Below are 52,045 nucleotides of genomic sequence, written 5' to 3' on the forward strand. Positions count from 1 at the left end.
TTTCCAGCAGAGTCTAGCTGCTTCCATTCTTCCTTGCTGAATTCCACAACCACATCTTTGAATGTCAATGGCTCCTAAAACACAAGGTCACTCCCAAACACATTATCACATAAGGGATGATTTTATAAAGAATAAGTTAGGAGTCAGAATCTATAAGAAACTGATAAGAGAGTGTTTATGGTTCTGAGTAATGAAGAGCAAGTTGTATTAAGGTCCAATCAACTTGATACTACACACACATAACACAGAAATATACACGTTTTGAGAGTTGCAAAGAGTAAATTAAATACAGACTTTATTCTATATTAGTACACACTTTGAGGAGAAAAGGATGATTTGCAATATCTGTATACATTAGAGTACAAAGAATTTACATGCAAGTTATTCAGAATAGAAAGAGTATTAGGTAGATTAAAGGGATAGTGTAGGAAGAAGAGGTAGAAGATGGCCTTTGGTGATTTCTGCTATTATTCATATCTCTTATTTCATTGTCAATATGTCAAGGAGGCTTGATGGCCTCATTTTTCAAAGCAGCCTCCCTTTCTAATTTGTCCTTAGTGCATTATGTTTCTTTTATTGTAGTAATTATTATTGTCTGTAGTTATCTTATTTCCATGCATACCTCTACTGGAATGTAGTAAATGGAAAGTGGGGATTTTAATTATGAATAATATTCTCAGCCCTCAGAAGTGCCTAGTACATGAGGCATTGTAAAGTATCTGTTATTAAGTGACAGTTCAAACACAGAAAAGTGAAAAGCAGGTCATGTTTAAAAGGAGCATATGTGTCCATCAAAGAGTAGGATCATCCTAACTCACCTGGGGCTCGCCTGTGAGCGAGTCAGCTTCCATGCTTTCTTTCTTGATGATCCGCTTCTGGAGGACAGAGTCCTTGCAGGGAATCTCTGAAGAAGGTGAGGAAAAATAACAGGGAGACAAACTTTACCGAAAACTAACTTTGAACATGTCATTCAGAGAAATCATCCGTAGAATGCTGAGAAAAATGATGCCAGCATCACAGGTTGCAGCCTAATCCTCTATACCGCAGTGCTGTCCATTTATTTTACATTTAGATAAGGACTAAATCTTATCACAATACCAATACAATCCTTGTTTTCAATAATTCCTTGCCAAAATATCAATTGTTCGGTGTAGTAAATGTCCATATATTTATATGATAGTCTGACAGTTCCTCTTCATCTTTTAAGTCCTTCTGCCATCCTCCTCCCTGCTCCCTTATAGTGAGGGCTTAGAGCAGGGAGGAGGATGTCATGAAGCTTCCCACAGTTGGATTTTATTAATGGTAAAATTATGATATAGTTTAGCATGTTCCTTTATCTTTTGTATGAGCATGTCCTATAACTAGCAGTGAGATTTAGATCTTAAATATTGGTAGTACTTAAGGACCTACTTCTGCTTTCACTTCAATGTTCTCTTTCTGAATGTTAAAACCACACCTAACTTTATCCAAATTATTAACCACCACCACTCCTCCCCCAACACACAGTTCCTTCACTGTGGATGTGTCAAAAAGACCTCAAATTCATCAAGTAATGTATGTAATTTATTATTCTTCCCATGCCACCCAGTCAAGCAAAATTTGCTACTTTTGTTCCATTCATATAAGCCAGAATATGTGAATTTACTTCAACCTTTATTCTGTAAACATCTTATACTTGTATGTGGTAATTCCTTTATATTCAAACTTTTCTCGATGCTTCCCTATTCTTAATGCTGTCTTATTTGTAATTTTATTACTAGTCTATTAATAAGACTTGGTTATTTATTACTAGTCTATTGAAGACTTGGTTATCTTTTTCTGTAAAGGGTCAGACAGTAAATATATTAGGTTTTGCAGACAATACAGTGTATGCTATAATTACTCAGCTCTGGGGACATCACATGGGAGCCACCATGGAGAAAATGGAGACAAACAGATTTGGTTGTGTAGGTCTTAGTCTGCCAATCCCTGCCGCAAGGTGATGCCACTTTGGTATTTTGAAAAGACAAATGAGAGGCCAGTGTGATGCCTCATCAGGCTAATTCTCTGCCTGCTAGCCTGGCATCCTATGTGGACACCAGTTCATCTTCCAGCTGTTCCACTTTCAGTATGGCTCCCTACTTATAGACAGGAAAAACAGCACAGGATGGCCCAAGTCCTTGGGTCCCTGAACCAGATGGGAAGTCGAGAAGACATTCCTGGCTCCTGGAATCGAATCAGCTCAGCCCTGGACCTTGTGGCCAGTTGGGAATGAACCAGCAAATGGAAGACCTCTCTCTCTGTCTCTCCTTCTCTCTCTGTAAAATCTGCCTTTCAAATAAAAATACACTTGCTTAAAAGGCAAATGAAAATGGGTTACTCACTCTCTCCACTCTATTTCCATTATCTATAAAATAAATGTCAAGCTTCCTAAAAGAAATGCAGTCTTTCAAAGTCTGGCACAAGATATTCTCAGCACTCAACAAAGAACACTTCTCTGTATGTGTGAAGGCTCAGCTATCCGAATATTCTACATTCTTACCTTCATTTTTTAGTATTTCAGTCACATCTTCAATGAGGGTAAGCACATCGTTGCTGTTCTCTGGGCGCTGTATATTGACCCAAGTCTTAACCTCTTCAGGAACAATTGTTAGGAACTGCTCTACCACCAACAGTTTCAGAATCTGCTCCTTGGTATGAATCTCTGGTCGCAGCCACTGAAGACAGAGCTTCCAGAGTTGACTCAGGGTTTCATGGGGTTCACACATCTCCAAATACTGGAAATTCCTGAACCTCTGACGGGATGCCTCAGAGTCATGAGTTGCTGTGACAGAGATAGTTTCCCGTTGCCAAAGCACTTCTGCTGTCGGGGTCTCATTCTGTTCCTGAAGAGTGAGGCTCTGAGGCTCAGCGGTAGCCATCAACTGGTTCAGAAGCTGCACTTTCCTAAAGAAAACTTCCACCACAGTACAAATCCATCTTAGTAGAAAATTCCTGTGCTTCCCAGGCTGCCCTGGGCATGCAAACAGCACAGTATTGCTAGTTACCCAACAAACTGAAAAAAAAAAATCAAATAAACATGCATTAGCATAGTGTTAAAAGATAAAATAGCATAAATAATATTTTTAGATTTCCTAAGAAAAATGTATAGATTTGCTTTCAATTAAAAAAAAAAACTGTTTATTTACTTAGAGTCCTATAGGGCCCAACATGATAGCCTAGTGGCTAAACCCTCGTCTTAAAACTGCTGTGATTTCGTTGGGCACCAGTTTGTTTCCTGGCTGCTCCACTTCCCATCTAGCTTCCTGCTTGTGGCCTAGGAAAGCAGTCAAGGACGGCCCAAAGCCTTCAGATCATTTTCATGCATGGTAGATCCAGAAGAAACTCTTGGCTCCTGGATCTGGATTAGCTCAGCTTTGGTAGTTGTGGCCACTTGGGGAGTGAACCAGCAGATGTTTCTCTCTGTATCTAATTCTCTCTGTATATCTACTCTTCCAATAAAAACGAATTAATATTTTTTAAAAAGTTTGGGGAAAAAAAACTTACAGCAGGAGAGGAGAGGGAAGAAAGGAGGGAGAATAAAAAGAGGGAGAAGGGGAAGAATGGAAGAGAGGGGGAGACGGAGAAAGGGAGAGAGAAAGAGAATGAGAGGCAGAGAGAAAAGAATCTCCCATCTGCTAATTCGCTCCACAAATGACCACAATGACTGGGACTTGCTACTTGAGGCCAGGATACTGGACTCCATCTGGATCTCCCCATGACTGGCAAAGGCTCACTCACTCAGCCCCCTTTCCATTACCTTCCCAGGCTCTTTAGCAAGCCATATCATTAGCAGCCATATCTTGAACTGGCATTCAAACAGGATGCTGACATTGAAGGTGGTGACTTAATGCACTGTGCCGTAAGGTGGCTCCTGACTTTCCATGTGTGTTCTCCTTCTTAGAAAAAAATGTGCTTTTCTTTCTTCAAATAATCTTTCCCCATAAAACTCCAGAGAAACTAAAAACCAGATATCCAAAAACAAGTATTAAAGGAAACAGCCTTTTGATTAAAAAAAAAAATTCATGATTTAACTGCACGTGTGCCAAGTAACCATTTTGCTTTACAACTAAGCAAAACAAATATTTTAGCAGACTGCCCAGATTATTAACACTTCATATTGCACATGCACGGAAAATTTCTTTCCAAATTCTCATTAAAGCACCCATAAAATGATATAAATTGAATAAACTGACAATATTATCAGAAATGACCAAAAATATAAAACTATATTAATGATACATGAACTATTTCATCATTGTAGATCAATGGCAAAGTATATTCCCAGGCCACAAAAGTTGTCATTTGTTAGGACTTATAAGGCTCAAGTAAACACTCAGAGTCACAAGCAATTGTGCATCAAATCTGGCAGCAATTTACTCAGAAGCATGGTGGAAGAGTAACAGGTATTTCTATTCAATGGGAGTCTTAAGAAGAGTTGAGACCCACACAGAAGAACCCTGATGGAAAAGCCTGTCCACAGGAGCTAGTATCCATGGGAAAACTCCCTCAGCACAGGGCTCAGGGTCGCCCAACGAGTATGTCAGAGACATTATATTCAAAGATGTGCAGGCAATGCTTTCTGTTTAGTTCTCCCAATGCAAATGCAGTTTACCTTTGCAGTCATTTTTATCACAAGCCTTAAAGGACAGCAGTTTCCAGCCAGGGAACATTTTCCCATAGGAAAATTTGGAAACGTCTGGAGGCAATGTTGCCAGTCACTGCCATCTAGTGGCACATTTAATTCAGACGTCTGTACTTCATTTAAGATTTCGAAGAAACAATTCTGATAGCCAATCCAAGGCATGGCTTTGATGGAGTTGCTTAAACGGCCTGTGACTGAACACAGAAATTAAACTAAGCCAAGAACCTTTCAATTCACCCTAAGGCACTGGTGCTGAACACGGGGTAGTTAAGGCAGTGGGATTGCAAGGGCAGGACCAGAACCACACAGGTGAAAGGAACAGATTAATTCATTAATTCAACAGATTAACACACCCCGCACTTTCGATGGACTTTCAGGTTTTAAGGAAGCTGAGCAGTTGCAAATGGTGCAGGAAAGGCAGTATTAGTGGAAAGGGTTGTTTTAAATCAAACAGGTCACAAGGTAGAAAAGTCTTCAGAGATTACCTCAGCTACAAAAGACTGTCTAAAGCAAGTTATCTGTTGTAGGAAGGTAGCTGGGAATGGCTGGAAAAGCAAGGCAGGAAGGAGATAACCGAAGGAACCTCCACTTTCTTTCCCAGTTGATTGGGCCAGTTCACCCTGGCAAACCCCCAACCAGCTGTCAGTAGTCCAGAACAAAAAGCACAGAGTATCCAGTGAAATCCGTGGTGAGCAGCACTCAGTCCCGATCCGGGCTACCTTGTACCCGCGGCTCTGCGCCCTCCCTGAGGTCCTGGACCCACGCTGCCCAGGGCAGGGCTGGCACTGGGGGGACCTTAAACGCGCTGAGTCTCAGCACGGGTCCCAACTCCAACGCAGTGTAGCCTCGGTTCTCTCTGAGTCCAGAGGTGCTTGCTGGTAATGCTCCTGTCAATTCAAAACTGAGCCAGTTGCGGAGGCTCAGAGGAGGTGGCGTTGGTAACCGTCGGGAAATGGGTCAGCACGCGGACCTCAAACGCTGGAGCCTGGCTTTGGGCACAGTACACGCTCGTTAACCGCCTAAGTCCCTGAGGGTGGAGCTGTGGAGTGGGTGGGGGCCTTTCAAGTCCAGCCCCCACCGCTAGCCTCGCCTATCCATGGACTTGCCACCCTTAGGGACCAGGCTCATAGGGGACCTCAAAGCCTGGATCTATCATGAAACCCAACAGGAAAATCGGACAAAATCTTTTCAGGCCCCATTCCTCAAATACCTGGAAGCAAAAACATTGATATAATTTTGACAAGATACGTAATCTTGTGGATTGCAGGTTCTATGTTCCTTTGTGGATTCACAAAGTCATTTTTTAAAAAAGATTTATTTATTTATTGGAAAGGCAGATACACAGAGAGGAGGAGAGACAGAGAGGAAGATCTTCCGTCCAATGATTCACTCCCCAAGGGAGCACAACGGCCGATGCTATGCCGATCCGAGGCCAGGATCCAGGAACTTCTTCCGGGTATCCCACACGGGTGCAGGGTCCCAAGGCTTTGGGCAGTCCTCGACTGGATGGGAAGTGTAGCTTCCGGGATTAGAACGGGCGCCCATATGGGATCCCGGCGCGTTCAAGGTGAGGACTTTAGCCACTAGGCCACGCAGCCGGGCCCAAAGTCATTTGTTTTTAAAGCATGCTGCAGAACGTGAGCTCGTAGTTGCCTTATTGAGTAAGATACTTCGGTATCTAAGAAGCATCACCAGGCATTTAAATGTATTCTTTGGACCGGAGAAAAGTCTGGGGAGGGTCTGGCCTGTGGGGCCTGCGTTCCTTGTGGGCACTGGCTCAATCCCTGCAACTCCACTTCTTATCCAGACCCCTGCTTATGGTCTAGGAAAGCACAGAGCCTGGCACCCACCACCCACATGGGAGAGCCCTGGAAGAGACTCCTGGCTTCAGATCCGCTCAGCTCAACCACTGTAGTCATTTTGGTGAGTGAACTGGAGGGTGCAAGATCTTTCTCTCTTTTCTCTTTCTCCTTCTTTCTATAACTCTTTCAGATACAGATAATTAAATCACTTTTTAAAAAGAGATATTTGGTGTTAGGCATGTAAAATTTGTGGCGATTAGTGGGTAGAAGGAATTGATGCTCTAAGGTAATTTTTGAAGACATCTTTATTGAAATAGTTGTCACACTATGAGATTCATCTACTTGAAGTTTGCAATTCAATATGTTTAGCATCCTCACAGTATTGTACAACCAACCCACAGCCTGTACCTAGGATATTTTTCTCACTCCAAGTCCAAGAAAAGCTTTATTTTTTCCACCAGACAACTTTGCATTAAAAAGTTTATTCTGCTCATTTTCCTTTCTTTGCCTTTGTAGCCTTTGTACTTTATTTGCCAAAAACTAATTTCTGCCCTATCACTTCCCTAAAATAGATCTTTCTTTAATACAGCTTCAAGTGAGTGTTTAATCTTAATTTGGTACTCTCTGATATAACCCTTATGTCATTTATACATCTCTTTTGAAAATCACATTCATTTCCTGTGTATCACTTTGTCATGTGTTTCCTGCCTCTCTCAACATAGACTTCAAAGAGTTGCCACATAACTGTTTTATCCTTAAGAATATTGTGGTACCCAGAGTTGCTTTTAATGGAGCGGGGAAAGAGACAGAGACACAGAGAGACAGAAACAGACAGAGAGAGAATGAGTGGGACATAGATATCAACAAACTTGAGCCATTTCAAACTGTAAGATATGTCCGTGTTGATTTCTCAAAAGTCTCTAAAAACTGCATTCATTTTTATAAAGTAATTCAAAGGAATATTTTAACTCACATTAAAAACTAAACTTTATATTGTCTTCACCACATCTTTCTCTCAAACTGATTTTATCTTTCAGAGACTATTACTATTACCTACTCAAATCAAGCTTGGAATCTGATGTTCCATCATACGTTGGGAATGTAATAAAAAAGAAAACTCTAACCCAGTCAGAATTCCATTACCTCTTTGGGCCACACCGTGTCTTTAATAGAGTGAACAGAGACTATATGACTGCTAAATTTATTTGAGAGGCAGAAAGAGAAAGGGGACAAAAATGGGAGAGAAAAGGAGGGAAGGAAGGAAAGAAGGAAGGAACGGATGGAGGGAGAGAGGGAAGAAGGGGGGAGAATTATCCCGATCATGTGAGTCCTCTAAGTCAATAAAGAAACCGAGATCTGCAGAGGCAGAGAGAAGGAAAGAGGGACAGAAGGAGAAAGAATGAATCCCTAAGACCCACAAAGGGCCTGCAGTGTCCACTCAGCAGATTGAAAAACGTACATGTGAAAAATCTTAAGGGTTAAAGGAACTAATGTCTTGGGTTCAACAATGCCCATATTGGTTCCTGCTCTGTATTAGTCAGACTGGAAAAATTTTTTTGAAAATAAAAGGGATAGTTAATAAAACAAAAAGAGGTGGTAATTCAGAAACAATAAAACTCAAAACTAAGATGACAGAAAAAAGAAAAAGATAAAGAAAAAGATCATGGAGGAAATAAAAAAATCAGCTTTAAATGTTCAAATCTAATTATTTAAAATAATACAGTGTAGTCACTTCAACTGTATGTCAGAAATTATCCAACTGTATGTAAAACATAACCCAAATATATACCGTCCATGAGAAAAGCTTAGTAAATACAGACACAAATGTAGTAGATTTAAGTGTATCAAGCTAGTTTTAAGACATATTTTAAAAAGGTTTGTTAATAAAAATAACAGATTTTATGTATTTCATATGTACAGTTCCAAGGTTTTATGTGTTCAGATATAATTCAACAAAGCCATACTTTTTCTCTCCCTTCTTTCCATCCTTGTTTTCTTTCCTTTCTTCTATTTTTTTCCTTTCAAGTTTGCAATGGCATATTTTCAATTTGTCACCACAGGGGAAATGCTCAACTACCCTTAGTGTTCAAAAATAACACAAACAGCAAACCACTGTTCCACAGGAATAAAGGCAAAGACTACAAATAAGAATCAAATCCTAAGATGCCAGTTTTACTCTTATAAATTCAGTTTATTAAAGCTATTTACTAGTTGTCACATATCAGAGAAAACGTGGCATTTGTCCTTTTGGTGCTCGCTCTTTGCTCTAAGCACAAAGTTCTCCATTTGCATCCATTTTGTTCTTTTTATGACTGAATATATTTATATGCCACAGTTTCTTTATACAGTCATCAGTTGATGAATATGAGTTGAATCCATGGCTGAGCTATTGTGAATTAAGCTACTGTAAACATGGGTTGCAGATAACTTCACATGCTAATTTTATTCCCTTTGTATAAATTCTCAGGCAAATCCACATTGTCTTCCATAATGGTTATACTGATTCACATTCTTATCAATTTATTAAGGTGTATCTCTACAGTCTCATCAGCATTTGCTATTTTTTTGATTTTTGGCTGATAACCATTGTAACTGGGCTAGTGTTCCTGAATATTTTTTCACATGCCTTCAGGACAATTTGTATTTCATCTTTGAAAATCGTGTGTTGATCTACTTTGCCCATTTGTTTTGTGATTGTTGAGTTTCCTGGGCTCCTCTTACATTTCCAGATATTAATTTCTAAATCAGATTCATAATTGCAAACACTTCCTCCCATTCTGTTGTTTGCCTCTTCTCTTTGTCGTGTGTTGCAGAAGCTCCTTCACTTGCTGTGATTCTCATTTTCTGTTCTTGCTTTGATTGCTTGGGTTTCTTAGGACCTATCCACAAAGGCAGTGGATATGCAAATCTCCTGCAGTTTCCCCTATGTATTCTTCTAGTAATTTGATGGTATCATGTCATAGATTTATATTCTTGATCCCTTGTGAGTGATTTTTGTATAGGGTAGGGTTCTTGTTTCATATTTTTATGTGTGAATATCCAATTTTCTGACAACTGTTGAAGTGACTGTTCTTTCAGGAATTGATTTTAGCTCATTTGTCGGAGATTAGGTGGATATAGATGTGTGGATTAGCCTTTAGGGCTTCTATCTTCCATTGGTCTATACTTATTTTTATGCCAGTGACCAGCAGCTTTGACTATAACTGTCTTATAGTTTTTCTTGAAATCTGGTATTGTGATGCTCTGAACTTTTTTTTTTTTTAAGATTTAAGATTAAGATTGTTTTTAGCTGTTCTTGTCTCTTGTGTTTCTATGTGAATTTTAGTGTCATTTTTTCCATTGATCTGAGAAAAATGTTCTTAGCATTGGCATTTTGATTGCTGTCACATTGATTCTATAAATTGGTTAGCATGGACATATTGATGATATTAATTCTTCCACCCTGCAATCATGGAAAATGTTTCCCATTTTTGTGTCTTCTACTTATTTTCTTGATGTTTTGTTTTCACATACTTGGTTAAATTTGTTCTGTGGTATTTAAAATTTCTTGCAGCAATGTTAAGTGAAACTGATGAGGCAAGATATTCTGAAGCCATGGTATTGTTTATATGTACAGATGTTATTAATTGCCATGGATTGATTTTATACTCTGCAACTTTGCTAAACTCTCTTACAAATTCCAAGTGTGTCTTGATGGAGTCTTTTGGTTCCCCTGTATATGGAATCATGTCATCTGCAAATGGGCATAATTTTGCTTCCTCTTCTCCTATCTGAATCATTTGATTTCTTTTTGTTACTTGATGGATCTGGCCAAAACTTCCAGAATCATATTGAATGGTAATGGTGAAATATGATATTCTCGTCCAGTTCTGAATCATATTACAAATGCTTCAGATTTTTCTCCATTCAATATGATACTGGCTATGGGTTTGTCAAATATTGCCATGACTGTGTTCAGGAACATTCCTTCTGTACCTAATTTGCTTAAGGTTTTTATCATGATCCTTTATGGCATTGATGTATGCTTCAGAATCTTTTAAGTTTTTATGGTTTAACTAGTAGACTTCCTTGTCCTCAGTTATAATTGAAATATAAAAGCAGGGGATCAGAAAGCTTGAAATATTTCTTCCTATAACTTTCTTCCCTATGTATCAATCAAGTCCAAAGCTGCACCCTCAACCCTTTGAAATAGTTTTACTCTCCAAGTCCTATTGGTCTTTCAGTTCTAAATGGATTATAGACTCTTACCATTGTAAACCCTGGGATAAGCAATCATTGCTTTTTTTGCAGAACCTATTTTTATCTTTATGAAAGTGTATCCTTATAAATATGGTCCATATATTTCTATAACAGCATGTGAGAAGGATATAAAAGCTCATATATTCTGCTTTATTGTACCCTTGCTCTTCACTATCCAATTCAAACACACATATAGGTACACATGCACTCACGAACATGTTTGTGTTTATTATTTATTAATGAAAATGCAAAGGTTTCTTATTTGGTTATATAAAAACATGCAGAAATATCAAAACAAAATACATGAAGGAGGATTGAGAAAGATAACATATAGCATGAATAAAAAGACTATATAATATTTATAAAATATAAATGTTGCACAAAGTATTTTCTAGCTCTTAGATAACAAAGTGATGAGAAAGAAATTAATACTTCCCAGTTGTCCATGTATTTTTTTTTCATCTACACAAGCGGAGCTGGATAAAGGATAGAGGATGGGTAAATGGATAAGGTCAAAAATAAGAATCTTATCATATTTAAGTTTCACAAAGAGTATGACTGGCCAGAGTCTTAAAAGGGGAAGCCAAGATGGTCTCTGAGATGGTTTTCAGATTCCAGGTCTGCACAGAAAATTTCTTGGGGCTACTTTCCTCAGAGCTCCCTTCACATCCTTGTTCCTCAGGCTGTAGATGAGGGGGTTTAGCATGGGGGTCACCACTGCATAGAACACAGACACCTGCTTCTCTTGCTCTTTGGAAGACTTAGGGGTCATGTAGGTGACAATTGCTGATCCATAAAAAAGGATGACCACCACCAGGTGGGAACCACAGGTGGAAAATGCCTTGAGCCTTCCTGCGGCTGACTTCATCTTCACCACAGTCAGGATGATGCGACTGTACGATACCAGGATTAGGGAAACAGGAATGAGCAGAATCACCACCCCCATCAGGAAAATGGCCAGCTCGGAAGTGTGTGTGTCTGTGGAAGCCAAGACCAGCAGTGCAGGGGCCTCACAAAAGAAATGTGCGATAGTGTTGCTGCCTCGGTAGGGCAGCCTCAGCGTGAACGTGGTGTCCACCACGGACACCACAATGCCACTACTCCACGATCCCAAGGCCAGCTGTGCACACACATGCCAGGTCATGATGCTAGGGTAAAGCAAAGGGTTACAGATGGCCACATAGCGGTCATAGGACATCACAGCCAGAAGGGCACACTGGGTACACCCAAAGATGAGAAAAAAGACAAGCTGGGCTGCACAGCGTGTGAATGAGATGATCTTCTTCCTGGAAAGCAGGTGGACCAGGGCCTGAGGCACTATGTTGGTAGAGAAGCAGAGGTCAGCCAGAGACAGGTTGCAGAGAAAGAAATACATAGGTGTGTGAAGCCGGGAGTCAGCCTGAACAAGGGTCAAGAGAAGTAGATTTCCAAGCACGGTGACCAGATAGACACCCAGAAACAAGATGAACAGCAGCTGCTGCGTGTGTGGATCCTCAGAGAGTCCCAGGAGGAGAAATTCCATCACCTGTGTCTGATTTATCTGCCTCATCATTTGCCTCCCTTCACAGTAAGAAGTCACTTTCTGCTAAACACAGGCATGCACAACGTGTTCATTCTCTAATTCAGGATTGGAGGGCTTGGGTATATCCCCACTCACTATCAGTCATTTCAAAGTCCCTCTCATAAAATAATTTGAAGATTATATGTCTTTAGTTTTAGTATTATCAGCTTCAGTAAATATATGTGATAATATGCACTAATTTTGATGTCATCTGGCAAATGTAAAACCAGATCAAAATAATCAACTCCTTTGTTTTAAATGTTGCCCTTCTAATAATACAATAATGATAATGTTTGGATTCATTTGTAAAGTTATGCCATTTAATTTCGGTTTATTATTGTGCAACTCCTTTCATCTTCTGCTTGGTCACATTCTATCCCTCTTACATTTGTATAGATTTTGAAAAATTGATTTGGGCATGCAACTGTTCCTATTGTCCCTCCCTTAAAAGGAGTAAGATTTTATTATCAGGCAAAGTTAATATAATTCGATTACAGAGTTAAACTTTGTTATTTGAAGACCTGCCAGCGTCTCTTGAGATTTGAAAACATTTGGAAACCATAATGAAATTTTATGAAGCTGCTCCAAATAGAAGGGAATGAAACTACCAACATAATGAAATTCCTTGTGCAACAGTTAGGCTATAAACCCTTTATATTTTTTTGCTAGAGAAGGGTGAAAATCGGTTATATTTTTTGAAAGTCGGTTATATTGAAGTAAATATATCTACATGGTTTTAGAAAATACACAAATAATAATATATGTGCTTAATTCTTAACAACTACAATGTAATACGGATATACTTCTCTTTTCTATTGTTGACAAAGGCAAAGATACTTCTGATACTGGTCTGGGTTTCTTCCCTCTATTCACACCAGAGAAAAATGTCAAGTTTAAGTTAGATGATAGTAAAAATGAAGAAGCAGTAATTCACATCTAAATTGAATAACATTTTGGATTCTAGGTTAAGAACTGTTGGACACGAATTCTCCAGAATTATAAAATAAAGACAAAGAAAAATTATACCTCATGTAATTTATTAATGAAATGTATCGGGTCTGATGTGGTGGCATAGAGGTTAATTCTTTTCCTACAAGCAGGAGCATCCCATATGAGCACTGGCTCCTATCTAAGCCGCTCCACTTCTAATCCAGCTCCCTGCTAATGACCTGGAAAAGCAGTGGAGGATAGCTCAATTTCTTGAGCCCCTGTACCTACTTGGGAGCCCTTGAAGAAGTTCCTGGCTTTAGATGGGCTCAGCTCTGGTTCAGCCATTTGTGTCTTGAAGCAGCAGATGGAAAAGCTCTTTCTTTGTCTCTCCTCCTCTCTGTAAAAATTTGCCTTTAAATAAAAAGAAAATCTTTAAGAAAATAGAAAAAAAAAGAAATTTAACATGTGGATGAAACTTCATCTGCATAACAAAAAGCCCCATTTAAACCTTTACTTTGATTGCCTTTGGTTTCATATAGATTCCCATTTTCTGTCCTCAGTTCCTAGGATTTCTACACAATAGCCTTTCCCATTCCTAACACACACAGACATTGACACACCAAGTGTGTATCTTCACTGACACTTTGTCTATCTATAAGTTAGACAAAGTGTTAACTGCAAAGTCAGATACCAGATAAGTACCTCCCTCCTAGTTTTTAACAAATACCATTGAAATGACTTGTTTATCCCTGGGACTCTAAGCTAGTCAAAGGCAGAAGCCACATTTGAATCATCTTTATTTGCAGCAAATAATATAAACCGTGGCACAGAATGAGTGTCCTCAATAAGTTCTTACACTGATTTGATTTGTGACAAAATAGCAGCAGATAAGGGAGTGAGTGAGGCATAGGTGAGTGTGACTTGTGACTTGTGACTTGTCAGATGAGAGGTGCTCACCCTGGACCTGGGACTTCAGAGTGAGGAGACAACACTCTTCACCTCTTCCAATTTGTCTTAAAAAATCTCATTCACCCCTGAAACCATGGAGGAGAAAATGTCCCGCAGGTGACTGTTGATCTGCCCCCAGGGTCAAAAGCTTCTCAAAAAAATCATGTCTACTGTCAAACGTTCTGCCATTTGACTCCAACTTCCCTCCAGATTTAACAGGGACAATTGAGTTCATTTATGTAAAAAATAAAATGTGTCACTGGGTGTGGGAGGGGAGGACAGGGTCAAAGAAGCATTGTCTAAACTGACAGATATTTTAGGGAGAGAAGACAGAAAACCCACAGGGGAAAAATACTAAACCAAGAGAAAAATGCTAAATTTCTCCTCTGAATCCAAGATACTTTATGCTTCAAATAAGCTATTCTGTATTCTCCACATCCACTTTCCAACTTCCAGACCCAGCTCAACAGGGGCATAGCAACTCCCAAACAGAGATCCAGTATTGACTCCATGGAACATCTCCCTTTGTTTCCACAAGCAGAGGACCAGGGTGTGTGTGTGTGTGTGTGTGTGTGTGTGTGTGTGTGTGTGTGTGTTCCCCATAGATATTTTTACATTGTGATTGTGGTTTGACAAGTTAGAACTGTCACAGGAGAAGCCATGGTAGGATTTATTGCAGAAGACTGATTTCTAAGAATGAGATTATTTAGGCAAGATCGGCTCAATTTCAAAAATCAAATCCATGAAACTATTGAAACCAATTCACTTCCCATAGAGATAGTTTCCCTCCTCTTTGCATTACTTGTTAACTTCTCTTTCCCTTCCCTTCAACACTCTTACCAGCATTTTCTCTGATGAAGAAAGATAATCAGACTAGCACGTCATCAGTACAAAAAGTCACTGAACAGTTGAGGGAGAAAGTGCTGCAGGTGGGTTGGTTACAGCACTAGCAGAGTAGAGACAGCATTTTGTCATAAAGGCAAAGAACTTCAGAAAACTTCTCAAATCAAAGATAAGGTCTTCTGCCTATATCTTCACATCTCCCACATTCTCTTGCTTTATTCCAAAGGTTTTATTATTGGCAACAGGGCATGTTGCATGACAGTAGTTCTGCTTGAATGAGGTAGACAGTGGGGCAATGTTTATAAGGAGCTGTCTCTGGAGTGGTGGAAGTGCTCAGGAGAATTTCAGATCATTAATACAGATTTTCAGCTGTGTTTTCGCACACAAAGTCCCCAGATGGCTATAAGGAAGAGAGTAAACAACACAGAGTTAGCACTCACATCTTCATGTGCTGGCTCCAACACCAGTTGTTTCTGTATATTCACTTTCAGGGAAGTCTGGCTGTATTTAAGTAGTGTATTTGGCTTAGGGAGGTATAATTCAGATCTGGTAATACTCTGAATGATTTTAAAAATGCTCACCATTTACAGAATTTCATTATAATAGGTCTTAGAGAGTAACTAGATGAATGTGAAGAATGCCTGCGCATTGTAAGAGTTCAATAAATACCATTTCTAATTATTATGATAGGGCTAGTGGATTGCAATTACGCATCTGAGTTATGGCAGATATCACATGTGTGACATGGTTCTGGACATCTACTATATATTTTCAGAATCCTAAATTGTCAGTGTGAGAACTTGAAAAACAAAACTGATTGCCTGCCCAGAAATAGAACACTAAGCAGAATTCTTGAAGCTGGGTTGGGTGTGGGTTAGGGCAGTAGAGACTGGGCTCTGTAGAGAACTCTCTGGCACATACCTGACTCTCATTTGCAGTTCCTGTAAGTCTCCCCCAGAGAAAGAGCCAAGCAAACTTGAAGCAGCTCTCCTAAGACCTAATTAGATATAAGATTGTTAGGTTAAGCTAGTTAATTCTATGCTTATCAGCAAACTTTTTCTTTGTTTATGGAAACGGCAGTGGATGCAACTATATCTAGTTTCTAGGCTCAGCAGCCACCAGCTTTAGTACGTGTGTTGATGATATTGGCCATGTCAATTGGACCATTCTGGTGCTAAATGGCAGTCATGTCCTCATCAGGCAAGTTCTGTTACAGGATTTCAATCTGCGGTTATGGCTCCAAGGTTCGAATTCCTATCATTTCAATATTTCTTACTTTTATCTTCAGCCATATATAGTCAGTTTCTGTTACCCACAACTAAATATCCTGGCTGATAAATCAACTACCATGATTTATGCATGGATATAATGAACATTTTTGCATTAAAAATATTTTGGACCTTCATTCTTCTTCTCACTTCATTCTATGAAAGGTACAGGAATGGGCAGGCAGTTTTTTACTGGTAATGTGAAAAAGTTGCATTGTCATCTGCTTTGGTGGCATGAATGACAGGATGATCCTCTCAGTATTTCCACAACAGATAATTTCAAAACTTAGTTCCTGACAACAAAAGCCATTTAATTTTGCTCAGGATTCTGTGGGTCTGACATTTGAACCACACAGGTGGCAGTTCTCAGTAGTGACATATTGAACAAAAGACCATGGGTTTAAATGACTGAGATCATTGGGGGAAGTGAGTGACAGAGAATCTGACAATGAAGAATATTGGAATATTGCAACTCAAATAACTGAGAAGTGTAATAGGAATAGTTTGAGAGAGTGGCAGCAAACCAATAGCTAAAATCCTCAATGAAAAGAATGATGCAAGAACCTAAAATAAAATAAATTATAACTTCTGCAATCCACCTGTCCCAACAGCACTCTATTTCTTTTGCTCATTGTATTACTTTTCCAGAGTCTTGCTGTTTATTTCCATTTTCTCATCTTTCCACTGTACTAGTTCATTTTTCATTACTTTAACAAAATACTCAAGGCAGGTTAACTTTCTTAAGAAGTCTATTTAACCTATTTTTGAGGGTTGCAAAGTTCAAACCTCATGGGACAGGCTCTGGTGAGGGTCCCCACAGCATGTATCATATTGAGGCTGTCCTGATGGGAATGTGTTTTTCTGCTTCTGTAACTGTTCTTTCCTCTTTACGATCCCACCAGGGCTAAATCATTGGGTTAACAGAATAACTTACCTAACATAATCAGCTTTCCAAACATTCTGTCTCTTAGTATCTCACAATGGTTGTTAAATTTCAATGTTTGAAGCTGTGGGGAATTCTTGAACCATGTCCAAGCTCAGCTCCATCGCTTTACTATAATAAATCTCAGCTACTACATAGCTAGCAGTCAAACTCACTGAATTTGATAATTTTCTGTTCTTATTTACATCACTTCAATTAGCACACTGAGTGAAGATTTTCATTGATATCTAAGATAGGAATTTGCCAAATGTGCTACAATTCCACTAATTTTATTTTTCTTACTTTTCTTCCTAAGTATATTATCATTCTAAAAAGGTGATTTATTTATTTATTATTACTCAAGAATGAAAACAAAGAAGAGACAAAAGAACAGCAAACAGAAAAGGAAGGAGGAAGAGAGAGAGCAAGAGAGAAAGAGAGAGAGAGAGAGAATGAATCATCTGTCTGCTGGTTTATTCCCCAAATGTCAGAACTGGGCCAGCCAGAATCCAGGAATCCCATCCAGGTTTCCCAAGTGGGTGGCAGGAACTCCAGCACTTTGCCCATCATCAGCTGCTTTCCCAGGAGCGTTATTGGGAAACTGGATCTGATATGGGATTCCAGGATCACAAATAGTGCCTCAACCTGCTGTGATACTGCACTCACTCGGGCCCGGTGCGATGGTGCAGTGGTTAAGGTCCTCGCCTTGCACATCCCGGGATCCCATATGGGCGCCGGTTCTAGTCCCGGCCCTTGCGCTCACTTGGGGAGTGAATCATCGGACAGAAGATCTTCCTCTCTGTCTCTCCTCCTCTCTGTGTATCCGCCTTTCCAATAAAAATAAAATAAATACTACACTCGCTCCTACCATCTCCCACTGTATAGGAGAAAACAATACATTCTGACTTCAACATTTTTTTTTGACTAAGACAAAAATTGCACATACTGTACTCTATGTGATGGCATTGTATATCTTTATAATGTGTAATATTCAATCTTGGTAAATATATTTATATGTTCAAACAATTAATACTTTTTTATGGCAGAAACATTCAAAGTGGTGCCCTCTAGTTTTTTTTTATGGATCAATATGCAGTACATTACCATTACCTATAGTCAGCCTGCTGCAGGATGGAAACCCAGAACTTCTTTCTCTGTGAAATCACCTTCTTAGTAAAATTCCACTTGAGTGAGATCAAGTGATTCTTATCTTCCTGGGCATGGCCAGTTCCATACCTCCAGTGTCATCCAGGTTGCCAAGGAAATGATTTAATCCTTTTTATAGCTGAGTAATATTCCATTGTGTATTTGCAATATATTTTATTGTCTTTTACATTGATATACAAAGCAGAAATTGCATGTAGTTCATAGATATAAGATTACATCCCTTTATCCTCCTTTCTTTCATTTTCTCTTTATTTTTTGCAATAGAACATTTTTTTAAAAGATTTAATTTATTTATTCAAAACACAGAGTTACTGAGACAGAGAGAGGGAGGAATAAAAAAGAGATCTTCCATTCACTGGTTTATTCCCTAGATGGCTGAAATGGCTGGGTCTGGGCCCGACTAAAGACAGACGCCGGGAGCTTCAGCTGGGTCTCCCATGAGAATGGCAGGGGCACAAGCGCTTGGGCCAGCTTCTGCTATTTTCTCCAGGACATTAGCAAGCAGCTGAACAGGAAGTACAGCAGCCAGGGCTTGAATTGGCTCCCAAATGGGAAGCTGGTGTTTCAGGTGGCTGCTGTACCTGCTACACCACAATCTAGATCCCAAGATAATATTTTAAATATTATTTTATAGTAACAGGTATATTCCTCCATTAGACAAAGAATGTAACAAGCATGACCCTCCAAACAGCACCTGTCACCTTTTCTAACCAGGCCATGACTAAGCCTCTCACCCCTTTATTTATTTCCTGTGTTCTAGTTTAAATTGCCACCTTCAGTTTCTTGAACATGACCTTCACCTTCATGTCTGTTGCTGAAATCACCTAGCTCCTGTCAGATCCCAGTTCCTCCTAGACCATCATCATCTCTAAGTGTAAAGCTTTCTTCCAGCAAGTTTCTTGAAAGCGCATTTGACATCTTTGTTCCTCAGACTATAGATTATGGGGTTTAACATTGGTGTCACCACTGTGTAGAACACAGATATCATCTTATCACGCTCCTTTATGGTCTTGGAATTCGGCCGCATGTAGGTAAATATTCCAGATCCATAGAAGAGAACAACAACAATGAGATGGGAGCCGCAGGTGGAAAAAGCCTTGAGCCTCCCCTCCCCAGACTGCATCCGAATCACAGTGGAGATGATGTTCCAGTAGGAGACGAGGATGAGGGAGACAGGAGCGAGGAGGATCACCACGCCCATTGCAAAGATGGCCATTTCTGTGCTGTAGGTGTCTGCAGAAGCCAGCTTCAGGAGGGCAGGAGGCTCACAGAAGTAGTGATTGATTATGTTCTGTCCCTGATAAGGAAGGCGGAAAGTAAAGGTGGTGTCTACTAGAGACACGAGGGCGCCACTAGCCCAGGACCCCAAGGCCAACTGCAAACACACCTGTTGGGTCATGACAGTGGAGTAGTGCAGGGGCTTGCAGACAGCCACGTATCGGTCATATGACATCACTGCCAGCAGTGCACATTCGGTACATCCAACCAGAAGGAAGACAATTACCTGTGTCACACACCCCCAAAAGGAAATAGTTTTCATTTTTACCAGGAAATGGGCCAACACTTGAGGGACAATGCTGGTAGAGAAGCAGAGATCCGCAAAAGAAAGGTTTCTCAGAAAGAAGTACATGGGCGTATGGAGTTGAGAATCCTTGAAGATGAGAAGGATAATGAGCAGGTTTCCAAGGACTGTCAGCAGATAAATGATGAGGAAGAGAATAAACAGCGCAATCTGAGTCTGCACGTTCCGTGAAAGTCCCAGGAAGACAAATTCATCCACAAAGCTTTGGTTTCTTTCTCCCATTGAGATTTATGCCAATTCACCTGTTTGATATGGACAAGAAGAAATGTTTGATTGCATGAACTCCTGTTAAGTGGCTCATGTTGAAATTGATACCTGATTGGATAATCCTAGCTTTTTGCTAAACATTTGCTCTTATTGCTAATACATTAATGTTTTCATTTATATTTACTAGTTATAATTTATATCAATTTAATTTCCCCCCAACTCCCTTTCTGAGGCCATTTTTAAATACAATAGGATGTTTTTAAAGCTTTCCTGGTTAGTTCTGACATCTAGATGTTAGGATTCCCGTGGATTTCACTAACTACCTATATATGTACTGCCAGGAATGACTAAGTATTACGTTAGAGCTATTCCTATGTAGAAACTGTACAATTAGCTGTTCAAAATTCATCGTGTGTAGTTAGGACAAACATTTGAAGAACATGAAATAATTTTTAGGCATGGACTCGAATTTAATCGTTTTATTTTTGTTTTAAACACAGCATGGCATACACTAAAGATCATTACATTTATGTTAAAGATTCCAATGTTGAAGATGACACAAGCTGCCAGCTGAGTAAGATGTTCCAGTGCCCTGCTCCCCATAGAAACACCAATCTGCACAGTTCTTTAGACACGAATCACCTTCCTAAAAGCTGTGCATCTGGATAATACACCACAGTACCGGTTTTGGGAAATGAAAAGTCATGTTGAAAAAAAGCATGACTCCTTATGAAGGACTAAACTATTGTAGCAACGTGGGGAAAACCTGTTGGGGGGGGGTGGGGGTTTGGGAGGGAATCACAAATAAAATAAAAAGTTTAAAGAAGCAGTAGGGAAAGAGTTGCCCGCATATCCCTCTGCCCCCCAGCTCCATGGGGCACAAGATGAGCTTGTTCTGGCTTGTGTCACTGCCAGCCCTGCATCGGCCTGGCACACACTGCAAGGTTACACGGGATCTGATGAAGGTGAGGCCCAGGAGTGCTCCCTTTTGTGCCTGTCTGGGGGCCTGAAGGAGCTCTGTCATCTCTGCTTCAGCCTTGGCAGATGGCAAAGAGCCAGGGGACTGCTTTGATCAATGAGATGATCCTAACGGCTGCCTGTTCCCAGATCGCTGCCTCCAAACAGCCTTTGAACCTGCTTCAGTACCAGATGCAATTCTGTGGCCCCTGCAAGCATCACCAGTGGCTGTTGAGAATGATATCAGGGAGGGAGTCCAGCTCAGGAGCACACAGGCCTTAACAGGGCTGGCTTTGTCCCAACCCCCAAGTTATATTGGTCTTGGTAGGCAGTAAGCTCCACGTGTGGACTAGCTCTCATCATCGTTGGGCCACAGAACTAAGTACATGACCTATTCCAGACACTGAAAGAGCCATTGGGAGTGTATTTTTAAATACGTTACAGATACTTTCATAATTCTGAAGTAATCATTCTGGAAAACTCATCAATTATGATTTTGGGGTCAAACATATGCCTTGTAGAATATTTTAAAAGCAGTGAAAACACGAACAGCCGATCTGATGCAAACATTGATTCGCTGCACCATCTAGTGGTCAAGTAGCAGAAGTGTTCACAGACTGGGAGAATTTCTTCAAAGTCACAAATAAACTCAGATAATGATAACTAATGTTTCAATGCATAGGTGATGTAAGACCTCACCAGCATCAAGAATTTTCAGGATGTTAAGGTGTTTGGCATGGTGGATAAGGTGTCATTTGGTATGTTCAAATCCCATGCCAGGCAGGATGCCTGTGCTTGGGTCCTTGCTCTCTTCCCAATTCTAATTTGTGGCTAATGCACATGTCATTGGATTTTGTCACCTGAGTAGGAAACATGCATTGAGTGCCTACCTGCATTCCAGAGCAGCCTCAGCCATTATTTGCATTTGGGGAATGAATCAGTGGATAGGAAATTTTGCTAACTCGTTGCCTGTCAAATAAAGAAAATAAGAAATAAAAATGAATGAATGGACTTTCAGGGAAATATTATTTCACTCAGTGAATTGCTACTAAGAAATAACCACCTAGGAACTGACATCTTCAAATGCTTGGAGAAAGAAATCAAAATCATTGTCTTGAGGGAACTCAACACACTTTCAAAGCACACAGAGAAATATTATTATGCACCAACAAAGATACTTGGCAGAAAGGTGGAAATAACTAAAGTAAATCACACAAAAATCTTCAACTGAAAAGCATACTCAGCAAAATTAAGGATGTACCAGGAGACCTCATAACAGAATAGATCAAGGGGGAAGGAATCAGTGAGCACAAGGGCAGGGTATATGGAAACATATAGTGGAAGAGAAAAAAAGAAAGAGAGAAGGAATGTTAAAAGCTTACAGGAAACTTGGAGAAGAAGGCGAAGAGCAAGTATTTGAATTACTAGGGTTCAAGAGAAGCTTGAGAATGCCAAGGGCTGGAAACCATCTTCAAGAAGATAATAACAAAAAATGTCCCAAATCTAGAGGAAGTTACAATTGTCCAAACCAAGAAAAGCAAAATATCATCAATCAAATTCTATGCAACCAAGTCCCCTCCAAGATATATTATAATATAGCTCTCCAATATTAAAATTTTTTCATTAAAAATTTTAATTTTTATTGGAAAGGCAGATTTACAGAGAGAAGGAGAGACAGAAAGATCTTCCATCCGCTGTTTCACTCCCCAAGTGGCTGCAATGGCTGGAGCTGAGCTGATCCAAAGGCAGGAGCCAGGAGTTTCCTGCAGGGCTCCCACACAGGTGCAGGGTCCCAAGGCTTTAGGCCATCCTTTATTTCTTTCCCATACTTCATACATGGACCTGGGTGGGAAGTGGAGCAACTGGGACATGAAGCACTGCACATAGGAGATCCTGGCATGTGCAAGGTGAGGATTCAGCCATTGTACTGGGCCCTCTGTTATTAAAGTTTATCAGAGGATTCTGAAAGCTGCATAGTACAAGAAACAAGTAATGTACTACAGATCTTTAGCTCATCTGACTGCAGATTTTACAGAAGAAATCTTATAAGTCAGGAGGGAGTGGGATGGGACTTGGGTGTGTTGAAGGAAGAAACTCACCAAGCAAAACTATCCTTCATATGTGAGGGAATTTAAGACCTGTCCACATAAACAGAAGCTGAGAGGACTTCTCAGCACCAGACCTTCCTTGACACCAAGTGTTAAAGGTAGTCACTAAAGGACCCAGCGTGATAGTGTAGCAGTTAAAGTCCTCGCCTTGAACACATCAGAATCCCATATGGGCACTGGTTCTAACCTCGGCAGCCCTGCTTCCTATCCAGCTCTCTGCTTGTGGCCTGGGAAAGCAGTCAAGGACAGCCCAAAGCTGTGGGACCCTGCACCTGCATGAGAGACATAGAAGAGGCTACAGGCTCCTGGCTTCGGATAGACTCAGCTCCAGCTGTTGTGGCCACTTGGGGATTGAATCATCGGATGGAAGATCTTTCCCTTTGTCTCTCCTCTTCTCTGTATATCTGCCTTTCCAATAAAAATAAATAAATCTTAAAAAAAGGTAGTCACTGAAACTTAGAAAACACATAAAGTCAGAGATGAGAAGGAAAACCTAAGACTGACATCACAGAGAGGCAAAGGACTGTGAGAGATCACTCTGAAACAATTAATGATATGACAACAATCTTGACGGATTAAAAAGATGGGAAAATTCTTGAGCACGCATTACCAATATTGTATCATGAAGAGTTAGAATTAAACAGACCAGTAGTGATTGGTGAGATTGAGTCAGTAATGTTTTCCATAGACCAGGACCAGATGACGTCTTTGCTAGATTCTACCAATTATTTAAAGAATCAACACCAACACTACTTAGAACATTCCAAAAAACAGAAGAAGAGGGAATTCTTTCAAGCTGAAATGAAGCCAGATTATCTTGATAGTAACCCCCTTCAAAGAGGAGGAATTTATGACATTAAGAACCATAAAACAAATATCTTTGTTAAAAATGATGCAGAAATACTCGGCAAGTGTTAGCAAATTGAATCCAACAGCACTTGAACAAATTTTTCAACATGAACAAGTGGGCTTCATCTTGGGATTGATTCGATATCTACAAACCAACTAAAGTAACACCTTCCATTATTAGACTGAAGGGAAAACAATCACAGCATCACCTCAACAGAGTCAGAAAGGGCACTGGATGAAAAGTGAACATCTAGGGCTAGACTTGGAGTGGAGCAGGTTAAACTGCTCTCTGTGCTGCCAGAATATCATACAAACATGGGGTTGAGTCCCAGCTGCAGTTGTGGTTCAACTTCCTGCTAACGCACCTGGAGAAGCAGAGCAAGATGACCCGAGTGCTTTAACCCTGCACGCACATGGGAGACCCGGAGAGCATTCTGGGCTCCTGGCTTCAACCTGGCCAGTCCTGGTTGAGTGGGTATTTGGGGAGTGAACCAGTGAGTGGGAAATCCCTCTCTTTTGATAACTCCATCTTTTAAATAAACAAATCTTTTTTTAAATGAACATTTCTTCATAGCAAGAACTCTGAAAAAATTAAGGATAAAAGAAATAACATCCCAGCAAGAAACCTCATACTCAACAGGACAAAGCTGAATGGTTTCCCTCTAACATCTGAAGCAAGCCAAGGATGCTCGTACCATGTTTACTGAGTACTGGAAGTCCTTGCTGGAGCAATCAGACAGTAGAAAGAAATAAAATGAATCCCAAGTGGAAAAGAAGAAATCAAACTGTCACTGTTTATAGATGACATGATCATTAGATTTAAAAATCTTCACCAAAATGATGTTAAAACCTACAAATTCAGTGAAGTCAACATTAGAAAATCTATAATTTTGATAAGGCAAAAGTGAATTCTGGTAAGAAAATCAAGAAAGCTATCCCCATTTCCAACAACTATTAAAAAAAGTCTGAGTTTCATCAAGCAGATAAGGTTTATCTCCAATGAAAACTATTAATCATTGAGAGAAAACATTAATGAGGATACACAGAAATGTAAAGATTTACCATGCTCAATTATTGGAAGAATCAGTATCATTAAAATGCTCAGACTTGGAATGACAATATGCAGATTAAATATAATACATGAATTTTTCACCTATGTAGAAAATACTACTAAAACTTATGTGTAAACAGAAACATGAAGGGTCATATCAATTTTGAACAAAATGTGTAAAGCAGGAGGCATTATGTTCCTGGATTTTAAAATACATTGCAAAGCTACAATAATTAAAGCAGTGTTATGTGGGATAAACGTGGAAGCAGAGACCAATGAGCAGAATGGAAGCCTGGCTGGTAAATCTGCACATCTACAGAGAACTGGTCCTTGACAGCTTTGACTCTGCTAAGAATAAGCATTGGATACAGAACTGCCTTTTCAATAAACGTAGTGCTGGCAAAATCAGATATCCATATGCAGAATTAAAATAGACCATTTATCTTTCAATAGGTGTAGAAAACAACTCAAAATGGATTTAAGGCCAAAACTTTGAAACTTTGAAACTACTAACAGAGTTTAAGACATTGAGATGGGCAAGGGCCTTTTGACTGAAAAATCCGAAAGCACAGGAGATCAAAGTAAAAATATACAAATAGAATTTCATCAAGTGAAAGAGATTCTGGCATAGTAAAGGAAATAAGCTAAAATTTAAAGTGTCTACTTTAAAAAAGGCATAAAATGTTTGAAGTTACATATATGGCAAGAAACTAATAACCAGAATCTAAAAGACAATCAAATAATTCAATCACAAAAAAACCACAAGTGATTCAGTTAAAAATGAAAATTATCTATCTATCTATCTATCTATCTATCTATCTATCTATCTATCTATCTATCTTAAATAGCCAAAAGGTATGTGGACAATTGCTATCACTAAATGTCTGGGAAATGCAAATCAAAAGCTACTGAGACATTATCTCATTCTGGATAGACTGGCTGTTATCGCAAAGACAATTCACCCATTAAGGGCATCAGAAAGGGGCCAGATAAACGTGGATCTGCCCCAAACTGGAGGCTCATTAATGAGGCAGTGGTTCCCAATCCTTATACCTTCTTGACTCAGATAGGCAAAACTCCAGCTTCCTTACTGGACTTTAAGGAGACTCTTTTCCTTACATACTTCTAGACCCAGAAAGCCAGCCCTTTTCTGCTTTTGAAAATTCATTAATTGCCAGCTGGACAGCTAACCTGTTCAACTGCCAAGTCAAAGATTTATAAACAGCTCCCACTTATTTGCACCTATCTGAAAAGTTCCTTTTGCAGAGGTCCTAAAGAATTAATCTCTCAAAGATGGTAGAGAATCTATTTAAAATGCACATTATTTGCTAGTCTATTTCTCACCTGAGACTCCAATTTTGGGCATTTGACTAGTCATCTTAATTGTAGATGACTCCTGGGTATCCAAGAAAAAGCATAACTATCTATTAGGCAAGAAACTGTTTGGGGGTTCATCTTCACCTCTGGGGAACAGAAACTGGCCCTCAGGAAGAGCACAATTTATATAAGCAAATTCCTGTTCCTACAGCCTTAATGCTGTTACAACTACAATGTTCCTAGAAAAAGTGAAAAAGCAAAGCTTGTATAACTGCCTTGCATCAGGCTGTCAATAACTACTTAAAACAGTGTTTCTTCCTTTAGGGACCAACAAAACATGGTCTTGCCTGGTTGAAGGCTGTAGTGATGGGCTCCTGCACTGGGGGTTTGTCAAACCCAGTCCTGCAACAGGCAGGCAGGCAGGCACTCTAACTGCTGCTCAAGGGGATATTTGCGTCATGCTCCAAAAATATTTTTGGGGTGGAGTATCAAACTGGACAGGTACAAAACCGTGTTCACCATTTGTTGAGTAAGGCTAGTCAACTCCAGGACTAAGATAAAGAAGGCTGCAATTTTTTGCCTAACATTTGGGCATGGTCATCTTAGCTATTACCCCTCCTTGGCCCTTTCACTTCCATACTCTTGTTGCTTCTCTTTGGCCCATGTGTCATTAATGCTGTTCTCCATTTTGTCTCCAACGGAGTATAAACTGCCCAGCTCCAGATGGTTATAATGAGACAGTGTGTTTAGCCTCTCTCCTCAATGATATGGTCAGTCCTTTGGATCATGCAAGATAGTAATTCCCCAGGACATCTTTGAGCACCTAGGACAGGCAGCAAGAGAATACCCTTAACCCTCTGTGCCCTCGTGTCAGCTCTGAAGAAACTACAGAAGAGGACCTTTATCTGTCATTACCTCACCTCTCCGGGGGGAATGTTAAGGTAGTTGGGCCTCCATGAGCCTCTGTGTGTGTGAAGGGCAGAAAGTAGACTTTCTGTATGAAGGAAGAAGGAAGCAAGCTGTGAAAGCAAATTAGCACTTTCATGTCACAAGTCTTGCCATTGTGCAATTAGTGATTGGGTGGGTCTTTGTGCAGCACTTTTGGCAAGTCTTACCTACCTGTTACCAAGGGGCTGTTAGGAAGCCCTAAAAGGGAATGCATTCCCAGAAAGCCCTCCATCCTGCAATATTCCAGGAAGGGTAAAAGGGGAGAAGAAAGAGATGCCTCACACCAACATCCATAAAAACGCCATCTGAATGTAGACTGGGTGCTCGGAGCTTTACTGTGATGCCCGCTTGGTCTGTTACGTGTTCCCTCTTCATTAAACTTTGCTAATGTAATATACATGATAGCTATTTCTCTAACTGTTGCTGAATTACCAAACTTAAACATTCTCCTTTTTAAAGCAAACTATTTCTTTTCCCACAACTATTTCTGAAATTTCACAGGGAATAACTTACCTGTATGTAGAAACATCTCTTTCAGCCCCAGAATCCCATCTGTTATTTTCTTTTTTCTTCTCTGATACTCTAGGTGTTATCTGAGCACTACAGTTTATTTCTATCACTGGCAATAACCTTCTGTTGATACTTCTCAATAGTGTTTTCATTATTGTCCTAGGAGCTAATATTAATATGTCTTCAAAATGCTCAGAAAAGATTGGAACTAAAAGCCTTTACAAATCATTAGCAGAGTTTGGCTACTGTGATTATGGATAGGGTATTTTTATTTTCCTCTGAAGTTTTTACACTTTAAAGGGTACTTCTGTGTAGAAACAAACACAGGAAAATGTAAGAGGCACTTGAAAGTCCTCTAAACTAAAATCTCTTATTTGTTTCTGCTTTTAGCCTTGGTATCAGACTAGCTCTCTGCCTGGAAGAAAAAAGTCCATATGTTTTTTCAGACATTGCACAACAGCTTGTTGAGAAAGTAGCGCCAAATGGCAAGGAAACACTACGCTGGCGTTGCTCCTGAAGGCACCTGCTGCAGCAGGCAGGGCAGAGTCTGGCAGAGCCGCTTCTCATCAGCTGGAGGAAGCAATGTGGGAGGATGAGCTCCTAATCTGGGAGTAGCTTCATCTGGGAAAGAGGCAATATGGGGAAGGGTTTCCAGGCTAATACTCTGGGGAAGTGTGGAAATAGGGTTGTTGTTTCCAGAAGTACAACAAGAAGATCCTGTTGTGTGAGAAAGCAAGTGACAAAGTCTTTTTTTGAACCCATTTCACGTCACCTCCAATTCCCCAGCCAATATTATAAGAATTCTGTTGAATGGAACCTGCTGGTGGTTTCCCCTCTCTCACCTCAAGGCTGGGATAAGGCAGGGGCAGCTCCTTGCAGGCATCCGTGAAAGAAGGAGGGTCTAGTGGGAGAGAGGGAGATTTCCTAGTTTGTGTATCTGCACTTGCTAGGCTATTTCTAGGTTGGCACCCGCAGCAACCCCCATAATTCCACCCAAAGCCTATACAGGTTCTTCCTTTGAGTTTGGCTTCAGCCCAAGCTTTCTGATTTAGCTGACTGTACATATAGGCCAATCCTCCCAGGTCCCGTTTCTGAAGAGTATTTTCCTTTGAGGAAATGCTTAAAGGTGAGGTCCTGAGAGTCGTGTAAACAGGGCGTTCCCTGGAGCCTGGAGAGTCCTCAACTTCATTTCCCTTCTAGCCTCTGAGAAACCCTAGGGTACTCTGTGCTGCATTTGAAACTACAAAGGTTTGTAAATTAAACCCACTTTAAAAAAATCGGAATGAATATAATTTAAAATGACATTAGAGAATAAACGCCTAGGGATTCACACTATCGGACTTTTGTTTGTTGGTAATTACATAGAAAGGAAAGTGAGCAAATACAGGATCATTTGGGACCAACTTTCCAATTGAATGGTGTGTACTGATTTTAGAGATTACATTTTCACTTTGGTTTGTGATTGTTCTGGTGTCATGTGATCTTTAATTGTGAAGCACTGTCATATCAACACTATGGCAATGGGAACTTGGAATAGTCGGTTATATTAAACTTGGGTGCTTTTCCAGAACAAAAGTCAAGCTTTTCTTGTGGAAACGGTTTGTAGTGGAAGGACATTTTTGTACCATGAAATCTTAATTTTTTAAAATTGTTAATTCATGTTGTTGGTTTGGCCTCTTGAAAATGGAACTATTTCTACAATTTACTCAAACTAATTAAAAATCCAAAACAAAGGCCAAGTTTTACATCTGAATGATACATCCATATTATGGAAAGACCAAAAGATATAGGAAAAATGGTGGGATATTTGGTTTGTCAGGTGGTAGGCTACCGTGAGGGATTCAGACATGCTCTAAAGTTGTTGGTTCCTTATATTCCAAATGGCTGTTGGTTTCAAAAAATTACATTCAAATACATGTTATTAATTTACACATGATTGTTTTATTGGGTATGGCTTAGTTTATGGATTATTTGTACTTTAATCATGAGTTTATTCCACATAAAATCTAACTCATTAAAATGACTGTTACAGGCCTGGTGTGGTAGCCTAGTGGTTTAAGTCCTCGCCTTACACATGCCAGGATCCTAAATGGGCACTGGTTCTAATCCTGGTGGCTCCACTTCCTATCCAGCTCCCTGTTTGTGGCCTAGGAATATAGTCAAGGTTGGTCCAAAGTCTTGGGACCCTGCACCTGCATGGGAGACCTGGAAGAAGCTTCTGGCTTCGGATCGGTTCAGTTCCAGCCATTGAGGTCACTTGGGGAGTGAATCATCAGGTGAAAGATCTTCCTCTGTGTATCTTCCTCTCTGTATATCTAGTAAAAAATAAATAAATTTTTTTAAAAAAATAACTATTATGTTCCATAGTGTGGCTGTGCCATCATAGCATTCCACTGCTTGATGAAACTGCAACTTATTTTTTCTCTTGCCGAAGAAAATGCATATAGTCTCCAGGTTAGGATTAGTACAGATAAAGCTGTTTTAAACATCCTGGTTCATATTTTTTGGTGGAAATAAGCATTGATCTCTATACCCTTAGGAGTGAAAGTTATAGGTTATGGTGATTGCATTTGGTTAGTTTATTATTCAAAAATTTTCAGCCTGGCGCGGTGGCCTAGCAGTTCAAGTCCTTGTCTTATGGGCGCAGGTTCGTGTCCCGGCCACCTCGCCTTCCATTCAACTCCCTGCTTGTGGCCTGGGAAAGCAGTCGAGGACGGCCCAAAGCTTTGGGACCCTGCACCCACGTGAGGGACCAGGAATAAGCTTCTGGCTCTTGGCTTTGGATCGGCTCAGCTCCGGCTGTTGCGGCCACTTGGGGAGTGAATCAGTGAACTGAAGATCTTTCTCTCTGTCTTTCTTCTTCTCTGTATATTTGACTTCCCAATAAAAAAATAATAGCTTTATAAATTTGTTTTAAATGTGCCTTTTGTGTTGACAATACTAATATATGTTTCTATAAGGAATGTAAATTGCTCCGTATCATCAGTCATTTTTATTTATTTTTGTAATGATAAACAGTATTTCATTAGGTCTCTAGTTTAAATATGTGGTGACTATGCTGTGTCCCTTCCGTTGTGCTTTGTAGCTATCTGTATTTTTATATTGAAAGTGAGTTTTCTGTAGTTTTAAAATCTGGCATTTCAGGATTTGCTTATTAGTTTTCTAGGAGCTCTTTCTATGTTCCAGACATGATGCCCATATTCATTGTTAAGCCATCAAAATCATATGTGTATAAAAGGGCACATTATAAACAAAATGTGATAAAATACTAGTAATTGGAGAATTTCAGTAATGGAGTTTGAGAGTTGCACAACTTTGATTTCTTTGAAAATTTAGTATTCTTTCAAGATACAGAATTATCAAATGGAAGTTTATTAAACAAGAGGTTTCCATTTTGATAACTCTTATAATACATTGGCAGAAAGTTTAATAAACAGAGAGAATTTTAACTACAGAATAAACAAATTTGATTTTACAGAATATTCTGCCCAAATCAAGTCTTGTGAGAGCTGAAACAATTTCTCGACTCTTTTCTTTTAAAAAATATTTATTTATTTATTGACATGTCGGATTTACAGAGAGGAGAGATAGAGAGAAAGATCTTCTCTCTGCTGATTCACTCCCCAAGTGGCTACAATGGCTGGAGCTGAGTTGATCTGAAGTTAGGAGCCAGGAGCTTCTTCCAGGTCGGCCACACAGGTGCAGAGTCCCAAGGATTTGGGCTGTCCTGGACTGCTTTTCCAGGCACAAGCAGGGAGCTGGAAGGGAAGAGGAACCACGAGGAAATGAACCAGCACCCGCATGGGATCTCAGAATGTGCAAGGCAAGGATTTTAGCCACTACACCACCGTGCAGGGCCCCTTGACTCCTCTTTTCTGAAGGAGGTCAATCAGGATTTTCTAATGAGAGTTGGGTTCTTGTCTGAGACTCTGTGGTTGAGACCATGATCTCTACTCCTCTCAGCCACACCCAATCCAGATTCCAAGATGCTGCTTAGCTTTCTTTGCCAGCAGGTGATGCATGCTTGTTTTTTGAGCTTCTCCATCTGGGCATGTTAGGACTAGGTAAATTTATAGTGAGTTTTGAAAACAATGTCAAACATGAACCCTCTTCTAAAATTCAGGTACTATTGTAAAGTTGCCGTCTTCCAGCTCTGATTACAATATTTGGGTATGTTACCAATTGAACTTTTAGCATGTGTCTATGTTATGCTTATCATATTCAGACAACTATTACATCTGAGGTACTTTGTGTTCTATAGTTATGAGACTTATCAAAATCATATGAAGAGATAAAGGAATAACGAGGTGGAGCCCGTCCATGGAGATATGAGCACTAGCAGGCTCTGTTCTCTGACCTGCTGCTATGCACAGGGACCCTCTGAGAGCATGCATGCTAATGAGCCAGAATTCTCCTGAGCGCTCCAGCTGCTTCAGAGGTGACTGTGACTGCTCTGAAACTCCTTGACCTCATTAAAGTGGAACTATCATGTGCAAGCGCCCGTGGAAACAATGATAAGCATTTTTGTGGAGCAGGAGGCTAAGGGAGACATTGAAGTCCCTTTCTTGCTTTGCCTTTGGTCTTTGGAGAATTTGGTAAGTTCATTGCCTTTATGACAAGATGCTACTGTCTTCACTCTGCTTTCCTGTGGCACTTTCTGCTTCAGCAACCCAGTGTTTCCCTGGATGTGGCATGCCAATTTGATCTTCTCTCTTTATCAGATCAGAAAGTATTGGTAAGATTAATAGGGATAGGTGAAAGAAAGGCACAAGTCAAACAAAAGGAGGACTAAGTGCGAATATAACAAGAGAAAATTGATTTTTTGTTGATATTTGTTTTTAAAATTACTTCTGTTTAAATAGCTGTTCCTTAGGACTAAATGTTTTGCAATGGATCTAGTCAAGGTCTCATTCACAGTGGATCCACCATGTCAGCCCACAACTCACTGTGAAATGTCTTTTGAAGTAGAACTCTGGCCCTCTCCTCATGGGGACACAAGCAGAAGCTCCCTGGATTCAGTGTTGGTGGTTCGTTCGGGGATTATCATGCCCCTGTTGATCTAGGTTTTCTTTTTTTTAAAGATTTATTTTTTTATTGGAAAGGCGGATATACAGAGAGGAGAGACAGAGAGGAAGATACTCCGTCCGATGATCCACTCCCCAAGTGAGCGCAACGGCCCGATGCTATGCCGATCCGAAGCCAGGAGCCTCTTCCAGGTCTCCCACGCGGGTGCAGGGTCCCAAAGCTTGGGGCCGTCATCGACTGCTTTCCCAGGCCACAGGCAGGGAGCTGGAAGGGAAGCGGGGCCACCGGGATAGAACTGGTGCCCACATGGGATCCCGGGTGTGCAAGGCGAGGACCTTAACCACTGCGCCACCGTGCCGGGCCCCGATCTAGGTTTTCAAGGTAGAGAGTGGATATGGAGTATACAGTACAGCAGTGTAAGCAGGGAGGATCTTGGACTCAGGAGAGAAATCTTGTATTCTTTCAGGTCCCCGTGTGCTTACTCAGCCTGCTCTTCTAAAACACACATCAGATTAGACACACATGGTTCTTTGACCTGTCATCCTATGCCTTAGCCACTGACATATTTTTAGAACAATGAACTCTAACATTCCTGTTATATTTTGAGCAAAGATAAAGTAAAATGACAGAAAGGCTGGCAGTAAATCATGCTTTTCTTAGTGAAACTTCCTGACCCTGAGGCAGATTCGCAGCCTCCTCAGGGAACAGTTTAAGCTTCATATTTGTGTGGAAGAATATTTTTAAAAACAGTAAGAGGGAAACAGAGAGGTAAGTTGTGGGGCTGTCTTTCAGTACTGCAGTCCTCGAGTCAGTGAGAATTCGCCTCTCTGCCTATTGCTACTTTGACTCATAAAAATTAGTTCGATCAATGTGCTTTGGGCACTCATGCACCGTATTTCAAATTATTTGGTGTGATTAGTGATGGCTCAGGTATGGTTTCTGTTCTTGAATGTCTTACAATAATAGAAACAAATTATTACAACACAATTTGTTAAGAGCCATAACGGAGCTGAGTACATGATGCTGCACTGCATTTGTGCCTCTAAATGACTAGGTGTTTGTGAACGTGTGCATTTTTGTGTATCCACATACACATGTGAAGGTTGAGAATGCGGAAAGGAGCAATACCAGCAAATGAGAAACGGAGCGGGATTCTACATATAATTAGTAACAGGTAAGGTTGTTAAGGTTATAACTTGGCCTTTGTCATATAGGTGATATATAATTGGGATAAGCCATTTTCTTAAGAGGATCTATCTAAAATGTGAACAAAAAGTAATGCTAAAAAGCTGAAGGCATCAAAAAGTTATAAAAGAACAGTGGGACTTTCTTCTCAGTGCCACATTCAGCTTTAGTGCTGAGACCAAATGAGGTGAAATCTGTCATGATCTTGAAGACCCATTCTGACTCTAGGATCATAGTTCAGATTAGATTAGATGGGGTGTGCTATTTTATCTTCTTTTAAAAAATTACTCCTTGGAATTTCTGTAGCCCAGTAGTTCCTAACTTGGAATTCAGAGTGTTCTTCAGTTTTGGTGTGGAATATCACTTATTTTAACTTTATTCTAACTTAGATTTTACATTCGTTTCTCATTTGAGTAAATGCCATCATTCTATGTGAGTAATAGAAGTATTTAGGATTATTTCAGGAATAGAAATCAAATTTACTTTATGCCACTTTACATTTATTTAATATACTTCCAAATATTTAAGTCATATTATTTTGAAATGAATGTGACTGTTTGACTTATCATTATATTTTAAAGCATTAAGATCTTAATAAAGATCTATTTCATTTTTAATGTGTACAAATAAAGCCACAGTGTTTTTTTTTACAAATCCAACTTTTTATTTTTTACAATCATTTTTCTATTTATTTGAGAGAGATGGAGCAAGAAATTATCTTTTGGTTCATACTCCCAAAGCTTACAATAAGACCTGGAACTCAATTCAGATTTCCCAAGTGGGTGACAGAGATCCAGCTACCTGAGCCTTAATTTACAATTTCCCATGGTGTGCATCAAAAGGAAGGTGGAACTGATAGCTAAGAAGGGACTGAAACCCAAGCACTTAGACAGGGGTTGTGGGTGTCCACATAGCATCTTAATCAATATAGCAGATATTTTTCTACAGCATATTGCTGTTTACATTTTTGTTTTCTAAGACTTATTTGCTCATTGTATTTTTATATAACTGCTTTCCATGGCAACCCCAGACATTCTATTTGATATATTTAAGAGTCCTAAAAAACAGGCATAGGATTGCTAGCCTAGCCCTTTAACAGGACTTTACCTTGCCATTAAAGTAAAAATTTATTGCTTTATTTTTTTAAAGATTTATTTTATTTTAATTTTAAAAGTCAGATATACAGAGAGGAGCAGAGACAGAGAGGAAGAAGCATCTGATGATTCACTCTCCAAGTGACCTCAATGGCTGGAGCTGAGCCGATAAAAGCCAAGAGCCAGGAGCTTTTTCCTGGTTTCCCGCATGGGTGTAGGATCCCAAGATTTTGGGCCATTCTTGACTGCTTTCCCAGGCTACAGGCAGAGAGCTGGATGGGAAGTGGAGCTGCTGGGATTAGAACCAGCACCCATATGAGATCCTAGCTCATTCAAGGCAAGGACTTGAACTGCTAGGCCACTACACAGGCCCTGCCTTCCTTTTAAATATTTCCATGATGTTTTACAATTTACTTTCAAATCCTCACCAATCTCCCTGGAGATATTGGCAATTCTTTCAAACTATTTTGCTTACCTATGTGATTAAATAGTTTTATTTACTTTAAATAATGTTTGTTTACTGTATGAAGCTCTGTATAATTAATACAAAGGGCATAAAGATGAAAGGAAACAGCCAGTTTTCCCAGGGCTTTTTGATCTTGGGAAACAATAGAGTGACAAGGTGAGGCTGTAAGAGATTTGCTGGAGGAAGGGATATTGGTGCTGTTTGGGTGGAGCAGGAAAATAGATGGTAGCTTGACATCAAAATCCTGTAGCGATGGTGTGTTTGCCATTTTGCAAATCAGTTTCTAGTTGAGATAGATAATATAAAGCTACGGACAAGATTACGAGGGGGTATTTTGAGCTGCCACTTGGTATTTCAGCTCTTTAAAGACAGACAAATTTCTTTTAAAAATGGTCAAATGTACAGGTTATTTTTTATTCCATTTGAATGCTTGTACTTTTATGATCATTCTTTCAGAAAGAAACAATGTGTATCACTTCTTGTCTGAATCATGTTTTGAAAACTGACAAAGTACTCCAGTGTAGGAAATGTAAAAAAGTAGTATTAGACTTAGGAAACCGAGGTAATAATCCAGTGAAATTAATTGAAATAACTTACAAATGAATTCAGTCTGTCCATTATTTTATTATGGGTGACATTCAGAATAAGGAAGGCAATTCCTTTGATGTACTGTGCACTTGCCAGATGACATCGACAATGGACACACCATTATGTAAGTATGATTTTTATAGCGCTGGCAATATTCTACTTAAAGCAGCATAATCATCTTCCAGAGATTTTAACGAGATTTTGAAATTACAGAATGAAAACGTTGTGCATGCCTGTGTTTAGCAGAAAGTGACTTCTTACTGTGAAGGGAGGAAAATGATGAGGCAGACAAATCAGACACAGGTGATGGAATTTCTCCTCCTGGGACTCTCTGAGGATCCACACACGCAGCAGCTGCTGTTCATCTTGTTTCTGGGTGTCTATCTGGTCACTGTGCTTGGAAATCTACTTCTCATGACCCTTGTTCAGGCTGACTCCCGGCTTCACACACCTATGTATTTCTTTCTCTGCAACCTGTCTCTGGCTGACCTCTGCTTCTCTACCAACATAGTGCCTCAGGCCCTGGTCCACCTGCTTTCCAGGAAGAAGATCATCTCATTCACACGCTGTGCAGCCCAGCTTGTCTTTTTTCTCATCTTTGGGTGCACCCAGTGTGCCCTTCTGGCTGTGATGTCCTATGACCGCTATGTGGCCATCTGTAACCCTTTGCTTTACCCTAGCATCATGACCTGGCGTGTGTGTGCACAGCTGGCCTTGGGATCGTGGAGCAGTGGCATTGTGGTGTCCGTGGTGGACACCACGTTCACGCTGAGGCTGCCCTACCGAGGCTGCAACACTATCGCACATTTCTTTTGTGAGGCCCCTGCACTGCTGGTCTTGGCTTCCACAGACACACACACTTCCGAGCTGGCCATTTTCCTGATGGGGGTGGTGATTCTGCTCATCCCTGTTTCCCTAATCCTGGTATCGTACAGTCGCATCATCCTGACTGTGGTGAAGATGAAGTCAGCCGCAGGAAGGCTCAAGGCATTTTCCACCTGTGGTTCCCACCTGGTGGTGGTCATCCTTTTTTATGGGTCAGGAATTGTCACTTATATGACTCCTAAGTCTTCCAAAGAGCAAGAGAAGCAGGTGTCTGTGTTCTATGCAGTGGTGACCCCCATGCTAAACCCCCTCATCTACAGCCTGAGGAACAAGGATGTGAAGGGAGCTCTGAGGAAAGTAGCCCCAAGAAATTTCTCATGCACACCTGGAATCTCCTTTTGACAATGAATATTAAATATGAAGACTTTGTTGTATTCCTATGTGTGTGAATTTCATGGCAATCTCATTGCTTTAGAATGTAAGACTGTGATTGATTTGATCTTTCAGACTTTGTTTTGAGACTTTGTTTATGGACCTATATTGAATCATTTTTGCATTTGTGGAGAGGAAAACAATTTATAAAGTAATGAGGAGAAGCATTTTTTTCTTTGTGTTTCTCTATTTGAATGTAACATTCAGAAAATCCTTGAAGAAATTTTTATACTTCAAGCAACTTGTAACATATGACTCTTTGGACATCATCATTGTCATATATCTCAGGCTATTCCCCAAGTTCTTTCCATTTTGATGTTTTTGAATGTCTTTTTGCCAACATATAATAAACATTGAAAAACCGTTACTTAACTTGCAATGTCCTCAGTATTAGGTGATGGTGCATGGATGTGCACCTTTATGTATGAGTGACGTACTGAAGAGTGTGTGTACAACGAAGCAGCATGAAAATGGACTAATCTCTTATATGCCTTTTAGAATCTGTGGATCAAGTCTACTGGGATGTACTTCAAAACTCCATATGGGGCCTGGCGCGGTGGCGCAGTGGTTAAGGTCCTCGCCTTGCATGCCTGGGATCCCATATGGGCGCTGGTTCTATCCCGGTGGCCCCGCTTCCCTTCCAGCTCCCTGCCTGTGGCCCGGGAAAGCAGTCCCAAAGCTTTGGGACCCTGCACCCTCGTGGGAGACCTGGAAGAGGCTCCTGGCTTCGGATTGGCATAGCATCGGCCGTTGCGCTCACTTGGGGAGTGAATCATCGGACGGAAGATCTTCCTCTCTGTCTCTCCTCTCTGTATATCTGCCTTTCCAATAAACAAATAATCATAAAAAAACTCCATATGTAGATTTAGGCAGCCAACAAGAATTGGAAATTATGCTATGGCTAACAGATAGCAACAATCTGTGATTCACCCTAGACCTGGAGGAATGAGAAGAGATCTAAGACCTTGAGAGGGAAACTGTGTAAAAGGTTCAGAGAAGAGCTGAGACTTGAGGTTACATAGGGGAAGAAAACAATGGGAAAAATCAGTATTTCCAGTTTATTCCCCTTCTGCCTTCCTAAACCTCTGCTATTTTATTCCCATTTTCGAAGCTGAGAACAAGGGAAACTGTATCGTCTATACAGAAAGCAAACATCCTTGAGCACAAGAACTATGTGAGACAATGCACAATGAAAAATATCTCTTTTGCCCTCAGTTTCTTTTTATTCCAGCAGTCATTAGTTCATGTTACTAAAACAAGATCCCTTTAAGAACGTTATCATAGCAGAGTTGCACCAAGCAAGTCACACTTGTATGTGGTGTACAGAACAGTTCCAACTAGCATTATGTAGGTAGGATATGGGAAGATAAATGACAAGATAAAGTGCCGATAGATAGCAGAAGACAGCTGCTCACAGTCCTGAACCTGGTCACCACATCTAAATTAATGATTTTTGTATTTTGTCACCCATTTGTGGGTTTATATATTAGCCACAGCTTACTGTTTTTTTTTTTTTAATGTGTTATGGCAACCTAAAGTTTTGCACCCTGATGGTCTCTTTTTAAATGGTTTCCTGCAGTTTCTCCTTCACCAGAGCTGTTGTTCAGGGGAGTGTGAAAAGACAGAATAGAGAATCTTCTGGCTGCTGAATTCAGGCTTCTCTGAGTTATTACATCAGCAATCCGTTTTATGTTAGCAAATTGGATCAGACAGTCCAGTCAACATGGCGACTTCCTTTTTTCATCTACTGGGTCCAATACTAAACAAACCTGATGTCAGTGAACAGTCTTTGCTCCTAATTTAACAATGATGTGCCTTAGTAATTGCCTTATGTGTTGTGTGCTTAGGGTATGCTGAAGGGTATGAGTATAGAGTTTTCATTGAATTTTGTGAACTTTGAATAATTATTTCCTTGATTTTTTTTCTCTCTTCCTCCTTTAGTTACTTCATGTTAAATAGCTTGTCCTCATCCTAGGGACAAATGATGTGCTTGTCATTTTTTCCCCTGTGTCTTTTCTTGGAGAATTCCATTGCCATTCTATAAAACTATTACTCTTAGTTCTGCAATACATAATCTATTCTGAGTGTCAATCAACACAATTTTCTTCTGAAATATTACAGTTGTCCTCTTTAAAAGTTTAATTTGGATATTCTTATAGCTTCCTTGTCTTTCATTAACTTTTTGAAAGTATTAAAGTAAGGCTTCTTGAATCATTCATTTATTGAGCTCACCTCTTGTGTTATCTGTCTCTCAGTGACCACTTTGTAGTTGTGCATCTCAAATGACCACCATTGTTTCATGTATTTTGTCTTTTTTTTTCGGATTTATATTTTTAAAAATTTTTACCAGAAAGACAGATAAACAGAGAGGAGGAGAGACAGAGAGGAACATCTTCCAACCGCTGGTTCACTCTCCAAGCAGCCGCAAGGGCCAGAGCTGAACCGATCCGAAGTCAGGAGCAAGGAGCCTCTTCTGGGTCTTCCATGTAGGTGAAAGGTCCCAAGGCATTGGGCCTTCCTCAACTACTTTCCCAGGCCACAGGCAGGGAGCTGAATGGGAATTGGGGTCGCTGGGCTTAGAACTGGCGGCCACATGGGATCTTGGCTCATGTAAGGCGAGGACTTTAGCTGCTAGGTTATCATGCTGGGCCTTATTTTGTTTTCTATTTTGTTGGTTTAGGTGAGAAGGCAACTCTAGTCCTGGTTACCTTATTTTGATTGGAAGTGGGATTACTTAATATCATTGTGAGGAATAGTTTTTCTAGTTATGGATGTTTATAAGATATTATTTTCCTTAGGTAATTTAAAAAACTTTATTTTTGATGATTTTTACGTAGTTTATTAGGATAGGAAGGGTCAAGGTTTAGGGGAAGGTGGGTCAGTTCACTTTTCCACATTTTCTTTTTTTTTTTTTTTTCCTGTATCTGATGAACAAGGAAGTTAAGGGAAGAATCTGCACCCAGCCTCCCAACTGCCTCAGTATCTGGGGATAGGGAATGGCCACTCAATGTCATTCCAGGATCCCCAATGTGGAGCATGCTCCAAGGGTCCTGCTCAAGTGGTTTCCATAGTTCAATAGTTCTGAAATGCTGTCAATCTTGTTGCACCTAGGATGAGAAAATTCTTCCAAGGTCCATTGTTGGATGTAGTCCTCCTAGGAGTCTCCATTTGCCCAGCTACTTGCTGCCAACGCTTGGATGGGGTAGTTGAGCAACTTTTTCTGCACTCCTTCCTCTGCTATAGTACCAGGTGTCCTCTGCAGGCTCTAATGGACTGCTATATCCTCTCTGTGCATCTGGGTATGCCATCCACTGCTCTGTCTAAGCCACTGAGGAGGCCAGTTCTCACATATGTACTCTACTGTCAGACCAAAGAATCTGCAAGTACATTGGCCTTGTCATTAGGACTCCCTCAGAAGTCATTCCTCATGTCCAGGCTTCCATGAGCTGCTGCCCTGGGCATGTTGGTGCGGGAATGACTGCCACCCCTTAGTCAATTTAATAGGTTATTCCATGGCTTTATGCCTTCCATTGATTTTAGTTTCAGGTTCAGAATTTTCTTAAAAAGTGAATGAAATAATGAAACAAGATTGTTGTTTGTTTTCATCACAATTATTTTAATTAAAATTGTAAACAAAGACATGCTAGAAATATGCAGGTAGTACTTTTGGATAAATAGGGGAAAGTAGGGCAGAAGATAACAAAATAAAATGGATTGCAAATTTCAAGGAAAGAACAAGTAATTAATGTTAGACGGTAACAAAGTTATTGAATTTCAAAGAATCATAATTTATGTAAACTAGCATCAGTCCCAAAGATATTGGTACCATAGTCCATAGAATACTGAATTCAGCAAATTGTTTCTTTTCATCACTTATGTTCTGCCATTCAGGAATGAATCCTAGGAGAAAATTCAAAGTCCTCTCCAAACTTCACATGAGGAACTTACTAGCCTTCTTTTTTCTTACATTGAACCCCTTTAGTGTCCATCTAAGCCAGTCACAGTTTCTGATGTCTCAGAGTCCTGCGGATAACCCGCTTCAGTGCAGCCTTCACTTCATTATTCCTTAAGCTGTAGATGATTGGGTTCAACATGGGAGTCACCACTGTGTAGGAGAGTGACAGTATTTTCTTGTTCTCAGGTGAGGTGTTAGATCGTGGTCGGAAATACGTGAGGATGGCAGTGCTGTAGAAGAGGGAGACAACAAGCAGGTGCGAGGAGCAGGTGGAGAATGCCTTGCGTTTCCCCTCAGCAGAGGGCATCCTGAAGATAGTGGAGAGGATACGAACATAGGAGCCCAAGATCAGCAAGAAAGGGAAGAGGATAAACAAGACAGTGGCTGTCAGAGCCTCTAGTTCAAACAAAGAGGTGTCAGCACAGACCAATGCAATGACGGGAGGGCTGTCACAGAAGAAGTGGTTCACTTTGTTGGGGCCACAAAAAGGGAAACTAAAAATCCATGTGGTTTGTACTGTGGCCACTGGAAACCCTGAGAACCATGAGGCAGCTGCCAGCTGGGCGCAAGACTTGTGCCCCATTTTGACTGGGTAATGCAAGGGATCACAAATGGCTACAAAGCGGTCATATGCCATGGTGGCTAGAAGGCAGCACTCAGCAGCCCCGAAGAAGAAGAAGAAATACATCTGGGTGGCACAGCCAAGGAAGGTGATGGCTGTGTCTTGCAAGATCAGGGTCCCCAGCATTTTGGGCACAATAACCAAGTTGAAACCTATCTCAAGAAAAGACAAGTTTCTGAGGAAGAAGTACATTGGACTTCGTAGGGCCGAGTCAACAGTGGTGACCAGGATGATGAGAACATTCCCCATCAGGGTCACTAGGTAAATGGTCAAGAAGAGGAGAAACAATAAAGCTTGCAGCTCAGAGGACAGGGTTGAGAAGCTCACAAGAACAAATTCACTGACTAGGGTCCAGTTTCCCCACATCATCCTTCTCCCTCGGATTTCACTGGAGACTTTGACCTTAAAACCCCATCAAGGTCAAAGCCGTCATGTGTCATTTATCTTTAAAGGGGGCTTCCTTGTGTCTCCACCTTGCAATATTTGGGGAAGATCAAGTGTGTGTCCTCTTCAAATTGGCAAAAATTATCACTATTAGGTTCGCAGTTGTTTTTGGAAGGCTTCCATGAGATATGCTATAAATATCAACACATGTTCTGACTTCGCTCTACAGAGGAAGGCTGCTGATACTGCTTCATGCTTGTGCTCCTACTGGTCTTCAACAGTCAGTATTGCTGCAATAGTTGGTCCAAGTGTTTCTGGAGAGAAGGTCTTGACACAGAATGCAAGGTGGTGAGATCAGACAGCTCTCCTGTTGCACTATCAAAGAATGAGAAGGAGAAAATTGTGGAGCATGAATCACAATTACTGAAAAATTCCTGAGGAGGAGTTTAAATATCGCCAAACTGATCAAACTTTTCCCTGGGGGAAAATTTTATTCTTTTGGAGGAATCTCCAGTTCTAAATCCAGAAAAATTGCAGTGTAAAGAGGAAGACACGATATGGAAACTGTAATGTGTGTTTATCCCAAGACTAAATATTCTTCACGAGACTGTATGCAATCAGACAAAAGGAAGACCATCTCAGGCTTGGGTCAGAACCATCTTGTGTGCAGATGATAAACCTAGCCATTTCATCAGCTTCTTTTGGTTTGCTTGGCACTTGAAGCTCATGTTTAACAACATAAAGATATGGGTATTAAGATTAAGATAAGACCCTTTGGCAAACTAACAGAAGGATTTATCCTTGCATCAAGAACTAAGCTTCAAAATTGGGAGCCTAACATTTTTTTCTGGTGAATGTGAACTAAAATGAAGAGACGTATCTAAGGCCCTTGGCATGTTATCTGTTACATAAATGCTCAATAAATGCTAACCATTATAATTATTATGGTATAATATGACTTTCTAACTGCTTTTTTTCTTATCTAATTCACTCTCAAAATGTACTGTAGTTATTCAATCTTCAAGATAAAGAATAACTTATTTAAAACATACCTTGTGAGGCAGTGGTATGATATTGAAGATGATCTGTCAGTAAATAGACCAAGGAAAAATATCTTTTCTAATAGGACTTATTGTATCATGGGAAGACAGATTATAAGAAAATTATATTACTAAAATGTATAGTACAGTAGATAGTAATAAAAGCAAGAAATAAAGTAGCAAGTTAGGAAATGGGCATTTGGGGTGTGGAAAGTGTCGAGAAAAGCTTTCCCAAGAAGATAACTGAATGAAGCCCAGAGTAGGCACAAGAGGTGAAGTCAAGGGGTTGAGAGAAGCAGGAAAGCAAGGAGAAAAATTAGCAGCTAAATCTATAAGTCTTTTTGCAGATCCATTCATTTTTGAACTTGTGTTTATAACTTATATTTTCATGCATTTATTATATAGAGTTTTAAGGACATAAAATACACTTCCCACACTATCCACTTTCCTTCCCTCCTTCACTGCCACTCTCTTCTTCTTCCTCTATTATTATTTTTAAAATTGTGAAATGACATACATTCAGTTTTCTTTATGATCACAAACTTAGCTCCCCGCTAAATAAAGGATTCAGCAAATAGAAGAATAAAACACTGTTACTCAGAGGTACAAAGGACTATAAACAATAATCGAATTTTAAATCGTCAGTTTTTCACATATATGTAAAAACTCAATCACAGCATGGAGATTTCCTCATATATTTTCCTCAGCTAGCTTCATGGTAAAGATTAACATAGCTCCTGGAAATTAGTCAATGTGTTTCAGTCACATTATTTTTTTAAATTTCATCACAACCAGAAGATAAAAATACTATACTACTTTTAGGTAGATTTATAAGCAAATACTTTAAAATACAGAGAAGTTGAGTAAGTTTTCCAAGGGAAGACACATTTCTGTTGTGGGGAGCAGTGTGACTCCATGGGTTTAATCAATCATCAGTTGACACTTTCACTGACTCCTTCAGAAGTCCGAGTCCACAGTTGGGGACAGGCTGGAGTGTCTGGCATAGCATCTTAGCAAGAGAGAAAGGTAAGGCATCTTATTTAAGATGAGCAGATGGGGCTGGCACTCTGGCATCTCTGGTACACACTTTCTGTTTGTGGTACCAGCATCTAACATGGGTGCTGGTTGCTTCATTTCCATTCTAACTATATGTGAATGCTCCTGAGAAAGCAGTGGAGGATGGCCCAAGAACTTGGGCTCCTGGACCCATGTGGGAGACTCAGAAGACATACTTGGCTTTTGACTTTAGACCAGCCAAACTTCAAGCATTGTGGCCACTTAAGGAGTGAACCAGTGGATGGAAGAACACTCCCACTCTCTCTGTAAATATGCCTTTCAAATAAACAAATGAATCTTTAAAAAGAGAGAGAAAAAGAAAGCTTTTGTCTATAAGAAACCATGCAGACAGGAATGATATTTTTGTAGATTTTTTTTGGAATTATTTTTAAATGTATGTTTTGTCTCATATTCTAGATAATGTGCTCCTAAAGAATAGGAGCTGGGTTATCTAAATTTTTCTCAAAGTCCCAGAAAAGTGGGTGTTAGTAAATAGTTGTGAGATATAACCAGGATAACATTCATCATGATAAAAGGTATGATAATCATCATCCAAAAGCAATTCACACATAACAACAAAATGTCACCAGCCTTAGACAACTTGTGTTTAAAGAGTCATAAGACAAATAGATTATAGCTTTCATTTTCTTCCAGCCAGAATCTGGTCCTTCTAGCTATCCTGTTATATTAAATGGTATTATTCACAAGTACAAATCAAGAACCAGAATATAATAATCCCTGGGTTTACCCCCACAGCTAATTATACGTGATGTGACTGATTCTAAACCACCTCCGGCATCTCCACCACTGAATTTAAGTCTGGCTTTGGTCTTCCCTGGAATCATTTATTTTATACTAAGAAGTAATAAACTTCACATCTTAGTGTCATTATAGGAAAAATAATTAACAACCTCAAGGAACATTTCACATCCATTGTTTGCTTCTTCCCACATGTTGATAATAGCGCATGGAACTATAGTATACTCCTTTAATTAACCAGGTCTGCACTATTATCATGCATCCTTTGATTTTACTATGATTTATAAATATGACATAAATCTGCCTTATTTTAAGTTGACTTGATGTATGTACCCATTCTGAAAGAAAAAAATTTTAAAACCTAACGGAAGCTTGCAAGTCAGATGATTCAGACTGCTTCTGGGCTTATTCCCTTTGACTTCTGAAGAAACTGATTCTTCAAATAGGCTGCAATTGTTTCAGTTGACAGAAACGACCAAGTTATGTTTGAGGGTACTTCAGAAAGCTCAAGGAATCAGAACACAAGTTTAGTGCTGTTGTAAGGGCTCTATTGGGGCTCAATTTCTGCTTGTTGACTTCATTCAGCTTCCTGCTAAGGCACCTGGAAGGCAGTGGAAGATGACTCACATACATGGCTCTTGTGTTATAACAGTATGGAGTTTCCAGCTACTGGCCTTAGCCTGAGTCAGAGCTCACTACTGAGGCTGCTTGGGTATGAGCCAGTGAATAGATTTCTTTCTCTCTCTCACTCTCTCCCTCCCTCCCTGACATAACTCACTCTTTTTCTTTGCCTTTCCCTCTTGGTATTATTTTACCTTTCAAATAAACATCATTTTTAAAAGATGAACTTATCTTGGTGCAAAAAATTGGAAATCTGGACATTTTCACATCACACACTTTTAATGAGGTATTTGAACATTCTGTTGTACTGTCATCCAGAAAATATCACTAACGTGGCATTAAGGATCTCATGAAAGATCTCATTAAATGACTTGCTGAAATGCAGTTGAAACTATGCTAACATTCATTCTTCACTGGATCTAATACCAATCTCTTTGTAGAACAATTTTTTACCATACAAAAGTTCCAGCTAGATATAGTCAATTAATCTTTCCTTGTGTTTACCCTAACATATGAAAACACTTTGATGATAACAATGGCTTTTTACTGTCACCCCCTTTACAACTATGTTTTCTTCTGCTTACGTACTCCATGAAGACCCAAGGTAAGGCATGTCCATAACTACACATTTATTATAAAGATTTGTGCCTATAAAGAAGTAATGAATATTTGTTAAATTATGTTTATTTTACTGACAGTTAATCAACCTAACATACAATTATTAAATTTAAAAGCAAATGAATTTTTCATTACATTACCAGCAAATTTATGATGAATTAAAGTAACAAATATTTTCATGTGTTCACAAAATACATTTTACAACGTTAGAAATCATGACTAAGAGGTATGGAAATAAATAAGGGATTATAACACACTTTATAAATATAACTAGAAGTCATTATTGTTATTGATATGTATGTTTGTAATACGATTATTAATCATCAGATTATTATTATTTTTCTGCTGTGAAGAACTGAGCTACTGCTATAAACTTTGAGTTATACTTCTCTCAACCACAACAGGATAGTTATAATAAAAAGCCCTGTGTCTATGACACAGGGAGTTATGAGAATAATATTATAGAATACATAGGAAATGTCCTACTAGTAAATTTTTATATTATCACTACTTCATTGCTTTGCTCAAGTTCCCTATTTGCAAATTGCCGTAAAACTCCAAGTATTTACATAAGATTCCTGACCTCTTTTCTTGTGTGTCAGAAGACAAATGTGTCAGAGATGACACACTTTTGGTGGTGAGTCTTTGGTTTCCTTATAAAAGATTTCACATCTGTGTCCCATCCTGTCACCCTTTACTCACCTCCTAGTAGTGACATCAGCCTAACTTCCAGAGAAGCCTTGGACTATGTCATTCACTCCAGAGAAGGCTCCAGAGGAGTCCTAAATGATGACATTTCCTGTGCCAGCCACTGCAGGGGAACACTGAGCAGTGTTTGTATCTGTTGAATTGAAGCTACTGTGGGCTGAGCTCAGCTCAGTGCATATTGGTGGTGAGCTGGGGTTGTGTCTCTCGCGCATTCTCTGTGAAGCTTTGTGCCAGGGGTCTGAGGCAAAGCCTGCACTGTGGCTGGGTCATTCTCTTAAAGAAGCGGTGAGCTGGGTGGAAATCTTTACTCCAGAGAAGCTCTGGGCTGGGCCTGCACCAATCACTCTAGAGGATTCCAGGCTGCGTCTCAGAACTATTTCATTCTCTGGTGTTTACCATAGGGAAGAGATTCCCCAATGCAGCTTCTTCCTCAGCTGAAGTTGTGGATCCACTTTTTGGCAGGGGTGAGATTTGCGGAATTCCCAGGAGGGGCAAAGATGTGTGAAAATTCTACAGTCCTATCATTGGAGGCATAGCTTTCCTGGGCATGCAAGTTTCCCTACATTTGTGAGGCTATCAAGAGTAAGGGCACAGAACTCAGTGGTCTACCTGTCATGCCAGGTGTGGACTCGGGAAATATCAGAGAAGAGTACAAGCATTCTTTGACATTTGGGACATTTGCAGGTTTGTCCTCAGGAGAGTTTGTAAACTGGACTCCAGAGAAGTTTTCAGGCATGGGGAAGAGAATCCAGTAATCATGATTAATCCAGGTGGAGAATGTTTGCAAAACCTATGACTTAAATTAGGAATATAGTTGTGGAAGCTTGGGTAATTTTTTGTTTGGAAAAAAATTAAGGAGGAAGGGAATGATTGCTGGGGCTAAAACAGCATATGCACGAGGTTGATTGATCCACTTTGGTAAATTAACCCTGACTACCAGTAAGCTTACATGACCTAGCACCACCTCATGGGCAAGAGCTGAGATGAGACAGAGAGGAAAGCTATATATGTGGAGTGATAATAGGACCATTCATTTGATACATGGGGAATTGCATATACTTAAATGAGAGCCAGTGACAAGATGAGTTTTGATGGGTTTTGTCATCTTTTAATGTGTCAGTCTGTCATGTTAAAATTGCTATCAGTTCCATATTATTCAAGCCATGTCTGTAAGAGAATGCCCATACCTGGAAGTACTTGTTCATAGAAGTGTTGAAATACCAAATGAATTTATAGGAAAAAGAAGAAAATCTGAATGGACAAATAGAGGACATATTCAAGGTGTTAGTGATAGGTGTGACCCACGTTTCTTTTTGTCTCCATGGAGCTTTGTACAAGTCATTTTAACCATTGCATTTCGTCCCAGCGGAAAAGTAAAACAGGTTGAGAGGAATCTCATAGATAAGACTGAATATTCTGTACTGGATAAAGTCGAGTCCTACTTCTTACTGACTAGTGGACATGGTTTCTGAAGGACCTTGTGGAAGGTCCTGCCAAGGGCATTCTTCACCTCTTTATTTCTCAGGCTGTAGATGATGGGGTTCAACATGGGCGTCACAACAGTGTAGGACAGTGACAGAAGCTTCTTACTCTCAGGGGAATTATTCGACTTAGGTCGGAAATAGGTGAGGCTCAAAGACACGTAGAAAAGGGAGACAACAAGGAGATGGGAGGAACAGGTAGAGAAAACCTTGTGCTTGCCCTTAGCTGATGGAATCCTGAGGATGGCAGCCGTGATACGAGTATAGGAACATAAGATGAGCAAGCAAGGTATCATGACCACCAGAATGGTTCCCACAATGGCATAGACCTCAAACAGTGCAGTGTCTGCACACACCAGCCTCAGCACAGGTGGACTGTCACAGAAGAAGTGGTTCACCTTGTTGGTGCCACAGAATGGGAAGCTGAAAAGCCATGTGGTCTGCACAGTGGCTACGGGAAAGCCTGGGAACCAGGAGGCAGCTGCGAGTTTGGCACATGTCCTTTGGTTCATGATGACTGGGTAGTGCAAGGGACTGCAGATGGCTACATAGCGGTCATATGCCATGGTGGCCAGGAGGAAGCACTCAGCCACCCCGAAGAAGAAGAAGAAATACATCTGGATGGCACAGCCAAGGAAGGAGATGGTTGTTTCCTTGTCAAGCAGAGTCCCCAGCATTTTCGGCACAACGACTAGGTTGAAACCAATCTCCATGAAGGACAAGTTCCTGAGGAAGAAGTACATGGGACTGCGCAGCATGGGGTCTGCCACAGTAAGCAGGATGATAAGGCTGTTTCCCATCAGTGTGATCAGGTAGATGATCAGAAATGTGAGGAAGAGCAATGACTGGATTTCAGTGGGCAGGGATGAGAAGCTGATGAGGATGAACTGAGTTACTCTTGTCCAGTTTCCAGGAGCCATAGGAGTAGAAATCAATCCGCACTGTGGTTTGGAGAGGTTCTTGATTGGAAGGGTCTGATTGTGAGTTTGTGTTTTTTTTTTTTTTTCCTGACTCTTCTTTAATGTCAGGATGGAGGAAGTCAGTGTTTCAGATATAAAAGAAGGGGTCTTATTTTTCTGAGAAGAAAGATATCTGGAAGTACTCAGAGTTTAAGCTCTGAGCTGTGCAATAGGCTTTTCTGTGTTGTACATTTTCATAATCCATGTTCACATTGGCACCGTTTTTCCTAAATTATAGTAAGCATTTTCTCACACAGTTTTTCTCATGCGCCGTTACTTTCTTATATGTAGTTAATTGCGTAACGTTCACAAAGCATGTGAAAATAAAGAAAACAAATTGGCATTTTGCTGTCCATTATCTTCCTCTGTCAAAGAGTCATTCCTTTCCTCTTCTTCACAACTATCAAGGTTAATTCTTAAATTTCTGCATACATGCATGAAGTGTGCCTCCAACATAATATAATATGGTACATGGTGGCAAACAACCTGTTTGGTAGTACTTATTTTTGAGATTACACAAAATAGAAAAGGATAGGCAAGATGATGCTGAAGTATGATTATTTTGATGAACACTCTGAACTAACATGGAAATGCAGACTATTTCATATCACACAATAAGTCATTGTTGTATAATCAGATTGCAGTGAGCAAGTCTTGTAATTAATTTCTTCTTCAGATCAGTGAAGACATATTTGAGTAATAAATATCAGTACCTGCATAACCCATGCCTTCACAAGTCATATCTGACAGCTGCATCTTGTTTAAAGAAAAAGAAATTTAATTAAAAATTCTTAAATATATTTCAAAGTCAGTCCTTTGCAAATGGTATAATCTCAAATTCAGATGCTTTGGACATCAAAGAAATCATCAGTAGAGTGGAGAGACATCCAACCATATTGGAAATAATATTTGCTGTCTGCTTCTCTGAGACAGTATCAATGTCCAGAATATATCAACAACTTAAAAATTTCAAGGACAGGACCCAGTGTTTTTGCCTAGCAGTTAAAGTCCTTGCCTTGAATGCATTGGGATCCCATATGAGTGCTGCATCTAGTCCTGGCAGCCCCATTTCCCATCCAGTTCCTTGCCTGTGGCCAGGGAAAGCAGTCGAGGACAGCCCAAAGCCTTGGGTCCCTGCATCTGTGTGGGAGACATGGAAGAAGCTTCTGGTTCCTGGCTTCAGATTGGCTCAGCTCTGGCCATTGCGGTCACTTGGGGAGTAAATCATCAGATGGAAGATCTTGCTCTCTGTCTCTCCTCCTCTCTGTATATCTGACTTTGCAATAAAAATAAATCTTACAAAACAAAAATCTCAAGAATAACAGCAATAACAAGCTAAACAACTCTGGAGCTGGCCCCCTGTCATGGCTTAGCAGGTAAAGCCAGTGCTTACTATTCTAACATAATTGCAAAAATAGCAAAGGAAATGAATATCTCCATATTTAAATTTAGACATGTGTCACCAAGTGTAATTTGTTCTAGAAATGCAAATATTGTTTGTAATAGAGAAATTATGAATATCATTAAGTGTATTAACAATTTAATTGAGAAATAGATTTAGCAGCTAATCAAAATGTTGAATAAATTGATTTCTGGTTAAAACATAAAATATCGAGCTCACAGAAAGAGATTTTTTTTTTTCCATTTTTCCATTTTCTGGCTTACCCCTCAAACACCTACCTACATCAGCCATGGCTGGGCCAGGCTGAAGTCAGGAACCTGGAATTCAGTCAGGATCTCCCACATGAGAGTCAGAAACTCCAGCATTTGAGCCATAACCTTCCAGTTTCAAGGGCATGGAGTAGCAGAAGGATTGGTCAGAAGCACATTGGTTGCAACTCAAACCATGTAGTCCAAGAAGGTATCTCTAGAAGTGCTTAGCACACAGCACTACCACACATGTCCTAGAAAATGAATTTCCTAATGCAGTATTTATATCATACAATAGACAATTCTGTGTTTAATAGTGTAATAATGTTTCTGAAAAGTTGATCATCATGGAAACTCTTAATATTCTGATAAAATTATGGACTCTTTGCCGTTCAAACACATACACGAATTTTGTGCATCATTTTGGGATGTCACCAATATCATAAATATCATTAAAGGGTGTGCTAGGAATTATTTTTAACTTTAGCGGGAGAGAGATGTAGAGTCACAGACAGATGGAGATCCCACTTGCCTGTTTATTCTCTAAATGCCCAGAGTGTCTAGGGCTGGTCAAGGCTGAAGCTCAGAACTGGGAACCCAATCTAAGTCTGCTGTGGACAGCAGTGACACAAGTACTTGTATCATCACCAGCTGCTTCTCATGTCAGCAGAAAGCTGGAAGTGAGTGTAGATCTGGGACTCAAAC

At 40.0% G+C, this 52,045-nt stretch overlaps 6 protein-coding genes across 6 annotated transcripts in view; 1 reads left to right on the forward strand and 5 right to left on the reverse strand.

Annotated features, from left to right (window-relative positions):
* Positions 1–4,691, reverse strand: part of ZNF215 (zinc finger protein 215) — a 7,395-nt gene extending 2,704 nt beyond the window's left edge. Inside the window, exons 1-4 of the mRNA XM_040989023.1 lie at positions 4,634–4,691; positions 2,522–3,034; positions 819–904; positions 1–74 (exon numbers count right to left, since the gene is read on the reverse strand). The exon at positions 1–74 is cut by the window's left edge and continues 59 nt beyond it. Coding sequence (XP_040844957.1) covers positions 1–74; positions 819–904; positions 2,522–3,034; positions 4,634–4,691 — 731 coding nt within the window. The remainder of the gene's footprint in view (positions 75–818; positions 905–2,521; positions 3,035–4,633) is intronic.
* A 6,620-nt stretch (positions 4,692–11,311) lies between these two features.
* LOC121162185 (olfactory receptor 2D2) lies at positions 11,312–12,253 on the reverse strand. Its single transcript, XM_040989024.1, has one exon. It carries the CDS (start codon positions 12,251–12,253, stop codon positions 11,312–11,314), a length of 942 nt encoding a protein of 313 aa, XP_040844958.1.
* Positions 12,254–19,211: 6,958 nt separating this feature from the next.
* On the reverse strand, positions 19,212–20,168 carry LOC121162152 (olfactory receptor 2D3). Its single transcript, XM_040989000.1, has one exon. The coding sequence runs from the start codon at positions 20,145–20,147 to the stop codon at positions 19,212–19,214; it is 936 nt and encodes a 311-aa protein (XP_040844934.1). The 5' UTR covers positions 20,148–20,168.
* A 16,341-nt stretch (positions 20,169–36,509) lies between these two features.
* On the forward strand, positions 36,510–37,457 carry LOC121162186 (olfactory receptor 2D2-like). The gene has a single exon (XM_040989026.1). It carries the CDS (start codon positions 36,510–36,512, stop codon positions 37,455–37,457), a length of 948 nt encoding a protein of 315 aa, XP_040844960.1.
* Positions 37,458–41,461: 4,004 nt separating this feature from the next.
* On the reverse strand, positions 41,462–42,456 carry LOC121162153 (olfactory receptor 10A4). Its single transcript, XM_040989001.1, has one exon. It carries the CDS (start codon positions 42,431–42,433, stop codon positions 41,486–41,488), a length of 948 nt encoding a protein of 315 aa, XP_040844935.1. The 5' UTR covers positions 42,434–42,456; the 3' UTR covers positions 41,462–41,485.
* Positions 42,457–48,688: 6,232 nt separating this feature from the next.
* On the reverse strand, positions 48,689–49,651 carry LOC121162187 (olfactory receptor 10A5). Its single transcript, XM_040989027.1, has one exon. The coding sequence runs from the start codon at positions 49,649–49,651 to the stop codon at positions 48,689–48,691; it is 963 nt and encodes a 320-aa protein (XP_040844961.1).
* Positions 49,652–52,045: the final 2,394 nt, after the last annotated feature.

Source organism: Ochotona curzoniae, unplaced genomic scaffold (assembly GCF_017591425.1).
Source record: "Ochotona curzoniae isolate NIBS_2020 unplaced genomic scaffold, NIBS_Ocur_1.0 contig_517, whole genome shotgun sequence".
Lineage (NCBI taxonomy): Eukaryota > Metazoa > Chordata > Mammalia > Lagomorpha > Ochotonidae > Ochotona > Ochotona curzoniae.

Bases quoted from the DNA above. Each gene is read 5' to 3' on its own strand.
- LOC121162152 (XM_040989000.1), bottom strand. From the start codon at position 20,147: ATGGGAGAAAGAAACCAAAGCTTTGTGGATGAATTTGTCTTCCTGGGA.
- LOC121162185 (XM_040989024.1), bottom strand. From the start codon at position 12,253: ATGAGGCAGATAAATCAGACACAGGTGATGGAATTTCTCCTCCTGGGA.
- LOC121162153 (XM_040989001.1), bottom strand. From the start codon at position 42,433: ATGATGTGGGGAAACTGGACCCTAGTCAGTGAATTTGTTCTTGTGAGC.
- LOC121162187 (XM_040989027.1), bottom strand. From the start codon at position 49,651: ATGGCTCCTGGAAACTGGACAAGAGTAACTCAGTTCATCCTCATCAGC.
- LOC121162186 (XM_040989026.1), top strand. From the start codon at position 36,510: ATGAGGCAGACAAATCAGACACAGGTGATGGAATTTCTCCTCCTGGGA.